This window comes from Zingiber officinale, chromosome 4A (genome assembly GCF_018446385.1).
Source record: "Zingiber officinale cultivar Zhangliang chromosome 4A, Zo_v1.1, whole genome shotgun sequence".
NCBI lineage: Eukaryota > Viridiplantae > Streptophyta > Magnoliopsida > Zingiberales > Zingiberaceae > Zingiber > Zingiber officinale.
In genome coordinates, this window is record NC_055992.1 from 93,293,479 (window position 1) to 93,365,567 (window position 72,089).

At 39.0% G+C, this 72,089-nt stretch overlaps 3 protein-coding genes, 1 long non-coding RNA gene and 1 pseudogene across 9 annotated transcripts; 1 reads left to right on the plus strand and 4 right to left on the minus strand.

The window, feature by feature from the left end:
- Nucleotides 1-31,167: 31,167 nt before the first annotated feature.
- LOC121973444 lies at nucleotides 31,168-33,016 on the minus strand. 3 transcript variants are annotated; one of them, XR_006109611.1, is made up of 5 exons: nucleotides 32,974-33,016; nucleotides 32,644-32,890; nucleotides 31,646-31,778; nucleotides 31,456-31,580; nucleotides 31,168-31,358 (listed from the first exon to the last, which is right to left on the minus strand). XR_006109611.1 is itself a non-coding variant. In XM_042524873.1 (3 exons), exons 1-3 carry the CDS (start codon nucleotides 32,814-32,816, stop codon nucleotides 31,524-31,526), a joined length of 363 nt encoding a protein of 120 aa, XP_042380807.1. In that variant the 5' UTR covers nucleotides 32,817-32,944; the 3' UTR covers nucleotides 31,168-31,523. The 3 variants fall into 3 exon arrangements, 1 of the variants encoding a protein (XP_042380807.1); XR_006109610.1 differs by lacking the exon at nucleotides 32,974-33,016 and having other exon boundaries at nucleotides 32,644-32,944; XM_042524873.1 differs by lacking the exon at nucleotides 32,974-33,016 and having other exon boundaries at nucleotides 31,168-31,580; nucleotides 32,644-32,944.
- Nucleotides 33,017-33,549: 533 nt separating this feature from the next.
- Nucleotides 33,550-43,915, minus strand: LOC121970175 (subtilisin-like protease SBT6.1). Of its 3 annotated transcripts, none has more exons than XM_042520697.1 (10): nucleotides 43,197-43,915; nucleotides 41,453-41,584; nucleotides 40,211-40,363; nucleotides 39,525-39,641; nucleotides 37,080-37,264; nucleotides 36,415-36,678; nucleotides 35,267-36,335; nucleotides 34,512-35,039; nucleotides 34,111-34,171; nucleotides 33,550-34,021 (listed from the first exon to the last, which is right to left on the minus strand). In XM_042520697.1, the coding sequence occupies exons 1-10, from the start codon at nucleotides 43,743-43,745 to the stop codon at nucleotides 33,930-33,932; spliced, it is 3,150 nt and encodes a 1,049-aa protein (XP_042376631.1). In that variant the 5' UTR covers nucleotides 43,746-43,915; the 3' UTR covers nucleotides 33,550-33,929. The 3 variants fall into 3 exon arrangements, with proteins under 3 accessions (XP_042376631.1, XP_042376633.1, XP_042376634.1); XM_042520699.1 differs by having other exon boundaries at nucleotides 41,453-41,581; nucleotides 43,197-43,914; XM_042520700.1 differs by having other exon boundaries at nucleotides 39,525-39,652; nucleotides 43,197-43,914.
- Nucleotides 43,916-52,288: 8,373 nt separating this feature from the next.
- LOC121970176 lies at nucleotides 52,289-54,900 on the minus strand. Its single transcript, XR_006108864.1, has 2 exons — nucleotides 54,224-54,900; nucleotides 52,289-52,538 (listed from the first exon to the last, which is right to left on the minus strand). It is a non-coding gene; the product is annotated as an uncharacterized LOC121970176 (long non-coding RNA).
- A 6,838-nt stretch (nucleotides 54,901-61,738) lies between these two features.
- LOC121974050 lies at nucleotides 61,739-61,896 on the minus strand (annotated as a pseudogene).
- A 5,325-nt stretch (nucleotides 61,897-67,221) lies between these two features.
- LOC121970177 lies at nucleotides 67,222-69,322 on the plus strand. 2 transcript variants are annotated; one of them, XR_006108865.1, is made up of 3 exons: nucleotides 67,222-67,507; nucleotides 67,612-68,498; nucleotides 68,927-69,322. XR_006108865.1 is itself a non-coding variant. In XM_042520701.1 (3 exons), the coding sequence occupies exons 1-3, from the start codon at nucleotides 67,379-67,381 to the stop codon at nucleotides 68,967-68,969; spliced, it is 312 nt and encodes a 103-aa protein (XP_042376635.1). In that variant the 5' UTR covers nucleotides 67,222-67,378; the 3' UTR covers nucleotides 68,970-69,322. The 2 variants fall into 2 exon arrangements, 1 of the variants encoding a protein (XP_042376635.1); XM_042520701.1 differs by having other exon boundaries at nucleotides 68,359-68,498.
- The last annotated feature ends 2,767 nt before the right edge of the window (nucleotides 69,323-72,089 follow it).

Genomic DNA, 72,089 nt, shown 5'->3' on the forward strand with positions numbered 1-72,089 from the left:
GCATGTGGTGCCTATGCCTAGCTCTATAAAACGGGGCTTCTTCCCCTTTCTAAGGGAGGAAGACTCTCCCTTTGGGGAGATCCATCTTGGTACTATTCTCCATCATCTCCGCTATTGGTTCGATGATTCGAAGCCATTCCCATCTCCATATCGACTCCGGAAGCTAAGGATTGATTCCAAAGATCACTCATCGCAACTAGATAAGCATTTCTCTTCTCTTTCTCCAAGTTAGGATTGGAATGCTTGTAATCCTTATATCTTCAGATCTTTATCTTTATGCTATGGAGTAGATCTATTGTTCTAGGATTAAAAGAGAAATTATGGTGTGATTTAATGTAAGAACTCATGAATATGCTAATTTCTTATCTAGATGATGTTAGCATATTTTGTATCTATTTGATCTTGTGAGGATTCATGTGTGTGGACTTAATTTCCATGTTTGATTGAATATTTGTGATACTTGTGGATCTCGTAGAGGGATACCCTAGATTGTATGATCGAGGGACGCTAGTGACAGGCAGTCCCGCTAACGGGCGTCTAGGGTGTCACCTTGAAAGGTGAAGTAAGTTTTTACAAGGAAGTGGGATGGTTGAATGCAATTATTACCTACATCATTATGTGTATTGAGTAGAGATATGTTTCTATGTTGTATAACCGAGGGGCGCTAGTGACAGGTAGTCCCGCTAACGGACTTCATGGGAATCATATCTATTTGATTACTAGTGGTGTAGATCTAGATCCCTTGCTGGTTATCTTCTGCAGGAGAAAACCGACAACTTCCTACAAATGCATATTAATTGAGGATATTAATTGCTGAACCATTTTACATTGATGAATATCACAATGAAACTAAACTCCTAGAACATTCACAAAAACCAAGTACCTTATTTACTTTCTTATTTCTATTTGTAGTTTCTTTACCCAAATCAATTCTTATTTAGTCGACTGTTTAGCTAATTCTTCGTGAGACATCTCTAGTACTTATAATCCGTCCCTGTGGGATCAATATCTTTTTATTACTGATGATGAAACCGTGCGGTGACATAACAAGTTTTTGGCGTCGTTGTAAGGGAACTGCGTCTATAACATTAGAGATAATCATTTGAGTTAGACTAAACTTTTCTTTCTTTTCTATTACATACTTGTAACTAGTCTTAGAAATTCTATTCTTGCTTTGCTATTCCTTATTTTTCTTTCTAAAACATAAATATGGTACTTAGACCATTGAAAGATTATGGAGCTCCGAAGTCTGTCTAGGAGTTAGAGCCCATTATTCAGCGAGAAATTTAAGCAAATAATTTTATGCTTAGACCATCCTTCATCTCCAAAATTTAGCAGGATCAGTTTGCGAGATTAGATTCGGAGAATCCCTATTCACATCTCATGGAATTCCACAGATATTGCGATACGTTGAAATATGAGGGGGTTCTATCTAATTCTATTTAACTATTGATTTTTTCCTTTCAGTCTTAAGGATGCTGCAAAGGTGTGGTTTAATACCTTGCAACCCAAAAGTATCAGAACTTGGGATGATTTAGAGCAAAAATTTTTGAATAAATATTTTCCACCACAGAAAACCATACATTTGAGAAATCAGATTCTGCATTTTAAGCAACTTGTCGAAGAGGAATTACATCAAGCTTGGGAAACATATTCATCTCTTCTGTAATTATGTCTGCATCATGGTATTGAGAAATGGTTGAGTGTACACTTATTTTATATTAGGCTTTCTTTCTGAAATAAGAGTCAATTAGATTTGGAATTTGGAGGATCTTTTATGAAGAAAAGTTTGGACGAAGCATATGAAATAATCTATCGAATAGTATCAAATCTTAATGATTAGCCAGGGAAAAATCTAATGACTTTCTCATTAAAAGCATTCAAAGGCAAAGAAAAAGAAAACGATGGGGGTCTAAAAGGAGAAAATAATCAAGAGCTTGTAGATGGTGAAATTCAGAATGGCTTCGAAGAAGACATCACTCTGAATCAAAAGAATCTCCAAGCTTTATTCCCTTGGTGCTGTAAGCCTTTATCAAAAATGTTTGGAGAAAGGATTTCTTTGACTGATCTTATTGTAAGGGAGGAATGTGGAAATGTTTCTTGTGTAGAAAATAACTTTGATTATGAAGAAGATGAAGAAATGGTATTGGAAACTGAGGAGAAGTTAGTGAAAGAGTTAGCAATAGAAGAAATAAAGTTACTGGAGCAAGATCCAACTTTGCCGAAAATTATGCCGCCTCAATTGGAGTTAAAGCCCTTGTCGCCCAACCTCAAATATGCATTCTTTGGTCCGAATTCTACTTTTCTAGTGATAATCCATGCAAATTTAACTAAGCTGGAAATACAAAGATTGATTGACGAGTTAAGGTTGCATAGAAAAGTAATTGGGTACACCATTGATGATATTAAAGGAATTTGTCCCTCTCTTTGTATGCATAGTATTCTACTTGAAGAAGGATATAAAGATTCAATCGAACATCAAAGGAGATTGAACCCAAATCTGAAAGAGGTGGTAAAGAATGAAGTGCTTAAGCTTCTTGATGCCAATATCATTTATCCTATTTCTGATAGTGAATGGGTGAGTCCAGTGCACGTGGTTCTAAAAAGAGGAGGAATGACTATAATTATAAATGAGAACAATAAATTGGTTCTAATGTGAACAGTCACAGGGTGGTGGATGTGTATTGATTACAGGAAGTTAAATAAAGAAACTAGGAAGGATCATTTTCCTTTACCATTTATTGACGAGATGCTTGAAAGGTTGGAAAAGCACTCATATTTTTGCTATTTGGATGGTTATTCGGGATTCTTTCAGATCCCAATTCACCCCCAAGATCAAGAGAAGACTACCTTTACATGTCCCTATGGAACCTTCGCTTATCGACGCATGTCGTTTGGACTTTGTAATACTCTGACTACGTTCTAAAGGTGCATGATGGTAATTTTTCAGATCTAACAAAGAAAATCATGAAGGTATTTATGGATGATTTCTCAGTGTACGGAAATGACTTCGATACTTGTTCACTAAATCTTTCTACGGTTCTTCAATGGTGCGAGGATGTAAACTTGGTGTTAAATTGGGAAAAATGTCACTTCATGGTTAAAGAAGGTATTATCTTAGGACACAAGATATCAGAACATGGGATTGAGGTGGATCAGGCCAAGGTAGAAGTAATAGAGAAGTTACCCCCGCTAATTAATGTAAAAGGAATAAGGAGTTTCTTGGGGCATACTAGATTCTATAGGCGCTTTATCAAGGATTTTTCAAAAATCTCCAAGCCACTAACTAACTTACTGATTAAAGATGTTGAATTCTATTTTGATGATGATTGCATGGAGGCTTTCAAAAAGATTAAAAATACTCTTATCTCAGCTCCAGTAATCCAAGCCCCAAATTGGGAACTTCCATTTGAAATTATGTGTGACGCTAGTGACTTTACAGTAGGAGTAGTTTTTGGGCAAAGAAAGAACAAGATTTTACATGCAATCCACTATGCAAGTAAGACACTAGACGCAGCCCAAGTAAACTATTCCACTACAGAAAAAGATTTTCTAGCAGTAGTCTTTGCATTTGACAAGTTCAGATCTTATTTAGTGGGCTCAAAAGTGATAGTATATATTGATCATGCTACCATTCGATATTTATTTGGCAAGAAAGATGCCAAACCACAGCTTATCAGATGGATCTTACTTCTTCAGAAATTTAATTTAGAAATCAAAGACAAGAAAGGAGCAGAAAATGTAGTGGTGGATCATTTATCTTGAGCATGAAAAAATGAAAAAAAAAATGATGCAAAGTTTGATGCACCTATAAATAACATTTTTTCGGATGAACACCTTCTAACATTAGCATGTGTAAAGATATCTTAGTATGCAGATTTTGTTAATTATCTTGCGAGTGGAGTTCTATCCCCAAATTTCACTAGACAGCAAAGGAAAAAATTCTTTTAATATATCAAAAACTATATTTGGGATGAACCATTTCTTTACAAGAAATACAGTGATGTAATTTATCAAAAATGTGTACCCGAGGAAGAAGTGAAGGACATTTTGTTCTATTGCTATTCCTCATCTTACGATGGGCATCTGGGATTTTTGAAAACAGCTGTAAAAATCTTGCAAGCATGAATTTATTGGCCAAATTTATTTAAAGATACACGAGAGTTTGTATAATCCTGTGATGAATGCCAAAGGACCGGAAGCATCACCAAGAGAAATGAAATGCCACTAAACTACATTCTTGCAGTTGAGTTATTTGATGTATGGGGGATAGATTTCATGGGAGCATTTCCTTTCTCATGTGGAAATAAGTTTATTTTAGTGGCAGTGGACTATATGTCAAAATGGATAGAAGTCATAGCTTCTCCTACAAGTGACACAAAGATAATCATTAAATTATTTAAAAAGATAATTTTTTTCACGATTTGACATACCTAAAGCAGTTATTAGTGATGGAGGGTCGCATTTCATAGAAAAATAGTTCAAAAACTTACTCAAGATATATGGGGTAAATCACAAAGTAGCAACACCATACCATCCACAAACTAATGGGAAAGTTGAGATCTCTAATCGAGAAATTAAGGCCATATTAGAGAAAACAGTCTCTACCTCACGTAAAGATTGGTCATTGAAGTTAGATAATGCTTTATGGGTGTACCATATGACTTACAAAACTCCAATTGGTATGACTCCATTCCAACTAATCTATATGGAAAGTCATGTCATCTTCTGGCAGAATTGGAACATAAAGCTTACTAGGCAATTAAAAATCTTAATATGGATCTCAAGGCAGTAGGAGGAAAAAGAAAGCTTCAGTTAAATGAACTTGATGAATTAAGAATGAATGCTTACTAGCATGCCAAATCTTATAAAGAAAGAACAAAGAAATGGCATGATCAACATATATTATGCAAGGATTTCAAAGAAGGAGACTTAGTCCTATTATTTAATTCAAAGTTAAAACTTTTTCTAGGGAAGCTAAAATCACGATAGATAGGCCCATTTAAAGTTAAAAAGATTTATCCTTTCGGAGCATGGATATTTGGAATGAAAAGCTCGGAGTCATTAAGGTGAATGGTCAACGTTTAAAAGGATATGTCCATGGTATGCAGATAGAAGGGAATCAAAAGTTATACTTTTCTGAATCACACCCCCCAGAATGAACTCATATTGGTCGAGCTAATGGCCTTAAACAAGTGCTTCTTGGGAGGCAACCCAAGGGTTCTTTTTAGTTAGACTCAATTTTAGTTCTCTTTTTCATTGGTTAGTGTTTTTAAACTTTGGTTATTTTTGTTTTTAGGTTGTATATTGCCTCCATAAGCCGACCATGATAATTTCATGGGCATGGAGGTGTTGGAGAAGTCGGAAAGGAGAAAATCCAACAATTTTGGACATAACAGGGCCCGGCCGTGTACCCTACACGGCAGTGTGAAACAGATAGAAATGGAGGAGGATCTGGCCGTGTATCTCACACAGGTCGTGTGAGCACACCCAAGAAGAAGATGGACAAGGTCGTGTGATTTGACACGACCTTGTGAAAGTTCCAGAGGAGAAGATGAAGATGGTCGTGTGACACACACGGCCATGTGAGGCTAACAGTAAAGGAAAAGAACTCGGTCGTGTGATACACACAAGCCGTGTGAGCTCAACTGAGAGGGAGACGACACTGCCCATGCCAATTGGCATGGTCGTGTGGATCTGGTCGAGAAGAGGAAGATTTAGGTCGTATAGATCTACACGGCCATGTGGAATATAAAGACCTGGTTGTATCTATTAAACACAGCTGTGTCAAAGCCGTGTCAGCCACACCCCTAAGCAAAATTCTTTTTGTCTAACCTCTCTCATCTTCAACATATCTTCTTTTACTTTTCAGATCTAGATCTCCTACTCATTTTTCTCTATAAACTAGATTTAAATCTAAACATCAACTCTTCTCCTCCTCCTTCCTCAAGATCTAATTCTCCTTCCTTAAGATCTTCTTTCTCAAGATCTATTTTCTTTTTCTCAAGATCTCATTTCTCCAATCAAGCACCTTACCCTCTCTTAACTATACATCATGTCTAATCTTCTTAAAAGGCTTCAAAAGGGAAGTGACGGATCCTACGGAGAAAAGGAACCATCAAGAGAAAAGGGTAAGGAGAAAGTCACAAAGGGCAAAGGCAAGAGAATGGCACGCAACGAAGGTAACGACAATGAATTTAATATTGTCTTTAGAAATGGTGATCATAAAGCCAGATTTAATATTCTTGTCGCAAGAAAGATTGTGTGCACATGATATATGGATCCAACTGTAAAATACCAAAAAAGGGGGAATAATAATAAGGGAATTTTCCAGAATTTTTAGAAATTTTTTAGAAATTTTTCGGAGACCGTATGACTCGGGTAACGGGGATCAATATTGGGGCCGGGAAAGTCTGTTTAGGCTACTCCGTTTAAACGAGGAAATGTCTATTTTCTTTAATTCATTTCCTTTTCTTTTTTTCTTTTATTTTCTTTTTTTTTACTCTTTCCCCCGCATGCCCGAGCCCTCAACCTTTGGTCGTTTCTTCTTCCTTTCCCCAACCAACGCGCTCGTGTCCGTTCCTCTTCTCCCCGAGCGTTCATAACCCCTCCGCCCAAGGAAAATTGGGCGCATCTTCTTTCTTCTTCTCCTCCACTTCGCCTACTCGCTCCACCACCGAGCGCCTATGCCGCTGAACCCTAGCTCCTTCTCAGCCCCGTCACCTTCTCCTCCTCTTGGTCGCATCGCCCTTGAGTCACCACAGTCGACAGCGGTGAAGCCAGCCGAGGATCAACTACACGAGCAGCTTCTGCCCTAGGTGTCGACGTCGTCGACGCCCTCTCCGATCTCCTCTGTGCCAACCACCGAGACTACCCAGCCGATCTCTCACCGTGCCTAGCCTTCCGCGGCATCGCTTCACTCGATCCTCATCTTCCTCGCGCTGTCTGTGCCCTAGTTCCGATCCACCACCAACATTTGATTTCTTGTTGTGCTGCCATCATGGAAGAAGAGGAGATTAGGTAAGGATTTTTATTACCTTCAATAGCAATCTTGATGTAGGGAAAATTATGGTTAGGATTCCTAACTGGTTGGTATTATGGATTTATTGTTGGAAGGCAGTGACCTATTTTGGTTCCGGCTATCACAGTGTCAGTAGCTTGCTGTTTTCTCTGCTTGATCCTTGGCACTTGCTAGCTGCTGAAGAGGGGGTGAGGGAACTAGCAATAAAAGATTAATAACTTATTTGAATGCTCAGTTGTTGAATGAATTTATGGAATCGAATTTGTATTAGATTAGGTGTGTTTACTGGAAATGTTGAGTTTCATCTATGAGTATGATGGATCCAATTTGGGTTTCACTAAGTTGGGTTGGATTTTTTAGGACAATCCAAATTAAGGTTCCTAATGCAAATAGGATTTAGTTTAGCTAGTTACATTTGGAATTAGCTAAAATAATATGTTTGATATTACAGGATTTTGATTCGAGACAGACGTCTCGACGTCGGATTTGGACTGGATTGGACATTTCTATTGGAGGCGGGTACCTTGACCTATCTATTTTGATACGTCCTGTTGATATGTCTAGTAGATTTTAACAAGTAGTAATAATTATGATTATATCTGCATCGGCATATCACTATTTATTTTCGATCATATATTGTTTGTTACCTGTTTATTATTTATGAGGTAGTGACATGTCATGCTCTACGATATACTGCAGTGGTTAGATACCCTACTTGACATGTGTACCTAGATCATATTATTTGATCCACATATCTTGGTACACATTATATGGAGAGGGATAGGATTAGGATGTTTCCCGGCTTAGTGACATGCACCATCTTGCATGATTGCATGCTGAGCGGTTGGCAGCTCCATTATTGTGAGCGCGTTACCAATTACATGGATCTGCACACACAACCACTCATAGGTTAGTGGTTTTTATTCAGGCAGGGTATGTGCAGTAAGTTGCTCTATTTGGCTTCGTTAATCCGCTCATGGGTAGTGTGATGAAGCATGGTAGCCGGCAGGGATCCCTCCCCGTCATCACGTACCGGGAGATGAGAGCATTGTGCTCCCTCACTATGTTTGAGGTAGGAGGATAGGTGTACTCCGACAGCATCCCGTCCACTCGGTCACTCATCAGGAGCAGTGACGACAGAGTATACGGTTGTCACAGCCCTACCAACTCGGTCTCACCATCGTGTGTGAGATGACTGACTGACAGTAGGGGTGACCAGGACATGTTATTGGCATCATATGCATTATTTGCATTTATTGCTTGTGTTTGTTATACTTTCTATGTTGCATATTAGTTGGAAGCATTGTTTGACATGCATACAAGAGTTATGATACTTTGGGTCTGACGGCCTTGATACCCAGGTTCTGATTAGTACAGTTACTCCTTATCTTTTGGTTCTGCACTTTCTATATGTTATATCAGGAGACTGTACGCATAGTTATTGTTATTTGTTATAGTTTACTATGCATGTCAACTAGGTATTCACTGAGTGTTAGACTCACACCCCGTTATTACTCTTTTCAGGTTGAGGCTGTCCGGAGGAGTTCCAATCGCTAGTCCCCCTTCAGGTTGCGAGGATTTCCACTTTGGATCCTTGTTTTGGTTTTTCTTATTATGTTAGACTATGTTTCATACTTGTATCTGCTGGAATTTGGATTTTGTACAATCCCTTGTTATCGATGGGTTTTTGTTTGGATGATATCGATTTTGTGCTTTATGAGTGTAGTTGAGTAGGATATCGGTTTTGTGCTTTATGAGTGTAGTTGAGTAAGATTTTTGCGATGTTTTCCTTATCTTTGCTTATGTTTAGTTGTCATTATAAAACTACATGGATGTTTACTTATTGTACTGCTATATTTGTACTGTTATTGTTTCGGCTGTGTTGGCCGATGTATATGTGGCCCTGGGGGCATTGTATAAAATTTCATATTGTCACCCGTATAGGGGAGATGTTGTTGAAATTTTCTCTGGTAGGGACTACCTGGGGCGTGACAATATTTTGCACCTTTTTATTGTAACGACCCGACCCTTTGGCCTCTTGGGCGGCCTTTGTGGCGGCCCAACTGGTGGGTCTTATGTCGTCGGCCCATTTGGCGACCTCTCATGTCGTCGACCGACGACCCTTGGTCGTGTCGTTACTCACTAGGACTTCCTACCCCTGGCAGTGGATTTTTTTGCCTTTCCCAGGATTCGAACTCTAGACCTCCAGGCTAAGTAGTAGAGTTTATGAATCCTGGTAGCCAAGTGAGCGGCTCACTTGGCTACCAGGATTCATAAACTCTACTACTTAGCCTGGAAGTCTAGAGTTCGAATCCTGGGGAAGGCAAAAAAAATCCACTGCCAGGGGTGGGAAGTCCTAGTGAGTAACGACACGACCAAGGGTCGTCGGTCGACGACATGAGAGGTCGCCAAATGGGCCGACGACATAAGGCCCGCCAGTTGGGCCGCCACAAGGGCCGCCCAAGAGGCCACAAGGGCCGCCCAAGAGGCCAAAGGTCGGGTCGTTACACCAACTATTTTGGATATTTTAGGAATTAGAGATGATATGGATTGGTTGATTAATTCTCTTGATTGGAATGATATTATTTACACACGTCTACCCACATATCCTCAAATTGTCTTCGAATTTTTGAGCTCACTAGATGTCCACTTCTCTAATGAAGATGATTATATTGGCAAAATTAATTTTAGATTAATGAATCAAGAATTTCAGTGGTCATTTAGTGACTTTAATAGTTGTTTTGGTTTATCAACTGGCGGCTCTCATAGGTTTGACCCTAGATTTAATTGGAATAATTTTTGGAACTCAATTACCAAATTGGATCAACCTTATGAGCCCTCTAGAGTTAAAGCATCTCATATGCAAAATCCCATCTTTAGGTTCTTGCACCGAGTCATGAGTAAAATTGTCTTTAGTAGAGAGGAAATTGATGGAGTTGTAAGGAAAGTAGAACTTTATGCTCTTTGGGTTATGTTGCATAAGATTAACTTTGATTCCGATTTCCATTTTCTGCAAAACTTTGTGAGAGCCGGGAAAGCAACCTTGAAGTTGATTGTCTATAGTGGTTTGATTACCCAAATAGTTATAAATCTGGGTTGTAATCTAGACGAGGTAGAAATCATCCATGGAAACAACATGATCGATATCGATGCATGTCTTCCTATGAAGATGATTTGCCGGAATGAGAATGGGTCTACCTTTCTTAAGAGAGACGGTTTCCCATTGCCTCTTCCTTGTCCTGAGCGGATCTCAGCTTGCAACCCTACTAATTGGGTGATCACTGATTCGGTTCTCGAGAATGTTCCCTCCTTGTTCGGAGACACCGAGCTCCACCTTGAGCCCTCATTATCTAGACACCCCCAGTCGTCCAGACATCCAAAACCTGCTAGGAACTCTTTCACCTATGGCACAGGCCACTCCAGATTTGATTTTTCTGACTTTCGTGCCTCTTTAGATTCACTTCATGAAAAGCAAGAGGCCCAACAAATAATGTTGGAGGGTCGCTTTACTTTGTCGGATGATCAGCATAGAGAGGTGCAAGATCACTTTCGGTTCACGAGGAATTTCCCAGGTCAGGTGGCCGAATTTGTCCGGGATTATGACATTGATCAGGCTAGAATGAGAAAATTCATAGAGGCCATAAGCATTACTAATCAACAAGCTGATGCCTTCTACGAATATCATAGGATCCTGAGTCAGTCTCCAGGCTTTCCTAGTTTTCCTTCTTGCTGACCAAGCAGGCCTCCATTTCCTCGCCCATCATATTGATTTCATTAGGATGATGAAAAGTTTGAGTCGCAGGGGGGGGGGGGGGGGGGGTTTTACATTTTCTTTTACATTTTCAGCATTGTCATTTGTTCTGCACTTTGTTTTTCTGTGCTTGCTTTCAATTTTTGTTTATCTTAGTTTTGACTCACTTGACTGCCTTTTAAAATATTTTATGGCATATTGAGAATATCATTCCTCACTGCTACTAACTTGTCTAAAAGCAAAATTGGTTGCATGTTCATATCTTGATTCATGATGTTGTGGATATAATGCTAGTATGTTTAGTGTACCTCTTTTCTCTATCTCAAGTAGCATGATATGAGCTAAGTATTATACGGAAACAAATTTGAGTTTTGACTTAACCTTAAGAATCTTATTCTCAATTTACTTGAGCTTGAATGGTTGATATCATTGGTTATTGGATGATGCTCGAATCATGTAAGCTCATTTGGAAAATCAAATATCCCAACATTTGCATTTATATGCATTTGTGTTCAAGTGTTGCATCTTGCTATCACTTATATAAAAAAAATGAATGAATAAGGGATATAAAAAATAGTTGTCATGAGTAAAAACTAGCAAATTACCCCTTTGAGACCGAGTTAGGTTACTAGGGAAATGATTGCTATGTTTCTCTTGATATCGACCATACCTTTGAAACCTTTGATAGATTGAGGAATATGAACCAAGTATGTGGCAGGTAAGTGCCTATCACCAAGAATATTAGGAACTTGATTGGATGATGACTTGACTAGAATAGGGATTGCGACTTGAAGAGTTTAGGTCACTTATTGCAATGTGCACAAGAAACTTATGCTTAGGTCATAATTAAGTTACTTTCATGATCATGCTCATCAATGAAGCTTGTAGATAGAGTTAGCAAAGTGCACTAGGGATTATGACGCATTATAGAGCACATGAGTATAGATTACGGCATTTTTCTTGAGGACAAGCAAAGGTTTAAGTCTGGAGGTATGATGTGCGTAGATTATATACACTTATTAAGCATGTTTTGACGCACATTCATATACTTTACGCATGCTTTGTCTATGTACTTTCATACTCTTTGTCTTACTTTCAGCATAATTACTTTTCTTTGTTCGAAGATCTGCTCTTTGTGTATTTTCTGTTGACAGGAGTTGAATTTGGAGAGGAAACAGTGTTCGTGGTCAATCCAGACAACAACTGAAGAACAATATTGCTGGCCAAGTCACCTACACGGCCATGTCAAAGAAGCAAGGAGGAAAGTGACCTTGGCCATGTGGGGCACACAACCCATGTGTCTTCATCAGAGGGGGAGCACGACACGGTCGTGTGGATCCACACGGCTGTGTCACCTTAGCAGCATATTTAAAGCATGGTCGTGTGGATCTACACGGCCATGCAATACTTCCAGAGAGCAAGCAAGGTTTGGTCGTGTGGTCCACACGGTCGTGCAGGATTTCTTGAGGCTAAGAATGGCCAAGCCTTGTAAGCCAAACACCCGTGTAAGCCATCCAGAGCTAAAGCAGAACATGGTCGTGTGGAATCCACACGACCGTGTCACCTTGGCCGAGAGGAAGATGTGTGAAGCCGTGTGAAGGCCACACGGCCGTGTCACAGGCTATATGGTGCCTGTGCCTAGCTCTATAAAAGGGGGTTTCTTCCCCCTTTCTAAGGGATGAAGACTCTCCCTTTGGGGAGATCTATCTTGGTGTTATTCTCCTGTTAGCTAGAGCCCTAGAGCCAATCATTTGATGATTGTATTTTGGACTTGTTGTATCATATTCTATATAAATAAAGGCATTTGGTTTTTGGTTATTATACTTACTTGTATTGGTGCCAAATAAACTAAGTATAATAACGTCCTTGAGTAGACGGTTCTCACCTATATCAATCGGTTAGTTGAACCGATAGTGAGATGATATAGGGAACACTACTCTTAATCATTCCTAGTCGAGTATTAACATTCAGGGACAATGTTAATGCAATAAGACTAGCATGTAGGTCAACTAGATGACTTGATCTCACAAGTCATGGATATAGAGATATCAAGTTGACACATGGGTATACATTAGAGAATGTATACTGAATGACCCGCCATGAGAAAGTATCATGGATCGTTATATGAGTGTCATATACTTTCTCATGTGGCTATTAGTATGACTACTAGTCCTTAGACCTGAAGTCACCATGGTTCCCTACATAAGGAGTTATGTACTTTGGTTTCGTCAAACGTCACCCGTAACTGAGTGGACTATAAAGGCGATTACTGGGTATATAACGAATTATGCAGAGGGATGTGAGTGATGTAGATAGGATCTATCCCTCCCATATGACGAGAGCGACATCGGTATTATTGATAGAGTGAGACCACGAAGTGCATGACCATGCCCAAATGAGTCAATATAGGATATTGAGCTCATTTGATTTAGTGAGTCTACTTGGAGTTCAAGATTTAGATTGGTCAGAGGATGACACGGTCTATGCCTCACATTGATCAATTTAGATGTCTAGGATAGAAGGACACTTGTCATATTTTGTGAGGAGTCACAATTAGTAGTCACGAGGTGATGTCGGATCTCGACATTCTTGTAACTTGGGTAGTAATGATGTGTTGCTAGATACCGCTCATTACTTATGCTCCTAAATGGGTTTAGGGCATTGCCAACGTTACAAAAACCTATATGGTCACACACTAAGGACAATTAGATGGAGATTAAGTTCATATGATGAACCAAGAGGATTAGATTCATTTGATGAATCAAATTGGATTAAGAGTAATCCTAATTGGGCTAACTTGAGTTGGACTCAAGTTGATTCATGTGTTCAATGAGTCTAATTTAGATTATGACTCATTGAATCAATTTAATTTAATGAATTAGATTCATTATATATTAAATTGGCTTGAATCAAATGGTTAGATTAGATTAACCATGGAAGAGGTTTGGTCAAGTTTGACTTGACTTGAGAGGAAGATTAAAAGTCAAGACTTGACTTTATGCCACCTCATTGGTGAGTTGGCATTGATGTGGACTAATGATGTTACTCCACATCATCATCATGGTTGCCACCTCATGGGAGTTACTAGTGAGTGCCACCTCATGGAGGTTACATTCTCTCCTTGATGACAACTTAATACATTAATGAGGGGAGTTACACATGAGAAAAGTTGTCGGCCACATTTTGAATGGTGTGTGAATTGATTTTCATTATTCATTCAAGTGTGGAATTTTACATCTTCTTCCTCTCAAGCTCTCCCTCTCCTCCTTCCTTGGCCGAACCACATAGGTGCTAGCACACCTTGGTTTTTGGTCACCTCCACCTAGTGTGTTCGTGTGGATACGTGTAGAGAGTTGTCTACATTGACAACTTCGAGATCCGGCGTACCGAGGACGAGCGAGATACGTAAAAGGGCACGCAACAAGGGTAAAGATCTTCATCATGTAGATCTAGAAGTTTTGTAACTCGTACTTGTATGTTTTCGAATTTTTCTTCGCACGAGATCCATTGGCTAGGGTGATTCGGGGTTTCCGCGACGCGAAAAAGTGGTTTTCGCGGCCCGAAAAACCCAACAGTGGTATCAGAGCCACGTGCGAAGCTTGTACGAGTTTCGTTTCATATTTTTATGAAAAATATAAATCTATAAACTTTCTGTAAATTGATGTTTTTATAGTTTTAATGGGTTATTTTCTCGTAGTAACGAAGCACAAGTGTTTACACACTTGTAGGCTTCGACTACCGAGAAGTTTTTCACGAAAAGGTGAAGTTTCGACCCCAAAACGTTTTGGGACAGCGGGCTTAGGCGCTATTGGATTGCTTAGGAGCAACTCGCGATTGTTAGATCGCGGGTAGGGGTACTTCCCCTAACCCCGCAAGGGGATTTGCTCCGCGATTGTGCCCGAAATCGCTAATCGGGACCGCCGGGAAAAATTTACCCATAAAATTGTAAAATTATGAAAAATATATAATTTAGAATTATATATTGATTTTGTGATAGTCATGGCCCAATAGACCCAATTGGATTGGAAATTTGTGTTGTAATTTATAATACGGCCTGCTCGTCGTCATTTGTGTTTGCGTGTGCTGTATATCATTCGCGACCTGCGCGTCGTGCCTCTCTTTTATATATTCTTGTTGTAAATTAGATTTAGACTCGAATGTAACTCGAGTTTCAAAATTGTAATGTACAAAATTGGAGCGGTGGAAGGTCCACTCGAGACGGAGTTACGAGGAGGGCGCGAGCAACACAAGGTGGTCAAAAGGAAAGCGCTTAAGAAGCTGTTGACCCTAGGTTGACCATCCGATCTTCTCATTGGCTTGAGAAGATCGTAGTAGGGCCATGACTAAATCACAAAAATTATTTAATTAATTGATTTTGTGTATGTGATGCATAATTTAGTAATTAATTAGTGTCTTACGATTAGATTAGATCTAAATCGTGCACAAGATGCACCCTTACGATTAGATTAGATCTACATCGTGTACAAGATGCACTCTATCGAATAGATTAGATCTATCGTGTATTTGATACACATCGACGTTTAGATTAGATCTAAATTACGTCAACTCGTAATGCCTACCATGCCGTGATACCTACCACTACCTCGATCGCATGCTGTTGTTGAATCTGCCAAAGCAGAGCAACACATACTATCTTGGTAGGGTACGGAGGGACAATCTTGGTCCCGCCTATCAACGCATAGGTGAATACAAACTCAATTAGATTGAGTATTCCTAGTTTACTCGGTTGGATCGAGTACAACTATAGGCATTCTTCCAATGGTTGGAAAGGTAGGACAAAATCACGTTTATATTAATTCTCGGGCGTTTTAGCCAAAGCTAACTCGAGTTTTAATATAAATGCGGATTTTATCCTATAAACAAGAGTTGCATAGAGATGTAATTGGTAATCGTTACCTACCGATCATACTAAGTCTTGGGCGTATTAGCCAAAGCTAACTCAAGGGTTAGTGTGATGTGGATCTTGTCCCACGTGAATTATAGAATTCAGTGGGAGCATCATTTAGTTAAAAGGCGTAATTAAATGATTAAGAATATGATACTTATTTCTGCATTTATTTCTGTTGTAGAATTTCCATGACGTCGAATACGAACACCTTCTCTCTGCGCTCTGTCCTTAAGAAGGACAAGCTCAACGGAGCAAATTTCCTAGACTGGTACAGGAACCTGAGAATAGTTCTCACCCAAGAACGTAAACTGTACGTTCTGGAGCAGCCCATTCCGGAGGCTCCTCCTGCCACTGCCACGCGAGCAGACCGAGATGCTTACAAGAAGCATCAAGATGACGTATTAGATGTGTCCTGTCTTATGCTCGCGACCATGAACTCTGAGCTTCAGAAGCAACATGAGTTGATGAGTGCTTACGATATGGTTGAACATCTTTGTCACCTATATCAAGGACAAGCAAGGCACTGGAAAAGGAACTCCAAAGAATACCTGGAAGATCTTAAGAAGAAGAGAAATAAGATTTCTACTTCAGGTATACATGTTATAGAAGTCAACCTCTCTATTTCTTCATCATGGGTATTAGATACCGGATGTGCTTCGCACATTTGTACCAATGTACAAGCGCTGAGAAATAGCAGGGGTATTGACGAAGGGTGAGGTAGACCTACGAGTAGGCAATGGAACACGGGTTGCTGCTATTGCTGTAGGAACTTACTATCTATCTCTGCCCTCTGGGCTAGTACTAGAATTAGATGATTGTTGTTATGTGTCTGCCTTGACTAAGAACATAATTTCAATTTCTTGTTTGGACAAGAAAGGATTTTCGTTTACAATAAAGAACAAATGTTGTTCTATCTATTTAAACGATATGTTCTATTGTAGTGCACCTCTGATGAACGAACTCTATATTCTAGACCTTGAGAGCCCTATCTATAACATAAATACCAAGAGGTTCAAGTCAAATGACCTGAACCAAACCTATCTCTGGCACTGTCGCTTAGGTCATATAAATGACAAGCGCTTATCTCAGCTCCATAAGGATGGTTTGCTGGACTCATTTGATTTTGAATCATATGAGATATGCGAGTCATGCCTACGAGGCAAGATGACCAAGACTCCCTTTAGTGGGCACAGCGAAAGAGCGACTGATTTGTTAGGACTCATACATAGTGATGTATGTGGCCCTTTCAATGTCGCTGCTAGAGGCGGTTATAGGTACTTCATCACATTTACTGATGACTTCAGTAGATACGGTTATGTGTACTTGATGACACATAAGTCCGAATCCTTTGAAAAGTTCAAAGAATTCAAGAATGAAGTACAGAACCAGCTTGGCAAGAGTATTAAGATATTTCGATCCGATCGAGGTGGAGAATACCTTAGCCATGAGTTCCGTGGCTATCTAGCTGAGTGTGGGATTCTATCCCAACTCACTCCTCCTGGAACACCACAGTGGAATGGTGTATCCGAACGGAGGAATCGTACCTTATTAGATATGGTACGATCTATAATGAGTCACACAGATCTTCCGACATATCTATGGGGATATGCTCTAGACACGGCAGTTTTCATTCTCAACCGAGTTCCATCCAAGGTCGTGATAAAGACACCATATAGGATATGGACTGGGAGAGACGCCCAGGTGTCTTTCATGAGGATATGGGGTTGTGAGGCTTACGTTCGACGTCAAGTCTCAGACAAGTTAGGACCCAAATCTGACAAGTGTTATTTTATTGGATATCCCAAGGAAACTAAGGAATATTACTTCTACATTCCCAGTCAGCACAAAGTAGTTGTGACAAAGACTGGGATCTTTCTAGAAAGGGACTTTGTTTCTAGAAAGACTAGTGGGAGCGCGTTCGATCTTGAAGAAGTTCAAGATGCGAACAATAGCACTGATGCCTCGATGGAAATTGAACTGAAACCACAAAGTGTTGTGGATGATGTTGTTCCACAAGGAGTTGAGGAACAACAACCAGTTCAAGTAGACATACATCTTCGCAGGTCTGATAGGGTACGTCGTCAGCCTGAGAGATACTCATTTCTCTTGTCTGACCATGATGACATTGTGCTCATAGAGGATGAGCCTACCACCTATCAGGAAGCTGTGATGAGACCAGATTCCGAGAAATGGCTAGAGGCCATGAGATCCGAAATGGAATCCATGTACACCAACCAAGTATGGACTTTGGTTGATCCACCTGAAGGGGTAAAACTCATTGGGTGCAAGTGAGTCTTTAAGAGAAAGACTGACATGGATGAACTTATCTATAAGGGTCGCTTGGTAGCTAAAGGTTTCAAGCAGATTCATGGTATTGACTATGATGAAACCTTTTCTCCAGTAGCGATGTTTAAATCCATTCGGATTATGCTTGCTATTGCAGCCTACCATGACTATGAGATATGACAGATGGATGTCAAAACCGCGTTTCTGAATGGAAACCTACTCGAGGATGTGTACATGACACAACCTGAGGGTTTTGTAGATCCACAGCATACTAGCAGAGTATGCAAGCTGCATTGGTCCATTTATGGACTAAAGCAAGCTTCTCGGAGCTGGAATCTTCGATTCGATGATACAATCAAACAGTTTGGTTTCATCAAGAACGAAGATGAACCTTGTGTCTACAAGAAGATTGTAGGGGACATAGTTGTCTTCCTCATATTGTATGTGGATGACATACTGCTCATTGGGAAGGACATCCCTATGCTTCAGTCTGTCAAGACATGGCTAGGGAGTTGCTTCTCAATGAAGGATTTAGGTGAGGCATCCCGTATTCTAGGGATACAGATCTATAGAGATAGATCTAAGAGATTGCTTGGCCTAAGTTAGAGTACATACATTGACAAGGTACTCCTTCGGTTTGCCATGCAGAACTCCAAGAAGGGATTTCTGCCGATGTCACATGGCGTGAGTCTTTCGAAGACTCAAGGTCCCTCTTCTAGAGAGGAGAGAGACCGCATGGATCAGATCCCTTATGCTTCAGCCATAGGATCGATCATGTATGCCATGCTATGTACTGATGTGTCTCATGTACGCTTTGAGCATAAAACATATATGCAAGTCATCGATAGCGGTCAAGAATATTCTTAAGTACTTAAGCAGGACTAAAGAATATTTCTTGATATATGGAGGCAATGATGAGCTAGCTGTAAAGGGTTACAGTGATGCTAGCTTCCAGACCGACTAGGATGATTATAGATCGCAGTCGGGGTTCGTATTTTACATTAATGGTGGTGCTGTGAGCTGGAAGAGTTCGAAACAGGACATAGTAGCTGATTCTACGACAGAGGCCGAGTATATTGCTGCATCAGAGGCAGCAAAGGAGGCAGTTTGGATTCGCAAGTTTATCACTGAACTTGGGGTGGTTCCTAGCATTGCTGACCCTATTGAGCTCTATTGTGACAACAATGGAGCTATAGCACAGGCGAAGGAACCTCGCTCACACCAGCGGACCAAACACATACTACGGCGCTTCCATCTCATTCGAGAGATCATCGAGAGAGGAGATGTGAAGATTTGCAGAGTACCTACAGAGGCTAACATCGCAGATCCCTTGACCAAGGCTTTGGCACAGAGGAAGCATGATGGTCACACTAGGTCATTTGGGCTTAGAGCCTACATTGACTGGCACTAGTGCTAGTGGGAGATTGTTAGCTAGAGCCCTAGAGCCAATCATTTGATGATTGTATTTTGGACTTGTTGTATCATATTCTATATAAATAAAGGCATTTGGTTTTTGGTTATTATACTTACTTGTATTGGTGCCAAATAAACTAAGTATAATAACGTCCTTGAGTAGACGGTTCTCACCTATATCAATCGGTTAGTTGAACCGATAGTGAGATAATATAGGGAACACTACTCTTAATCATTCCTAGTCGAGTATTAACATTCAGGGACAATGTTAATGCAATAAGACTAGCATGTAGGTCAACTCGATGACTTGATCTCATAAGTCATGGATATAGAGATATCAAGTTGATACATGGGTATACATTAGAGAATGTATACTGAATGACCCGCCATGAGAAAGTATCATGGATCGTTATATGAGTGTCATATACTTTCTCATGTGGCTATTAGTATGACTACTAGTCCTTAGACCTGAAGTCACCATGGTTCCCTACATAAGGAGTTATGTACTTTGGTTTCGTCAAACGTCACCTGTAACTGAGTGGACTATAAAGGCGATTACTGGGTATATAACGAATTATGCAGAGGGATGTGAGTGATGTAGATGGGATCTATCCCTCCCATATGACGGGAGCAACATCGGTATTATTGATAGAGTGAGACCACGAAGTGCATGACCATGCCCAAATGAGTCAATATAGGATATTGAGCTCATTTGATTTAGTGAGTCTACTTGGAGTTCAAGATTTAGATTGGTCAGAGGATGACACGGTCTATGCCTCACATTGATCAATTTAGATGTCTAGGATAGAAGGACACTTGTCATATTTTGTGAGGAGTCACAATTAGTAGTCACGAGGTGATGTCGGATCTCGACATTCTTGTAACTTGGGTAGTAATGATGTGTTGCTAGATACCGCTCATTACTTATGCTCCTAAATGGGTTTAGGGCATTGCCAACGTTACAAAAACCTATATGGTCATACACTAAGGACAATTAGATGGAGATTAGGTTCATATGATGAACCAAGAGGATTAGATTCATTTGATGAATCAAATTGGATTAAGAGTAATCTTAATTGGGCTAACTTGAGTTGGACTCAAGTTGATTCATGTGTTCAATGAGTCTAATTTAGATTATGACTCATTGAATCAATTTAATTTAATATATTAGATTCATTATATATTAAATTGGCTTGAATCAAATGGTTAGATTAGATCAACCATGGAAGAGGTTTGGTCAAGTTTAACTTGACTTGAGAGGAAGATTAAAAGTCAAGTTTGACTTGACTTTATGCCACCTCATTGGTGAGTTGGCATTGATGTGGACTAATGATGTTACTCCACATCATCATCATGGTTGCCACCTCATGGGAGTTACTAGTGAGTGCCACCTCATGGAGGTTATATTCTCTCCTTGATGACAACTTAATGCATTAATGAGGGGAGTTACACATGAGAAAAGTTGTCGGCCACATTTTGAATGGTGTGTGAATTGATTTTCATTATTCATTCAAGTGTGGAATTTTACATCTTCTTCCTCTCAAGCTCTCCCTCTCCTCCTTCCTTGGCCGAACCACATAGGTGCTAGCACACCTTGGTTTTTGGTCACCTCCACCTAGTGTGTTCGTGTGGATACGTGTAGAGAGTTGTCTACATTGACAACTTCGAGATCCGGCGTACCGAGGACGAGCGGGATACGCAAAAGGGCACGCAACAAGGGTAAAGATCTTCATCATGTAGATCTAGAAGTTTTGTAACTCGTACTTGTATGTTTTCGAATTTTTCTTCGCACGAGATCCGTTGGCTAGGGTGATTCAGGGTTTCCGCGACGTGAAAAAGCGGTTTTCGCGGCCCGAAAAACCCAACATCTCCATCATCTCCGCTCTTGGTTCAACGATCCGAAGTCATCTCTATATCGACTCCGGAAGCTAAGGATCGAAGATCACTCATCGCAACTAGATAAACATTTCTCTTCTCTTTCTCTAAGTTAGGATTGAATTGCTTGTAATCCTTATATATTCTGATCTTTATCTTTGTGCTATGGAGTAGATCTATTGTTCTAGGATTAAGAGAGTAATTGTGGTGTGATTTGATGTAAAAACTCATGGAGATGCCAATTTCTTATCTAGATGATGTTAGCATGTTTTGTATCTATTTGATCTTGTGTGGATTCATGTGTGTGGACTTAATTTTCATATTTGATTGAATGTTTGTGATACTTGTGGATCCTGTAGAGGGATACCCTATATTGTATGACCAAGGGATACTAGTGACAGGCAGTCCCGCTAACGGACATCTAGGGTGTCACCTTGAAAGGTAAAGTAAGTTTATACAAGGAAGTGGGATGGTTGAATGCAATTATTACCTATATCATTATGTGTATTGAGTAGAGATGTGATTCTGTGTTGTATGACTAAGGGATGCTAGTGACAGGTAGTCTCGCTAACGGACTTCATGGGAATCATATCTATTTGATTACTAGTGGTATAGATCTAGATCCCTTGTCGATTATCTTCTGCAGGAGAAAACCGACAACTTCCTACAAATGCATGTTAATTGAGGATATTAATTGGTGAACCATTTTACATTGATGAATATCACAAAGAAATTGAACTCCTAGAACATTCACAAAAACCAAGTACCTTATTTACTTTCTTAATTCTATTTGTTGTTTCTTTACCCAAATCAATTTTTATTTAATCGACTGTTTAGCTAATTTTTCGTGAGATATCTCTAGTGCTTATAATTAGTCCCTGTGGGATCGATATCTTTTTATTACTGATGATGAAATCGTGCACTTGCGGTGACATAACAGCCCTTAAGGTCATACAACGCTCTGACTCTAGACAGCAAAGTCCTGCTTTTATTGTTAACAAGGGTGCAGAAAAAAAAATGGGGTCAATCTCAGATGGTCTTCAATTATAAACACCTTAATGACAATTGTCATGAAGACAAATATAAAATTCCAGATAAGGATCAACTACTTAACAAAATTCAGAAATCAAAATGGTACTCGAAATTTGATATGAAATCTTGGTTTTGTCAAGTAAGAATGCACCCCGAATCATTCCCCTAGATAACTTTTTCTTGCCCCAAAGGAAATTTTGAATGATTAGTTATACCTTTTGGCCTGAAAACAGCACCTCAGGTCTTTCAAAGAAAAATGGATGATATCTTTAGACCTGTAACTACTTTTACTTATGTGTATATTGATGGCATTCTAGTTTTCTCCCGTACCAAAGAAGAATATTATGCTCATCTATACATGATCTTTAACTTATTTGAAAAACATGGATTAATTATCTCAAGGAAAAAGATGCAATTAGCTGTAACACATATAGACTTCCTGGGTAGTCTTATTGGCCAGGGAAAAATTGCACTCCAACCCCATATCTCCAACAAGATCTTGACTTTCCCAGATAAAATAAAAGATATAAAAACACTCAGATCCTTTTTAGACTTACTTAATTATGCTAGATCATACTTAAAAGATATTGGTAAACTAAGCGGTCTGTTATACAATAAAACCTCGTAAACTAGACAAAGGTATTTTAATCAATAAGACATTGAGCTAGTTAAACAAATCAAAATCATGGTACAACACTTGCCTCAGCTAACTTTACCATTAGACTCAGACTACTTAGTCATTGAAACAGGTAGATGTGAAACAGGTTGGGGTGGTGCTTTATTTAGTAAAAAGTTATAACATGACCCTAAAACTTCAGAATCTCTTTGTCGTTATGCCTCTGGTAAATATAAAGAAAAAGGTCATTTAACTTCTTTAGATTATGAACTTCTAGCAGTAATCTACTGTTTAGATGCTTTTATGTTATTTATCTACAGTAAGCCTGAAATTCACTTAGAACAGATTGTGAAGCTATAGTAAAATATAGCCAATAGTTAAAAGATGTAAGAAAAGGTCTTAGCTCAAAAAGATGGATTAAATTCACAAACACAATTCTTAACAAAGGTCTAAAAATCCATTGGGAACATATTAAAGGTAGCAATAATTCTTTTGCTGATATGCTTTCCCGCCTCTTAACTTAAAGCTACTTGTGCAAGATGGACAAACAGAAAAGAGTTAGAACTTATAGATACCAGCACACTATGAAATTTGGAGTGCAAGAACTCCCACAATACTTCAGACAAGAAGATACTTTTAAATATCCTTTACGATGACAACTTGATAATGTTTAGTAGTATCTGATTGACAATATTTGGAACATTCCAACTTCTCTGGGGACCTCAAGTTAAAAGATTGTCATCATTAATGCACTTACAAACTACTTTCTTACCATTGTGTAGAAACCACTTGGTAAAAAGTTCTCTTGTTACGCTATTTTATCAGGTGAATATGCTGGTCTATATGCTACTTGGGAAGAAGTAAAAAGCCTTCTCCCCGAAGACAATCCACTACCTTATAAAGGTTTTTACTCCATCCATGAAGTTTATGACTTACTCCGGACCAAATTAGGTTATAACTTTACTATAAGTCTCGTACTTCAGATGCATAATCTAGTACAAGAAGACAAGACGTACCTAATGGCAGCCTCAACAACTTCAGCTAGTCCTAGCAGACTAGATACAGACGTACTTGTTGTTCCACTTAAAGCACTAAATTATCAATCATTAGAAATATTACAGTCAACAAAACCAAAAGACAGTTTGTTGCCTATGAAAACTTTACCAGAGGATATACACACTTATATTCGAAGCTTAGGAGAGATATCCTCCTATAAACACTTTCTCAAACTTGAAGAAGCTTTGAATTGGTTCCATCAAAATCTCACAAAAGGGATAACCATTACTTACGTAGAAGAGTATACTTATAAAATCAAGTGTTCAAAAGCATTTCCTCAATGTTCTACTCCTGGTACTTCTGATCTAGGATGTCGATGTCAACTTCTCTATTCCTTCAGAAAAGCAAACATCCAAGCTGAACAATTTCAGCATAAAAATTATAGAGGAAGCCTAATTACTCCTCTCAAGCTGATGACTTATGGGTTGTTACAGCAATTATGGATCCAAGATATTGACTCTATCCAAACTTTACCCTTTGTACTGGGCAAAATAATACTTCATATCTTAGAAGAAAGAGAAACCTTAGTCTTGGCAACATTTGAAAGCTCCTCTCCTGAATGGCTCACTGCACAAACAGAACTAGCTAGACATCTAATTAAACTAGATGTTCAAGGCTTGAACATACAATTACTATCTTTCGAAGACTACCATTCATGTACAGAAAAGGACTAGGTGTCACCAAAGCCTCTAGAAGAACAATATAAGCATTCGAGATCCTCTCTCCAAGGTAGTTCCTGGCTTTGGGCTCTATATCAGGATTCTCAAGATTATATACTTTGGCTGGAGAAACCTTTACGAAAAAATATATTGGCCTAAATCTTTGGGTACAATATTTTTTCCTTTCCTATATACTACTAAACATCAAAATCTCTGCCAATTTTATCAAAAGAAAAATACTGCCTAGTTTGAAAAAGAAAGAGCTACACCATCAACAGCATCAACTTCCACTTTACCTCCCTCTATGGGGTCAGTAGAAGAAGTCAACCTGATCAATATGATGGAACTCTAACATAAGCTCTGAGCTTAGATAGCACTTACTATAAATTGACGGAAGCACTGATGTCAGTAAGCACTAGACACATCAGCTATGACGCACAACAACACTTATGAGGATGCTTATCCTCCACGTCCTCTCTTCCAATAGCTTTGCTCCCCCTCTATATATTCAACCCTTCTCAGCCCAAGGAAGGCATCAACAGAAGAGCACGAGAACTTGTGAACCCAAGTCTTCTAAACCTCTCTTTCCTCTCTTCTTAGCTTGTAAGCTTGTAAGCTTGTACTCCCTACATAACCCTGTAAGTAAGTTTGTATTGTAAAGTTATTGTACTCTTGTTTGGCTTGTTAGTTTTTATGGTTGAGTAAATCTTTGCTTCTAAGCCTTAGGGCTTTGTTTAGTTCTTCTTAGATTAATAGTCCTCAGTCCTTATCGGAATCTATCTAATAGAACCGTAACTAGCTACGAGAGAAGATGGAACTATAGACCTCTGGTTCTGTAAAACATATGCTGGTTGAAGTCAGGCAAAACGGATTGACTGCTATAGTAAGACCTGAAGAAGCCAGGGTAAGAAACCAAGGCCTAGAAAAAGGTTCTAGAGACTCTCTACTAGGTGAGGCTCACTGGTGCGACCTAGGAAGACTAAACAAAAACCTAAAGGCTTAGAACGTTCTCACCTGACTATAGTTAATTGAAGCTTGAACATAAAATAAAAAATAAAAAAATAACTACTTGAAGGAAAATCTGGTATCAGAGCTACTCGACTTGGATAACCTATATATGTGTATAACTTCTACAACTTCTAAATAACTTGATTATTTAGATCTTACCTTACAACCTTGAAATATAATTGATGGATCGAAAAGAATTTAGATATCTCCACAATTGCATGATATTGTCCACTTTGGGCCTAAGCCCTCATGGTTTTGCTCTTGGGCTCTCCCCAAAAGGTCTCATGTCAATGGAGATATCTTTCTCTTATAAACTCATGATCTTTCCCATGTGTTTTCAATGTGGGACTATGTTTGCAACCTTGCAACCCCAACAATCCCCCTCTCAAACAAAGGACCACAGGCTTCCCATGTCCGATCTTCGACCCACCAGGTCTTCTTGCCCCTCGGTCCACCCGACCTACTAGGACTTCCTTGCCTAGCCGCAACTAGGACTTCTTGCCTGGTGTCTGGTTCTCTTGATCTGAACATAGGAGTCCCCACTTTCTTTGTTCGAGCTTTAATATTGTACCCACATGGCTCAATCAGACCATAGCTCTTGTGCACAGTCGGTGGTTAAACCTTCTGGCAGTCCGGGCTCTGATACCAATTGATGAATCGAAGAGAATTTAGATATCTCCACAATTGCATGATATTGTCCACTTTGGGCCTAAACCCTCATGGTTTTGCTCTTGGGCTCTCCCCAAAATGCCTCATGCCAATGGAGATATCTTTCTCTTACAAACCCATGATCTTTCCCATGTGTTTTCAATGTGGGACTATATTTGCAACCTTGCAAACCCAACAATAATAACATTAGATCATACCAACCACACTTGTTACATAAGAAATAAACAACTTGGTCATCTCTTACATTCTGAGCAATCACACTTAAATACTCTAACCGATTTGCTGGTCAGTCTTGGTCTCTCTCTAGAAACTCATTGTCAATCATTAGCATATAAGATAGAAAACCTACTCACTATATCTCTACAACAACAAAAACTATTATCAGAAGTCCTACGAAATCTTGATTACTTAAAAAATGCAAGAAACTTAAAAACTGTTGTAGAAACAGATACTCAACAACTTTTACTTTAATCAAAAGAATTGATTGTCAGTAATAAAACACAATTGAATGAAAAGTTAGATAAGATAAACCACTTATTAGAAGAACTAAAATATAAATGAACAAATTAAAATATGAAAATACACATTATGAAGATGCTATAGAATACACAAAATAATTTTCTATGACAAAAGAAGACAGTTAGTGTCATATTGACCTTCCTAGAAAAGGAGATCAAATCCAGATACAACAAAATAATACAATTATAGCACTCCTCTCCATTATAGATTAACTTTGGTTGAATCAAAACTTCTCCAATTAGAAACACATTTGTCTGGAAACGTAGGTTTCAGTGAATTAAAAGAAGCTTTTGCTGAACATAACAAAGATCTTAGTTACTTGTCGTTAGGAAAAGCCTTTCCTAAGATACCACCAATTACTTCTAAATTTTTAATTTATACACCCAACGAGTCTAACAAATTCTGAAACATTTACTGGTCCTTCCAGGACAATAAGATGTATGAAAGCGAATACATCTTCTTCTTGGTTAGATATAATAACCAGAAGAAATAGTACTTCAACTTTAGGACCTCATAGATTAGAAGAAGTCATTGATATGGATAAAGACCTTACCACATTCTCTAATGAACAATTAAATGCTTTAAATCCTAAGAAACTTTATAGTCAGGGGATTTTAAACTTCTCCACCTCTGTATACAGACATCATAGACAAGAAGCCCTTTATCTCCCAGATGGAGGTGAAATCAAACTTAGCCTCATGACAGAAGAGGCTGTTAAAAGTCTATATCTTAGAAAACACAACTATATTCATCTTGGATTTATTGTATTTAGACTAAGAGGATTAACTCAAGCCAAACTAGGAGGAAAAGTCTTATTAGTCTTACATGATACCCAATTCTCATATACTGAGAAAGTCTTCATCGGACTTATTGAGGTTGATATGAATGCTAATTTAGACATCACTTACTTATGCCCCAATTTTAATATGATTATACGTGATTTTATAAAACATATTCAAATTCACATCCAAGCAAAAGGGTACGGACAATTTTAGGGGGATAACTTGCAATTAGATATTATTTTCTTAGGAAAAATAATGAATCATATGCAGAATCACTTTAAAATCTTGGTTACAGATATGATTGAAGCCTTAACAACAAAAGGCATACATTTTTTAAAACCAAGAGAATATAACTCTGAAACTTTAGCAGGATTAGAATGGAATATTAATTTACAAAATCATAACTCCACTTTAAAACTCACTACCTCACTTATGTATAAAGATAGAAATAATCAACTCTCTATCAGGTTTTCAGGATATCAACCAACTTCAATGGTATCTGAAATAGAAACAGAAGAAGAATCAAGACCTCATTTAAATGTAATGGATCAAACAGTTTCTCTCAAGACACAATTAGAAACTCAAACACACTTATTTGTTTCTTTAGGTAGAAAACATTTACAATTAATAAAAACATATCTCGAACTCAAACCTATACTTGTTTCAAATAGAATGAATCCTACAGAATCCTCAGCTACGTCCAAACCCTATGAAATTAGGCTACCAAAAAGTACAATGAAAATGATAGATTATGATCAAGGACATCCACCTAGAACTAGAATAGTACCATATACTAATAATAACCCCTTAGTTAGGACTAAAGGAAAAAGAAGACCACCTGAAATAACATTTTTTGGCAAAGATGCAGTATTACTTAATATAACTAAATGTGATCCTCAGTTATATGATATTTACTTAGAACAGTGGATAGTCTTTATTAAAAGAGATTATCAAGCAAAGCATCAAATGGATATAGAGACAAGAGAACCTATGATCGGAGTAGGAGAAAACTACTTAGGAGATGTAGTAAGAGCAGCTTGGGAAGATTTTAAAAATCATTTCCTAGAAGAGGTAACTTGTATTGCCTCACAAGACAATAATATACTTAATTTTTGTTATGCCATACATAGACTTTTAACTGCCCGGGATGCTAATATCGGACTAGATATTAGGCAAAAAGAAGCTATGAGAGACCTAGAACAACTCCAGTTATTTAATTAGAACTACATTAAACCCTTTTGTAATGACTTTTTAGCTCTTACAGCAGTCTCTGGAAATTATTGTAACCTGGCTTTAAGGGAAAGACTGTTTAGTAAACTCCCAGGAGAATTAGGTAAGGAAATTTATAAATCCTGGACTGACTTACAAGTTCCAGCTATATATGACAACATAGGTGTTCGTATACATGTGTGTGTTCGTATACAACACATATTATCTAAGACAAAGTGCATGTATATTTAAATTCAAAAACTACTTTAAGAACCAATAATATGGCTTCTGTAGTCAAATATATACACCTCAGCAATATGGTGGTCAACAAACACAAACAAGATACAAAAATCGCCAAAAACAAAGGAATCAATTACCAGCTCCCAAACCAAAATTTACTCCTAAAAAGACTTATTATATTAGAAAAAAAAAGAAAGAAAACCATTCTTAAACAAAGAAAAATATGTACGAAGGTTCAAACCAAAGAAAACATACACCAATACGATTACTTGTTTTGCCTAGCATAAACCTTGTCACTTATCATCCGCCTATCCGAATAGAAAAAACTTATACAGTCGCAAGCAGAAGTTATAAGCAATACCAATTTTGACTTAATCGAAGTTCAATCCAATGTTTCCAGTACATCTGCCATATACTCTATACACTCTATCCTAGATCTCAAAAATATGCCACCTGTTTTCCAAAAAGATTATTCATTAATCAATTCGTTTTTAGATCCTACTTATGTTTCTAGTTCTGAATCAAAAGAAGATCCCTTCTCAGATCCACTATTTGAGGAAACTTTAAATGACTTTCAACATTTTGCTCTTATGTATCATTCTATTCCTCAAAATTTAACTGATCTAAGGTCTGATCAAAGAATCTATCCACATGACTGAATACTTAAATAAGGCTCTGATAATATTCCTTGTTTTACTTGTGGATACTACCCTTCAGTCCCCCCAAAGAGCAACTTGTAAACTTTGCAAGAAATAATGTTGCAATTTATGCCTCAATGCTCTTTTTCAAATTAATATCCCCCAAACTCCTACAGTAAGACGGAGTACTAGAAATACTTTATTAGAATCAAGGGTTTCTATTCTAGAAACTAGATTAAACTTATTAGAAACCGAACTTACTCTTCTTAAAGAAGGAGCATATCCTCCCTCTATTGAACCAAGCCCTTCGTCTTATACGCAAGACCCTTATCAGGACAAGGGGAAAAATCCTCTTATTTTAGAGGAACCAACCGATTCTGAGTTTGTCTTTATTCGAACACCGAGCATCTATAATACAGGTCTTCCTATTAATATTCGAGTACAATGTACCCTCAATATCCAAGGCCATGAACTTACTCTACATGCATGTTTAGACCGTGGCGCTACTACCTCCACTATTGATGAAGGTTTACTAACTTCCTTTATTCCTCCTACACTTATTAAAACTACCAATACTCCTCTTTTGAGTATTCAATTTGAGGTCAGCAATTAAGTTGTCATAAATTTGTCAAAAATGTCCATGTACGATTTTTTACTAATTGTGGTGTTTTTAGTTTACCCTTACTTCTTCCTTAATTATGGACTCACCCGATGCCACATAAAATTATTCCCTTGATTTTGGGTCTTAATTTTCTTCTTGCCCCTGATCAGACCTTACTTCTTACTAAGAATTATATTGTTTTTCTTTCCACGTCTGTTATTTCTCCCATTTTTTCTGCTTATCCATCTGAAGTCAGCCCTCCGAAGCATGGTGAACCCCCAGTTGAATCTTGTAACCCTACTTCTGTTCTCGAATCCTCTTCTTAGCTTGTAAGCTTGTACTGTCTACATAACCCTATAAGTAAGTTTGTATTGTAAGTTTGTATTGTAAAATTATTATACTCTTATTTGGTTTGTTAATTTTTATGGCTGAATAAATCTTTGCTTCTAAGCCTTAGGGCTTTGTTTAGTTCTTCTTAGATCAATAGTCCTCAATCCTTATCGGAATCTATCTAATAGAACCGTAACTAGCTAAGAGAGAAGATGGAACTATAGACCTCTGGTTCTGTAAAATCTGTGCTGGCTGAAGTAAGGTAAAACGGCTTGACTGCTATAGTAAAACTTGAAGAAGTCGGGATAAGAAATCAAGGTCTTAAAAAAAAATTCTAAAGGCTCTCTACTAGATGAGGCTCATTGGTGCGATTTAGGAAGACTAAATAAAAACCTAAATGCTTAGAACGTGCTCATCCTACTACACTTAATTGAAGCCTGAACATAAAATTTTAAAAAAAAACTACTTGAAGGAAAATCTGGTATATATATATATATATATATATATATATATATATATATATATATATATATAAAAGAACGTGCAAAAGCTATTCGCAAGCGAAAGATTTGTTCGATAAGCATATTGTAATCCGATATAATATCATGAGTTCCCCAAGATTCTGAATGTCATCCTAGAACTTGAACAAGCTGTTTCGGGGTTAACTACGACAAAGAATGCGCCTTGAGCAAGCTGATGGACCTGCTTGTTGCGAGGAGGAGGATGGGGCAGCATGCTCCTTTTCTACAAGGCAGAAAAGGCGCATTCAAGAAACATTTAAATACATTATTTATCAAGAATTTTGTTTATTTTGCTAAACGATAAATTCGATGTTCCATACCCACACATACAAGCAGAGGAACAAAAAAAAAAGTCTCATGCTCGAGTATCGAAGATCACTTTATATCTTCAAGCAGGTTCATAGAGACTCAACGCATGCCCATCAAGGCCTCGCAAGGCAGCTACCTGAATAGGTAAAAACATCAAATATCGAATGTGAATCTACGACACTCGGTTCATGGATCACATACCTTCCCGTGGATTTCATGCTTTATAGGACCATCAAGCTCCGCGCCCAGTGCCATTAGTTTGGTGACCGTGTTGTTTAGGTCTGCTACTGTGAAGGATAGCATGGAAGAGTATCCCTTACTCATGTCTGCATTGCTGCTAACAAAAACTGGATTAAAGATATGAATATCTCATGAAAAAAGAAATCGCAAGTAAGATGAACTATATTTGAGATTGGCATACAATACTGATATTCGATGAAAATCTATTAGTAAATTTCCCCTTTTATCCAATACTTTGACATGGTTCTTAGGAGATGAGATGCAACAATTTCCAATCATAAGCTAATTTACGAGTAAATCACTCTCCTGCACACTACAAGAAGCTAAAAAAATATAGATAACACATAAACTCAAATAAGATCACACGAGAAGAATTTTTTTTTTTAACAGATTGTGAACTTATTAGAGTTGTAAGAACAATAGCAGACTGTTCGCACCTCTTTTACAATGGGTCATGCTCCAAAAGTGAAACCGAGTTAGAGTAGAAAAACACTTGAACGTATATATATGTTTATCGTTATCTTAATTGCATATCACATTGCTTAATGACTTGGACCTCTATGAGGCAAATGATCTCTAGAGAATCTGGATCACATAGAATCTGTTCTAAGATATCTTTTAGTGTTTCTTGATGCATGTTCTAGTTGACGTTTTCTAGATTGTCACTGAAAATTAGAAAGACGCTACTACTTCAATGAGATGAATAATCCAAAATGGAATAATTACTGTAAAATTTAGCTTATTTCTCCTGCCATATATAATATCTTGAGATCCTATCACTTTTTGAGAACTTCACTTCAAAAAATGTCAAAATCGCTTTATAGTTGGTGGGGGACAATCAACAAACACATTGTGGGCGGTTAAAGTGGACATCAAAGATCATCCGCCTGGATTAATTGAGAGAGACATAAAAATGAAGAGGCATGAAAAGAGGAAGGGAAGGGAAGGGAAGGGCGAACCTAGGTGAGTGCATGAGCGCTAGCCTGAAGGGGCCCGAGTGGAGCTCGGCCCATCGGAGGGTGCAGACATCGACGCTGAAATCGAGGCCCTCCGAGTAGAACCTCGCCGCCCTGGGCACGTCCCGGTGGAGCTGCAGAATCCATCTAACCACCGCGCCTCCCGCGTTGGCCATCGGAGGCAGCAGAAGCAAAAAAAAGGCCCGTCAGGTGTTTCTATCAAATGCCAAGCAAGTCAGACCTTGCGCGCCTGCAAAATGAAAAATAAACTTGAATAGAAGGGTGCGAGTCAGACTCTTTTATGCTGTCTGAGTAAATATAGATTTCGTGAACCTTTATTAAATTTTTAGTTTCAGAAATAGGTTTATTTTAGAAATTTAAGAGCTTTGATTCAGTGGTCGCTGTTGAATAGAGGCGAGCAGTTGAATTAACAATTTAAAAGAAAAGTTGGGTTGGATTCGGTTAATTTAATTTCAGAATTCAATTTTTTATTAAAAAAATATTAATAATTTCAAGTAATTCGGTTTGTAGTTTAAAATTTTAAATTTAATTAAATTGAATAAATAAATATTATTGTTGGAGTTTAAAATCAAAATTCCCAATTCGTGAACAGTGTGTCACTCAGCGAAAATCATCATAGTTCAATTTAAAAAAAAAAAAAACCAGTTCATCTAACTCAAAAATATTTCTATTTGTTGGATTTCAATTGAAATGGTTCGGTTGATTAGGATTTAACCGATTGCTCAGACCACTTAACAATATATAACAACTTAATAAATTCATTTCAGTAATTTGACAAGTAAAATATTGAGGCTTGTCAATGGATCGTGCTTAAACCAAGCACAATAAATTATTGCGTCAAATAACAATTGAACTGAAATGGTATTTTGGAAAAATAGATTAAGAAGATATTTGAATCGAATAAGTTTTCTATAGAAAAGTTTGAACTGGAAATTCTTAATGAAGAAAGAAACTACAGGTAGAATGTTTACGGAATGCAACATATTATATATAATGGAAAATTTGGATGATACAATGTACCCAGCAGCAACTTCTCTATTAGATTGATCTATGGATAGTCGTCGGCATTCTTTCTCTTCAGGGTCATAAAACACCGTAGTGCTTGGCTTGGAGGGATGTACAACTTACCCAAAAAAAATCCAGTAAATTGGCCAAGAACGGGAAATTGGGCTGTCAGCTAGCTGAAATTTTCTATTCGATTAATTTGTAAATAGCGCATCTGATGGATGCTCATCTAGTAAAAGTTTATCCTATTCATGGATTGGCTGCTACACCATGTTCATCAGCCGTCCTGATACAGAGCCTTTCCTTCTTCTTCGTCGTCTCTGCCGCATTCGCCAACTCAGATATAATAGAAAACCTGGTAGTTCATCAATGGCTTTCAATCAGGAAACACAAGACATCAAAACCACCTCACACTATAGATAATAACATCATACGCTTGCTTACAAGTTAATGCAACTAAAAGAGGAATCATCCATTGACCGGCCATCAACATCGGAACATCAACCTGAAATAAGACGTCAGCTTTCACTTAGCAGCAAAATATAATTCACCACAAATATGTGTTCAATACATCGCATAATGAAGTTTCTCAGGAATTCTAATAGGGTTTTTAGTTGGATGTTTTAGTAATTGGGCTTGTTCCGCATGCCTCACCAGTTAAAATAGATATACTGCTAATGGTGTTCCGGCTACTAGTAAGGAATAAATTTGAACAGGATGAATCTACAACGAGAACAAAATAAACTATGCTAACATAACAATTGTTTGGAAATTTTATTCCAAGCATAAAATTCATGAATCATATCTTGATGTTTATATAACTCAAGAACAAATGATGGTCATACCTCATCACGGTTGAGCAGACCTAAGAAATCAATGCTAGTTCTGGATTTGTTCCTGTCAATTACTTCAGAATGATTTCTCGAACTGTCTTGTATTGTAAACTCATCCGACTTCAGATTTAAACCCATTGTAGTATTTGCATCACTAGCCATATCAATGGGTTGGTACACAGGCAATTTCCTATTTCTACCAATGTGTTGATGAATACCATATCCTCTTGTCCCCCAAAACTCAAACCTAGTATCCCGATGGCAGATCAAATCTTTACCCACTACCGAAGAATAAGAAGAAAAGTTAACATCTGTTCTGCGTACTGGCAACTGGCTCTTGTCTACATGAAGTGGCTTGTTAGTTTTCGACGAGTCTGAGAAGAGCACTGGATCCTTAATGTTCCTGCTAGTGAAATCCAAAAATTTTCTTAATAGCCAATAGCAGTTCGTTACCATGTGACTTCCATCGAGGCAATTTGAATCTCCATAAACAGCAATTCTCCCTTTCCCAACTTCTACGAGGCCAAGAATTGGGAACACCTGCATTATAAAAATAATAATGGCACATAAATCATAGAACAAGATAAAGATCAGAAATTGAAAAACATTTTGCTAGCTTTCATTAGCTAGCTTAATTTAACAACAAATTACTTAGAGAAAAATTTATACAAGAGGTACTGGTATGTGCAATACATCAAAGAAAGTTTCAACCCTATGCATAGGTTGTCATTAACAATTAAAAAAACAGGAGGGGCTAAGTTTCTAACCTTAGTCATCCCAGAGGAGAGTATGTTCTGTGTTGCACTAGCCTCCGAATTGTCTTGAAATTCAAAACTATGCAAATAACCACCTTTCGGGAACATCACAATATCAGTGCCTGAGGCATAATGGCTCTGTTCTCCATTAATTGAAAAGTCACCATTCAAGATTTTGTCCCCAAAAGCAATATCAAATGGAGCTAAAAGTTCATTGAGTGCCGGAATATTTGCACCACCAGTAACAGGTGTCCACCAACTCCTTGTATTGTCATCAAAAAATCTCATTTTAACCATTGAGTCTACATTATACCATTCAGCAAAGACAGCAATACCTAGCCCTTCATTTAAAACATCATCCCTTAGTTTCTCTATTTCATCCTTGTAATATTCATCTTCCAGGTCCACCATAAGAAGTGTTCCATAATGACTAGCATCAAAACATGTAAAAGGTGATCCAAGGGTTTCCACATAGTATCCTGCATCCCTTAGCATGTTATACATAATATGAAAATTTGTGTGCAAGTGATCACCATGCCAATCAAGTATATCATTCCGGACATCCAAAGAGTCTCTCGGTATGTATCCAGGTGGATACTTTATATTGTGATATTGGTCCCACAAAATTCTTCGTGATCTAGGAGGTGTTTCAACCACTTTCAGTTTCAGATGAAGTACACATGTACTACTTTGGTGCACTTCCTCTCCATTAGATGATGGACTGTACACTGTAAGCGTCACATTGCCTTCGATAAGTCCAGAGTACTGATAACCTTCATCCTTAATCTGCATGTGCAGTGCAAGATATCCTGTCCAAGGCCAGATAATGTCTGAATATGTGAAATGGATGCTTAGCAGGTTTCCCACGTCATCAGAAGGGTTCCATATGGGCGGTGACTCAATGTAACCAATGACGCCCATACCATTGAGTATGGTTGCATTAAAGATGACAGGCATAGCACCAGCATAAAGAGGTTGCCGACAAAAAGGCCATGAGTAAGGACAATCAGTATAGTCAAGGACACTGGGGAAAATGCTGGCTCTTGGTTGGTAGTTTTCCAAGATTTGATATGATTCCCATCTGATAAAAGCAAATGACCAGCATTAGCCTGCAACAAATTTAAATAGAATGATAAATGCTACTGAAAAATAAAACTCACAGGTTGATTCTGCCAGCACCTTGTTCATACATGTTGGGACCAGAGAGTTTGGTTGCACCCTCAACTAGAGCTTGCTTCATGGTTGCAGGATTTAAAATTGTCTTCCGCATGCTCTCTGGTATGATGCTCACAAGCAAGCAGACAATACCAGCAACAACTGGACTTGCTACACTAGTACCTGAGAGGCTCTTGCAACCTGTGCTGATCTTAGATCCCATTATATCACGACCATAGGCAACCACGTCAGGTTTCACACGACCATAACTGCCAGGCATTCGACAGCTTGGTAAAAGACTAAAATCAAGTGGCCAGTTGAAATAAGTAAATTAAAGTAACATAGTTTTGGGAAGAAAAAGGCATTCAATGTGCTTTAAGAGTAGTAAGCTTACTCAATGACAATTAAGAAAAGACAACAATTTGAGAGAGATGAGAAGGCAGAAACATGACTGCTCTCAATTTGACTTATGTTTTATTTCCTTTTTCAGTGGTTGATACAAATAAAGGAACTATATTTAAAATTTGCTGAAAAATAATGAAGACACATACAAGGATAAAGGATAACAAAAATCGATTTGTTTACCATACAAGTCAGTGAAAAATGCAGAAGAATGTCATGAAACACATTTCTAAGATAAAAAAATCCAAAGAAAAGAATCAAACCCTACCCATGAGGAATCTCCCACGTACTCATTCCACGTGAAGAGAAAGATGCAATATGATCATTATAATCAATGCCACCTACTCCAATCACATCACTTTGATCTGCAGGATTATTAAGTGTTCCATACAGAGGTCCATCATTCCCAATAGCTGACACCATAATTATATTATTTGCCGTGAGCTCCCATACCTGGATAACAATTTCAATTAAACAAAAATCAGTTAGACTTGCAAAAAATGAAAACTGATAAAAAAAAGACTAACATTTTATGATAGACACTATACTATAGAATGATATTTAGGAGGTGCTTGGTTGGGGGAAATGAGAGTGGGGAATGGGAAAGGGATTGAAAGTGGGTGCTTGGTGGTGGGTCCCACGGATTCAATCCCTCAAATATGGGAATGAGCCATTACTTAGTAAAATGGGGGGAATGGAACCCCCCCCCCCCCCTTCTCTCTCTCTCTCTCTCTCTCTCTCTCTCCATTCCCATTCCCCACTTCTATCATTCCCATTCCAATTTCCTTCCGCGAACCAAGCACCCCCAGTATTCAAAACCTACTAGAAATAGTTTACACTTCGCAAAGTGTCCGCAAAGCATGATCTTTCGATGCTACAAGTATCGGACAATGGCATACATATATTGCAAGAAATTCATGCTATCCATGTTATAACAGCAACATCATCAAACTGTTTTAGTTCCAAACTTCCAATTACTTATTATCAACTTTTTAATATATATTCCTCCATTGAATTATAAGCAATGTTATATCTCTAGTAATATCTAGATTCTCAATCACTTGTAATTGAAATAGGACATTATTTTGATCTAGCCTAACCTCACACTGATCAATTCAATTTATTTAAATATAGAATCTACAGGTCACCTTTAGACATGTCCATACAATGATAAATTTTTCCTCTCCTTTATTATCTATTAGAGCTACACTTAACTCCTAGATGAACATTTTTTGTTCCTTTTATGTTAACCTCACACATCTTAGCATTTCAACATTATTAATTTTTGTGCATATTGTTTTTTTTCAACAACCTATGAAGTATACTAATCGTATACAGTCTTATTAGTCTTTTCTTTCTAAGGGAGACATGCAATCACACAGAAGTTCAAAAGCTTTCCATTTCAAATACCCATTTTTCCCATAATGTCTCTAATATCTCATTGAATATGATATCCTAGATATTTGTTAAGCAAGTTAGAGTTAGTTTTAATGTAGTTGGTTAAGTCCCACGTTAAGTGTTTAGGTTTAGGGTGGGTTTATATTTGGTCATATGTATACATATTAAATGTCTTTGAATGATAAGCAATTGAATGTTTTCCTTCCCTAAAAATTTTTCAGTCATAGGTATGTGGTAAACAATTCATCTAACTGAAAAAAAAAATGATTTATCCACATTATAGGCATAAGAACTCATAATATTTAGTCTTCTTTCCTTAACCTCAAGACTATAATTTCATCTCCATTTCTTTTAACTTCAAATTAGAAAAAAATGTTCAAGCAATTTTTTTTCTTAAAAAGGAGTGGCACCGCCTTTATTCAAGCTTTCTCCATCAGTGGTTGATCAAAATTGTTAAGTCCATCGACTTCGCACTTGATGCTTAATCAACTACTGCACCTTGATGCATTTCAAGAGGAACACCATGTAATGGGACCTTTTTTTCCCCATTCCCTTGAGTTGTTGCAATAAAAAATTGTAAAGAACAATTTCGGTCTAACTACTTATCATCAGCTGCTACATCTCCAGACTCCAGAAAATTATTTCATTTGGTATCCATGTTCCAAAACTTAAGAAAGTAATTCCTGTGAATCATAAATCTAGGATCCTTCAAGAATCATATTTTGCAATTCCCAAAAAGTAGAAACTATATAAATTGATTGCATTGGCTTGAAACATAATTATTTATAGCACCTTTAGTTTCTAAAATTTCAGAATTTAATTGTTTAATCATGGAAAGTTTCTTGATCTCATCTCCTGTAATGGAATTGATAGTCACCTATGGTATAGATTATAAATGCTGCCAAGATCCATCAAATTCAATGCACTATCATGACCTAACATGATTTCTCTATATTTCAAATTAAGTCAACATGGTATGGGGAAATATTCCCCGCCAAACCAGGACTAAGAAAAAATTATAACAAGTCACTAAAAAAACTCATAAGTCTGGGAGACAGCAATGTCAAATGATATGTTTTCTCAAGTCCGCAATAATATTTATTTGTTATCATTCAAAATATGATGCATAAACTCTAGAATCTGAGTTATCAAAAAATTAATAAATCAATTGCATGAATATTAAATCTCTGGGGACAATGACGAAGAAACTATGAAACTCACAATTATATGGAAAGGAAGAAATTATCAATTGCTTTACAAATGTAGAATGAAATACTAAAAGATAAATAGTCATCAAACAACAGATAGAATGTACCTTTTCCACGAATGGGAGATCCAGAAAGTCAGGGCCACCAATACTCAGATTTAGCACATCCATGTTAGTTGCTATAGCATAGTTAAATGCATCAAGAAACCAAGATGTATAAGAAACCTGCATTGAGGCTGAACAAACAATTATCATGATCTCGCTCAAAAAACAGACTAAATCAACAAAAAAAAATGCTAGAATACATTTTCTTATGAGTGAGTAAAGAAAATTGGTAAAATAACTGAGACTAATAGAAGCAATATATTCACCATTCTATCCATGCCATAAGAAAGCCTAAGGTTTTTATCAGCGTCATCATTAATATAGTCACCAAAAAACATTAGCATACATATGCATCAAACAAAATAGAATCACAAAATCATAAATAATCCAAATTATCATCGAGCATGAATATTATGTTAGATTTCAACCATGAATATCATTCAAATTCTTTGTATTTCAGAGGTGAATTGCTGGACACACAACACCCTGAAGGAAAATCAAAAACACTGATGCATAATGAAATGTTTAACATACACTAACATAGGCCGATAAACCTTGTGTAACTGCATATTGTATAAAGCAAAAAAATTGAAACCTAAAGATCTGAATATACTTTGCACAGGAAAACGGGAACAAAGGCCCACTGCACAAAATCTAGACACGTAATTCATCCAGATAGTATGCATCACCTGTGCATCTGTAAATACACGAAAAGCATAAATTTCTGTGTCTGGTGCAAAGCCCAAGCACTCTGCATCTTCACTAGCAATAACTCCAGCTACAAAGGTTCCATGTCCAAGATTGTCATTTAGGGTATCCTCATTTGTCCAATTTGTTCGCTCCTAGAAAATTACAAAGAACTTATCAAACACTAGAAATTTTAGAAGAAAAATGAAAAGGTCTTGAAAAGAGAATATCTCATTTAGCAAAAGACACTCCATATCAGTCACAATGCTACTCAGAAATAACTTCATTGCTTTCCTCAACTTTTATGACTTACAAGGCAAGTTGCTTGAAAACTTAGGTACAAACTTAAAAAGAAATGTGAAAGATAAATAAATTAATAGCTAGTCAAGCGATCTTGTGAAGCCATGGTTTACAACTTTTTTTGTCATAATTATGTATGGTTATCAATACAGATCCAACGGAGTTTTCCCTGACACATTAGTATCTTTACAGTATATAGATGCCTGCAATTGAGTTTTCCCTGACACATTAGTACCTTTACAATATATAGATTGCCTAGTAAGCCTAGAATTAATAAACACATAAACATATATGGTATATCAAACTGTTCATATAGTTAAGAACTGGTCAGACATCAATTTATAGATATTTCAAACTGTGGCAAATAATTTACTATTCAAGAAAAGCAATCATTTAAACCATGGAAAAAAGAGATCACTTATATCTTAAGTTCCAGAGACCTAGGTAAATATATCAACCCAAATGGAACAGCAAAAACTGAGACATCCAGAGAATATAATTCCACAGTAAGTTCATGTCCTTTCAAATTAACTAGGGGAAGTTCAGAAGATAAACGGAACTGAAGCAATGGATGATAGCAAAGAAGGAATAGTTATAGCCTATAGGGGTATAAATTTGGAATTTATTAGATGTAGAAGTGGACACAAGGGGATACGAGGAAATTAGATCAAATGTTACACAAATATTTGTAGAATCTTAACAGAAATGCTAGAAACAAATCAAAATTTAATTAAAATTAGACACATGGAACACAACATTGAACCAGTTCAGAAAATAAATTTTCATATGAAAAGAATTAAGTGCTCCTAGTGGTATTATTAGGATGAAAGTCTTCTGTTCACATTGGTTTTTGTCCATTCATTACTTAATGAAACAAAATATTATGGAGTAAGTCATGTTTAATGAAACTACTTGACATTACTACAGGAAAAAAAAAAGTATACCTTAATGTTCCGGAAATGTGGGTGATCTGCTCGAATACCAGTATCAAAAATCGCCATTTTTACCTTCTTCCCAGTGAAACCTTTACTCCAAAGTCTATCAGCTCCAAAGAGAGAAGTAACTTGAGATCTCTGCTACAATATGACTAGTACGCATAAGTCTAGCATAACTTATAAGATTAGGAGCAATACAGTTTATTAAGCACTATCAGAAATATATCAAGCCATGTTTTGAAGTGCAAAGTTGAAAAATGTAAATTAGGAAAATCACAGGACTTTGAGAGGTTGAAATGTGTCAATCATACAATTAGAACTACATGAATCAGAAGTCCTGCCTATTATGTGGCAGCAGAGTAACTAAGGTTCCATTTTGGAAAGCTTTAGTACTTCAATCTATCCTAAAAAGAGTATGTCATGTTAGTGTTTCTTCTATCAAACCAATAAAAAAGAGAAATTGAAAACCTTAACCAATTAATCAAATCATGAATTTAAATGGTGATATATGGCAGTCCATAGTGATTAACGACAAAATGAACAATTGATCATGTGTTTTTTTCACTTTTCAAGAAAAAAATGGTCAAAATAATTTAGTTTCTTCACACTAATTTAAGATAAAAATGAAATAATGGCAATTTTTACCAGTACCATTCAATACTAGTTCTCAGTGTAATAAGGATAAAGCTCATATATATGCATTTAGTTGAAAGTACACATGTGCACTGCCTAACAAGAAAAGAAAGATTACCATGTGATACGACCTGACATTCAGGTGTACATGGAAGTGTCATCAAGACCATTCATTGAAATTAAAAAAAAAACGATTTGGTAATCAATTTAAGTTACTACATGGTAAAATTTAGTTTGTACACAATTATACAAGTTGAAGGGGAGCCTTGCCGCAACGGTAAAGTTGTTGTCATGTAACCAAAAGGTCACGTGTTCGAATCCTGGAAGCAGCCTCTTGCAAAAAGCATGGTAAGGCTGCGTACAATGGATCCTTCCCCGGGACCCCGCATGGCGGGAGCTTCGTGCACCGGACTGCCCTTTTTCCACAATTATACAAGTTGGCCTAAACTCCACAAAAGCTGTGAGACTAATTTGTTATAACACCTCCATGCAAAAAATATAAATAGAATAATAGAATTTGAAATAATTAGAGCATAAAGCAAGTCTAAGTATATTAGATTTACAATGATAGATCTTTAGCATGTAGACAGATTTTTCAACCTCAAACATTTATATGCACCCAATATAATGAATTTAATTGTACCATTAAGTACGCCTATGTGACAACACAAATTGCTCTTTCTGACTACATGCCTATCCAATTTTGATGACAATTTGCATGGAGCTCACTTGCGGGGAGGAGAGAGGGTAGACATGCTACACACTTGTAACTTTATTTACATCTATGCCAACCACATTAGTGGCTTTCAGTGAGTACTGTTAAAATAACTAACGTGATTCCTCCGACAGATGCATAATGTTGTTGTCCAGAAAAAACTTAGCCTATCTTGAAAGGCTAAAGTTCATAGCTATCCAACAAACCCCATGTATTTGACTAGCATAAGACCCCCTCAAAAAAAATCTGGGCAATCAACACAAACGCTTCACAAGGATTGAATTTCACAATGCAGAATTTCATATGATATCCTGAGATTACTGCGGGTCAGTAATCATGTGACATCTGGTCCAATGATTTTCAATGCCTACAAGACAATAATAGGATGATGAATAAGGTGGTTACCTGCATCATCATCAGCGTTCTTCTCCAGCTAATGGAAGCATTGCTAAACGGACTATAAACCTCCGTTTCTTCTTCGAAAGACATCGATGTAAAAATCTTCCCAGGTCTCTTCTTCGACTCATCAAGGCCCCTGCCTCCTTTGCGACTCTCTTGCACAAACAAGCTCCTCGAATAACTAGTATCAACATACACATCCTTAACTCGCCCCAGCATCCTAAGCTCCAGGACCATAGAAGCCCGACCCGATTCCTCGATCTCCATAACTCCAAAGTCTGTCGGAAACAAGGCCGCCGGGTTCCTTCGCTCAACCCACCTCCAGCCGCTACGGGATCCAAGTTTCTCCTCGAGGTAGGCCCGGTGGTCCTCCGCCATCCGGTACTCCAGAAATCTGACAACGTGGTTCCGGGTAGGTGCGGCGGTGGTTTCGCTCGAGCCATGGAGGCTAGTTGAGAGATCGGAGACCGGGTGCCAGAGGGACAGATGGATCAACGCGAGAAAGAGCGGCGGGAGGAAGGCCGAGGCGAGCCGGCGGCCGCTTCGATCGGCCATCCCGAGTGGCCGGATCGGATCAAACGGAAATTTCCCGCAGGAAACGAGAGGTTTTCGCCACAGGCCACCGCATTTCGCCGCCGTCTGTGTGTGAAAGCGAGAGCGATCCAATCATCAGACGGCGTAAAAGAGAAGAGGGAAAAACGGAAACCAGGGCAGGTGGATTACCCCATTCCATGCAGTGCGACGGGCAAAAGGAGGAAGAACGAACGATGCCTCGATGAGCATCTGACGGCTGTGATTCCATCTTCGCCTGAGAATAGAGTAATTTACGTTTTACCCGCTAGATTTTTCTAATATTTGAAATTTCCACTTAGTATTTTTCTATTATACTGTATAACATTTTGCGAGTTGTAATGTAGAAATGCTCCCACCCCTAGTTACTCAGGCAGTCGGTTATAAGTTAGGGCCGGTCTAAAATTTAACATACATATATAATGATATGTCATTAGATTGTTTTAAAACTAAAAAAATATATTTTATTAGATTATTTTAATAAAGACTTAATAAATAAATATATATATATAGATTATTTTACTAAAGGCCCAAAAAATATATATATATACTTACCATTAAAATTTAAAAAAAAAAGGAAGGAAGATAACTGTCCTTTTTCCTTACCAAGACTTTATTTCTTGTATTATTTTTTTTCTTTAATTTATTTATAGAAGTAAGAGAATTTACTTAAGAAGTAAGAAACTCATCAATTTCCTCATTTCTTCTTCTTTGAATCTCTTCTAATTAAATCATCATTCATCTGATTTAACAATTTTATTCATTGAAAATGAGGTATTAGAAAATTTTAATTTTGAAGATCTTATTGATAATTTATTACTCAAAATGCTAGAAGATCTAGATTTTTCAATGACTATTTAATTTTTTTTATTTGTAGGTATTACATTTTTCGGAGAAGCTCGGGAAATATATTTTGTATAGTGTTACATTTTTTTTGGAGAATTTTGAAAACTATATTTTATATGGAGTTTTTCATATTTTAAATGAAATATATTGATTTTTAAACTTTTTTAATTAAATTTTATTCTGAGTAAAAAAAATCAAATCCATTTTTCTCTTTTCGCCAAGGGCACCTAAAAGTAAAGGCCGACCTTGATCTTTAGGCAAAAAACATCAAAGAGTTTCCTTTTTTTTTTTAATTGTCAAGTGCATTTCATTTTGATTTTCTTTTTATCAAAATGGCACCCTACTCTACCTAAAATGACACAATTATTCTTCAATATTAGTTTCATTAGTATATCATTTATATCTCCCACCTAAATCTTGAATCACTAGGGTACGTTGTAGCGGCTACGAGTTTCATAACTACTAAAACATATGTAGCAGTTGTGGTTTTATAATTGTTATAACATATATAGCAGGTGATGTGGTGATGAAGAGAGGCCCACCTGAGGGAAGTCAGAGTCAAGAAAGGCAACCACGACGTGGCGGTCAAAGTCAACAGTCAAAGGACAAGCTTCTGGTGGCCAAGTGACCAGCTTGTCCGCCCAGTCGAACGACTTCTCCGATCAGGTGGAAGATAGTGTTCTACACTCCCGTCATTATAGGAAGGGCAGTAGATTCTCATATTCGCAGCGACCGTAGAAGGGATCGTCCACTCGAATTGATTATCCGGCTGGACTGGGAAGAGCTACTCAGCCACACTGTTGAAATAACGGATTACCCAAGTGGTCGGGCGGTGGCCCCAAGCTGAGTGGCTTCCCCGCTCGGCCAAACAATGGACCACTTGCCCCTCTCAGTATACCTTCTTGGGAGTTCGTGCCACTGACATGGGGCATGATCAGGCAGCAAATCGTACAACAAAAGGTTCTACCGTCACGCAAGGATATGCATGTTCAGGTAAGGTAAGGTGTCAGAGACGCTTTACTTACACGTCCTTTCATAGGACGAGTATGGAAACGTGCAAGAACCTTGGGATGTGTACTCGCACATTTCTATGGCTCTATATGCCTTGGGGTGCGTGCTCGCACGTCACCACAACTCTATATAAAGGGGGGTCCAACTACCTGAAGAGGTACGCGCGCGCATTCTCACTGTTGAGAGCTTTTGTCCACTATTTTACTATTCCTCTTTGTTGTCGGTGACTGACTTGAGTGTCAGAGGGTCAACGCCTGAGACTCCTTCCCTGGCCAGGCACTGAAGTTTTTGTTCTTGCAGATCGGGAGTAGTCTTCACACAGTCAACTAAGGAGTCATATCCCCAGCCAGCCATCTTCATCGAGTTTGGATAAGATTATATTTGACGTCGTCTATGGGAATCTTAGTCTGCACCCAAACCGTGGTGCAGGAGGTTGGATGACTCGCCACCATCACTTTGGCGCAAGAAGATTTGGATTTGTTAGTCAACGCCCGAGCAGCCAAGTTGTTGCAGCAGTAGCAAGAAGCAGCAACTGATGGCCAAACAACGAATGAGCCAGATGCATCGTTGAGAGGGTCACGAGCCGACCAACGGAGCCGAGCTAAAAAGCATGCCAGTTGGCAATTGCATTACCAACCAATCAACATTTCCCATGAAGCACCAAACGCACCAATTCCCTTTCATAGAGCACTGTTCCGCACGCCCTCAGAAGAGCAAGGACGAGCGGAGAAGGCGAAGGGATCCTCCTTAGAAAATGCGCCCGCTCAGGATAGGCGAAAGGGAAAGGAGCCCCAACTGGACTATTCCCTAGAGCGGATCAATCAGCAGTTCTCCCAGGAGATTCTGGAGGACTAACTGCCGACCAACAACTGACCATTGGCAATCAGGAAGTACAACGAAATAACTGACCCCGAAGATCACTTAGTCAAATTCGATAACCAAGCTACTGTTCATCAGTACACGGACGGAGTGAAGTGTCATGTCTTCCTCACCACTCTAGCCGGATCGGCACAATGATGGTTGTGGAGTTTGTCGGTCTGCACTATACACAACTTTAAAGATTTTCGAGCGGTATTCTTATAACACTTCGCTAGCAGCCGTCGCTACCAGAAGACAAATGTTAATCTATTCATCATAAAGCAAGGGCCCAAAGAAGCATTGCAGACCTACATCAAGAGGTTCAACCAGATGGCCATGGGCATCCCTTTGGTCACCCCAGAGATACTGGTCAGTGCCTTCTCATAGGGGCTAGCAAAGGGTGAGTTTTTCCGCTTACTCATCGATCACCTACTCGGACGAGCCACTAAATACATCAACGTCGAGGAGGCCCAAGAGACGCAAAGGAAAGAGTCGATCGCTGAGCCGACCACCACTTTCGAGTGGTGTCCCTCAAGCCATAACCACCCGCCAAAGAGACCCCAATCGAGAACGTCTCAGCAGCACTAGGAGAATCGAGCACACATTGTGCAACACGTTGAAGCAGAACAACCCAGAAGCTCAAAAGGGTGAAAATGGGCACCCCTATTTTACTTCTACCACTGGTCGGCAACGCATAACACATGAGACTGCTACGATCTAAAAACAGGAGTAGGTCAGCCAGTCCCGTATAAGCTTTGTCGCAAAACTCCCTCACCTGAGCGTTAACAGCACTGTCGGTCGGGCGAAAAAAGGGAGGAAGCAAATCCTAGGGACGAATAGTGTCAGGATCGGGCCCATCAAAGAAGAGAGACTAGTTCCTCCCGAACCTCGGCCGAACGGACCCATCTCTCGACGCGGGAGGAGGAAAATAGAAGCAATGCCGCTCGGGGAGAAATCGGGATGATTGTCGACGGCCCGACGAATGGGGACTCTAACCAGGCAAGGAAGTTGCATGCTCAGTGACTTGAAATTCATGTTGTTAGATACAGCAAGGAGAGGGCGGACGAACTGATGATCAGCTTTGGTCCCCGGGACTTGGAGGGAATAGAAGTCCCTCATGACAACGCCTGATCATCCAAGCGGTAATAGCTAATTACACTGTTCGCCAAACTTTTGTAGATACAGGCACCTCGATGAACATTATCTTCAAGAAGGTGTTCGACAAGATGCAAATCGACTGGAACGAGTTGCAGCCCATGACCATCCTCTATATGGGTTCACCGGCAATGAAGTGTTGTCGATCGGCCAGGCATGGCTGGCTATATCACTTGGAGAAGAGCCACTGAAGCGGACGAGGACCACGAACTTCATCGTGGTGGATGCACCGTCGGTGTACAATGTCATACTAGGGCGACCAACCCTAAATGAATTCTAGGAGGTCGTCTCCACCTTTTGTCAAAAACTCAAATTCCCATTTAGCGATGTTGTCGGAGAAGTCAAAGAGGACAAGTTGGCTGCTCAGCGATATTATGTCAAGATGGTCAAATCAGATACCAAAGCCGCACGAAAAGCACAGCAGCTGGAGGTGAATGCAATCCTCGAAGAACCCTCAGCGTTGGTCTACAACAAGAAGGAGGAGGTCCATATCCACTCTAGTCGACCGAAGGCAACAACCTTTGTGGTCGCCAATCTGCCTTGGGAGAAGAAGGTCGACTTGGTTGAGTGCCTTAGGCGAAACTACAACGTCTTCGCCTGGTCACCCCACGAGCTTTCAGGAATATCCTCGAGTGTGTCTTAGCACAGGTTGCATGTTCAACCAGATGCCCGCTCGGTCAAGCAAAGGAAGTGCGACTTCAGCTTGGAGTAGAACTAGATAATCTAGGTGGAGGTCGAGAAATTATTTGAAGCCGGCCACATTCGTGAAGTATAGTTCTCGAGCTAGCTTGCCAATGTGGTGTTGGTTTCCAAGCCGGGCAACAAATGGAAGGTGTGCATTGATTTCCATAACCTGAATAAGGCTTTCCCAAAGGACTTCTATCCTCTATCGCAAATCGACCAGATGGTGGACTCGACAACTGGCCGGGAACTCATCTCCATGCTTAATGCGTACTAGAGCTACCACCAAGTCCCACTCGCCAAGGAAGACCAGGAGAAGGTTAGCTTCATCACTGTTGATGGGACGTATTGCTACAACATCATGTCATTCAGGCTGAAGAATGCTAGCCCGACTTATCAGAGGCTAATGAACAAAGTATTAGAGGTATATGTAGATGGCATATTGATAAAGTTTGTCCGAGTTGCTGACCTTTGTGCAGTCATGGAGGAAACATGCTGAACCTTAAGGAGGTATGGGATAAAGCTGAACCCGGGCAAGTGTCTGTTCGGGGCAAGGAGTTGATGCTTCCTAGGCTACATTGTCACTGAGTGGGGGATAGAAGCAAATCCGAGCAAGGTAAAGGCCCTTCAAGACATGCCCCCACCTCACAACCTTAAGGAAGTTCAGTGGTTGACCAAACGAATCACGGCGCTATCGAGGTTTATTTCAAAGTCGTTCAATCGAAGTCATCACTTCTTCAAGATACTACGTCGAGCTACCAAGTTTCAATGGGGCGCCGAATGTGACAAGGTGTTGGAAGAGCTGAAGGAGTACCTTTTTTCTCTCCCTATATTGGCAAAATCCATCGTTGGTGAGCCGCTCTAGATTTTCTTGTCATCTATAGAGTGAGTCGTCGACTCGTTGTTGGTGCAACAGAACGGCTCTGAACAGCAATCAGTATACTTCTTAAGCCATATATTAAAAGATACTGAGTGTCGGTACACCTGTCTCGAAAAGTTAGCATATGGGCTCGTCCTGGCCTCCCGAAGATTGTGGCCCTACTTCGTCGCGCATCCGATTGTGGTATTGACTAACAGCACGCTCGGAAAAGTCCTGCTCAACCCTAAAGCATCTGGTTGGTTGATCAAGTGAATCACCGAGCTAAGTGAATTCGATATATGATACCAGCCCCAAATGGTGATAAAAGCTCAAGCCTTAGCCAATTTCATCACGAAAGTCTAGAATATCGAGTCGGAGGTGACATGGAGAATATATGTGGACAGTTCGTTCACTCGACAAGGCAGTGGGATCGGAATCTTATTGATATCTCTGCGGGAGGACAGAATGTAGCTCTCCGTGCAGCTAGACTATTGAGCCACTAACAACGAGACTGAATATGAGGCCCTAATAGCCGACTTACAAGTAGCTCGGCACGTGGGAGCCATGAGGGTCCTTATCCATTTAGATTCCCAATTGGTAGCCCAGCAACTGGCGGGAACCTTTGAGATAAATAGCACTCGGCTCAAGTTATATGCTGAGACATTTGAAAAGTTAAAGGTGGGCTTCCAGGAGGTCATCATTTAGAAAGTTCCACGATCAAACAACTAATATGATGATGAGTTGGTTAAGTTAGCAAGCTCCTTAAGCCTGATCGTCGTTGACAAGCAGGTCGAACAAGTTCTATTGGTAGCGCAATCGACAAGATGGCCATAGGAGGTTTGCCAAGCGACTAGAGGACGCCTTTCATTGAATTTCTCAAATCAGGTACTAAGCCCACCGATCAGATGGAAGCACATGTACTGAAGAAGAGAGCAGGGAGGTTCACACTGATCGACGATCAGTTATACAAGAAAGCTTTCTCCCGACCGCTGCTCATGTGTATCAGATCGGAAGATATCGACTATATTCTACAAGAAGTTCACCAAAGATCGTGCGGAAGTCATTCGAACGACCGATCATTGGCCCACAAGATCCTTCTTGCTGGATATTTCTGGCCTACGTTTCAAGCAGATGTCGCTCGGACAGCGACTAATTTCTTGTCTTTCCATAAGTATCAGAATATCCCACACCAATCTATAGAGGAGCTGAAAGCGTTGATGGTGTCTTAGTCGTTCGACTAGTGGCCATGGACATAGTTGGACCGTTCCCCCTGGCGACCGGGCAAAAGAGATTCTTGTTGGTGGCTGTCGACTACTTCTCGATATGGGTAGAGGTTGTTAGAGTGTATACTAAAAGCCTAGCTTTTGTAAACATTTATTTGTTGAAATAAAAGAATCACATTGGTCAATATCTGCATTTATTTGTTAAATGTAATTGTTCAATTAATTTATATAGTAGACAATATGGAGTGTGGTGTCACACTCAGAAGATCATGTTGTCGCCCACACGACGTCCAAGGCGAGGCGAGGAATACGACAGAAGATCTTGAGGTCATTAGCTTACAAAGAGAAGGTATAACTAGTATTTTTCTTCCGCGTCATACTAGTTATTTTTCTTTGTATGAATTCTAAGTACAAGAGGCAATTAGATCTAGTTTTTCGAAATAATTTTTCGAGTTTGTGTTTTCTTCTTTTCGAACTTGTGATTTGATTGTTCCTTTTGGTTAACCTAGAGTTATTTAAGGAAATAAATATTAGCTTTCCTTAAAAGTCTTTGCCTAGGCGGTGGTGGTTGCTCCCATATCCAAGAAGGCCATGTGCCTCGTCATGCAGTCCTGGAAACCAATTTTAGAAATTAATATTTATGGAATTAATAACCTAGGTAGATTTGAATCAATAGTATTAAGTTCCGCTTGCGATTCAAATCTAAACCATTAAGAACAGATAAGTTAAATTTGGAATCAATGATATTAAGTTCCGTCTGCGATTCCTGATTTAATTTCTAAAGAACACAATAGGTTATTTAAGGAAAGGTTCGACACTTGTATAAAAATTTTTGTACAATGGAACCGATACGTTTTCCTAGGTTTAACCAACAGAGGCAGGGTCGGTCACCAAGATAATCAAACATACACTCATCAAATTCATATGGCAGAATATTTTATGTCAATTTGGCATCCCACGCAGGCTCGTCTCCGACAATGGAAGGCAGTTCTCCGGGCGAAGGCTTAGAGAATGGTGCGAGGGCTACAACATTGAGCAATCATTCGCGTCAGTGGCCTATCCACAAAGCAACGACCAGCCAGAAGTCACCAACCATGAAATCCTCAGAGGGTTTCGCACTCGGCTCGACCACACTTGGGGAAGTTGGGTTGACAAACTCCAAAGTGTGTTGTGGACATACCGCACTACTCCTAGAGTGGCGATCTGCATAACCCCGTTCTAACTGGTTTATAGGGTAGAGGCATTCATGCCAGTCGAAGTGGGAGTAGAGTCTGACCGAGTGATACTCTACAAGGAGGATAACGCCGATCGATGGTTGATGGAGTTAGACTTGATAAATAAAGCTTGGGATAAAGTAGTCGTACGACTAATGACGTACCGACAGTGTATGAAGTAAAATTACAATTACCGAGTAATTCTGAGGTCATTCCAGGTCGACGATCTGATTTGGAAAAGAGTAAAGTTGATCGGGGATGTTACCAAGCTCAAGGCACCATGGGGGGATCTTATAAGGTGATTCAGAAGCTTAGCTCGGGAGCATATTATCTGGAAGACGAATAAGGACGAGCTCTTGAATGACCCTAAAGTGCAAATCATTTTCAACTGTACCGAACGGGCTAGAGGTTCGTGAATGTGTTAAGTCACCTCATAGTTGTCACGCCCCAAAGGAGTCCCTGCCAGACAAAAATCCGGCAACATCTCCCCTGTACCGGTGGCAATATGAAGCAATAAATGCATACACAAACATATACATATTCATCAGCCCACACGGATGGAACATATATAAAATAGAAACAACATAACCACGCAATTTAATATACTCAGCCTACTCGGTTGGACAACAATAAAATAAACACACAACCACGCAGTATAATAACAGCTTACACGGCTGTAAGTAAACGCATCGGAAAACATAAAATAATATGAACGTAAGACCAACAACGGCAATAAAGAAAATACCTGCAATCACCAGACTTAACTCCAAAATTCACGTCGACTTATTGAAAAGCAAAATACACAATCAACATACCACCCAAACGATAACAAACCCAAAAAGAAAACTATCCTCGAGTGTGACGTGGAACTGGCAGCCGGGCCTCTCCAAGCAACTTCTCAATCATCTACCTGTCACCTGGCAAAAGAAAACTAATTTCCGAGGTGGTGAGTATTGGAACTCAGCGGGTAAAGGAAAGATAGTGCATGAACATAACATACAAATAGAGAGTGCCAACAGTATACAGTCTCATAAAGGGAATAACATATACTAAAATAAAACCATAATAAATGTTCATACCTGAAATCATATCCTAGGCTAGTAATAGAAGGTTAGAAGTAGTACTAATCTACTACAGTACTGCTCATAACTACAGAGGAAATATGTAAGGTATATACAAACTTCCAATAAGTAAACCAAGGACTAAACACCTACAGCGAGGGTATATCTCAACATAAGCAAGCATAACAGCATAAGTGAGCAACAGCAGTAAGTGAGTAATAACAGCATATGTAAACAGCAGCAGCCAAAACAAGTATAACAACAGCGTATGCACGGATGGTCACTCCCGCCCACCTCTCTGCACCATGACCCCTGTATGGTCGAGAGGTCGGGTCAGTGACAGACTGTACACCACTCCAGCTACCACTCTCACAAGTGGTCGAGGGGACAGTTGCATAGTAGCTAACTAGCTACATCTGCGGCGGGGGTCCCTGCTGCTCGTAACTCCAGCTACCACTACCCATGAGTGGTCAAGTGCAACACGACAGGATAAGCGGCATTAACTCCAGCTACCACTCTCTTGAGTGGCCGAGGATGCGGCCCTGGTCAACGACTCTCTCGACCGCAAGGGAGAATTGGTCGTTGACATGTATACCATGATATGATGCACCAAATGCAACAGTCATCATACAAATATAAGCAGAAATTAGGTATACTACATGAAGCCAGCATGCTCAATATAGTACATAAATAAACAACAGCCAAGGCATACAACATGGTATCTAGTATCTGCTATCTATCATGAACAACAATGAGAGACTGTATAGATATGGAAATGAGTTTCTCAAAGATCACGTGGAAGTATCAAGCGCAGAAAAATAAGAGTGGAGTCAAGGTAAAACATTCCTTATCCAAATATAGCTCATGCACCAAGTCAAAGAACTAAAAGAAACAAAGCAAGAAGTTAATATGTAATCTGAACCAAATCACGCCCCGTCACGTCAATCATCTAAATCAACGTCCTGCACCAGCGCACACAAATTAGCTATCTTCATATGAATCAAATAGCTAATACCAACTCTTAAATCATATCTAACCTAATCCTAGAACAATTGGCAGGCTACCCTAATCTGTCCTAGAAATTTAGCTATCATGAGGTAGTGTTCACATCACCCAATTTCTGTCCCAACAGTTCACTATCAAAAGGGTGAACACATAAAACTGGCACAAGAAAACTCAAAGCAACAACACTGAATCTGCAAGAAAACCAGCACATCACCAGGACAACTCAATTCCATACTAATCATCCCAAGATAACAAGTCCAAAACCATCACCGAGAGCCAAAACAAAACATATTGGATTCACCCTGCACACATTAGATCAGTCCACCAACTCAGAGCCAACTCAAAACCCATGAACCCTCTCAAATCGACTTCCATTCATACACAAACTTATCCTGGAAATTGAGGACACTATGAAGGACCATGAAATTAAAATCCATAGCTACTCCAGAAACATAACGATCTCGAAGGAAAATCCATAACATCCCAAATCCGTCCAATGTTTTAAAAGCAAACAGGAAGTAGCAAGACGATTAGAAATCAAAGCATATACCTCAACAACCTATCCAAGCTTTTCAGGAACCAAGGAAAGGAACAAAACACCAACCAGCCCAGTCGAATGCTTCATGATCTTGATCCAAAATCTCAACGTATCTAGACCTCTCCAGCAACCCCAAACAGCATCGGAAGAACCCTGCTGGATCAGTTAGCGCACGGCTCGGGAGGAGAGGGGTCGGCGTCGGTGTGGGCTACTCACGGCAAAGGGCAGCGTCAACCGTAGAGGGGAGTTCGAGTGAGAAGAGGTGTGGCGATGAGAGACAGATCTAGGGCAGGCAAGCTGGGGCTTGCCGCTTGTCGGCGTCAGAGCGGGGAAGAGGATCGGCTAGGGCACGAGATGGCAGTTATGATTCGCAAAGAAGAAGACCCGCTGGTGGTTGCTATGGTGCCGAGTTGAGGCAGGGGAGGGGAGATCACCGACTGTTGGGGTGCTCGCGTGAGGAGAGGTCGCGGCTATGACTCGAGAGAGGAGAGGCCGATGACTCATCGCGACCGACGATGGTGCAACATCTCCGATGCTGGCGTGAGGAGAGGCCGGCGACATCCGAGGTGTTCATGCGAGGGAGAGGGAAGGGGAGGGAGAGGCTCGGCACTGAAGAGGGGAAAGGGCTACGTGAGAGGTTTAGGGCACGGAGAAGAAGGGGTTTCGGCGGTGAAGAGGGGGGAGGTTAAGGTTTTATTTATAACTTAGGTTTTGATTAATTCAACTATACGTTAATCAAATTGATCAACTCTCACCTTTGAGTATTCCTAACAGATTTTTCTCGGGCCCATGAACATATCCCCTCTAAGTACGCCATACAGGTTCCGATTAAATCCCAAAAAATTTCTAAAAATTTTTAAAAATTCCAATAAGATTATTTTCTCAAATAACCTTATTATTTAATTATTAATTGTTCAGTATTTTACAATAGCATTTGTATTAGCTATGCAGGGAATGATGAATGAAAAAACTAAGTGTCCGTGACTATTTGGCCAATCGACCATGTGTTAAGTCGAGAGATGACTATAAACCCTAGACCGAAAGTTAAAGACAAGTCGAGTAGCGACTATAAACTCAAGAGAATCAGAGACAACCAAGCGGTGACTATAAACTCTTGCCTAAATTGAGTGACAACTATAAACTCTTGCCTAAATCGAGCGGTGACTATGAACTCTTGCCTTAGTCGAGCAGCAACTATAAATTCTTGCTTAAGTCGAGCGGTGACTATAAACTCTTGCTTAAGTCTAGCGGTGACTATAAACTCTTACCTTAGTCGAGCAACGACTATAAAACCTTGCGATTTAAGTCAAGCGACGACTATAAGCCCTAGACCGAAAGTTAAAGAAAAGTCGAGTAGCGACTATAAACTCAGGAGAATCAAAGTCAGTCGAGTGGCGACTATAAACCCTAGACCGAAAATTAAAGAAAAGCTGAACAGTGGCTATAAACTCAGAAGAATCAGAGACAGTCGAGCGGCGACTATAAACTCTTGCCTACGTTAAGCGATGACTATAAACTCTTGCCTAAGTCGAGCGGTGACTATAAACTCTTGCCTAAGTTAAGTGGCGACTATAGACTCTTACCTAAGTTGAGCGGCGACTATAGACTCTTGCCTTAGTTGAGTGCCGACTATAAACTCTTACCTAAGTAGAGTGACGGGTATAAACTCTTGCCTAAGTCGAGCGGCAACTTTAAAACCTTGCGATTTAAGCCAAGCGGGGGCTATAAATCCATATACGGCTAATGACACCCAGACAACATTAAGCCAGTAATACTAATGATCTCTAGTCGAGCGGTGGTTACAAATGCCAGAACGCCAAAATCTACTATGATAAGAGATAAGTATTAAAGAAAACACACCCGAGTGGGGCGTGCCCCCGACCTGGTAAAATCCGTATGGTTAAGGCCCAAGGCATCTGAGGAAGGCGTCGCTCAAGCGTTGTTCCGAGATAGCAAAGCAGTCGGAGGTGCATATCCCCAGAGAGGGAATAAAAAGAAAAGGCTATAAAATAGAAAAGTGCATATCAAAAGCATGTGCCTTGATACTTCATAAAATATAAGGCACTAGCAAACCGGCAGAGACCATACGAGAATTGTCGAGTGGGCAGGGGACCCCTTAGAGGCTCCACTCGTCCAGTCAGTCGGACTTGCAGCCTCCTTCAACTAGACTTGAGGAAGAGATTTGTGATGCGATGATGAAGGGGGCCCACCTGAGGGAAGTCAAAGTCAAGAAGGGCAACTACGATGTGTTGGTCAAAGTCAACAGTCAAAGGACAAGCTTTTGGTGGCCGAGCGGTTGGCTTATCCGCCAGGTCGGATGACTTCTCTAGCCAGGTGGAAGATAGTTTTCTACACTCCCGTCAATATAGGAACGACAGTAGGTTCTCAAGTTTGCATCGACCGCAGAAGGGATCGTCCACGTGGATTGACTGTCCATCCAGACTGGGAAGAGATACTCAACCACGCGGTTGTAATAATGGATTGCCCAAGTGGCCGAGCGGTGGTTCCAAGCCGAGCGGCTCCCCTGCTCCACCAAGCAGTGGGATCTCTTGTCCCACTTAACATACCTTCTTGGGAGTCCATGCCACTGACATATAAGGGTCATGGTCAGGTGGCGAATCGTACGACAAAAGGTTCTACCATCACGTCAAGGATATGTACGACCCATTAAAGTAAGGTGTCAGAGACGCTTTACTGACACGTTCTTTCATAGAATGAGTATGGAAATGTAAAAAGGCCTTGGGATGTGTGCCCGCACGTTTCTACGGCTCCATATGCCTTGGGACACGTGCTCGCATGTCACCACAACTCTTATAAAGGGGTGGTCCAACTATCGAAATAGGTACGCTTACGCATTCTCACTATTGAGAGTCTTCGCCCACTGTTTTACTGTTCCTCTTTGCTATCGGTGACTTATTTGAACGTCGAAGGGCCAACGCCGAGGACCCATTCACCGAGGAGTTTACTGTTCTACCACTGTCTTACTGTTCTTACAGATCGAGCGTAGTCTTCGCACAGTTAACCGAGGAGTCATATCCCTAGTCAACCGTCTTCATCGAGTTTATACAGGATTAGCAGGTATGGTTTCGTAACTGCTATAACTACAATAGTTGTAATTTAGTTATAAAAGTTATGAAATTGTAGTCATTATAACTGTTATAATAACTACAAAATCATAATTGCTACAATATGAAAAATAACCTAAATAAAGAGAACTCAAATTCTTTAGAACCTCAAAAAAGATTTTAAATAATATTTTTTGGACTTAAGATTGAACTATTATGGTTTACACCCAATCATAAATATAGATCTTCGAACGAGCTTCAATTTGATATATTATACGTCATGTGATTCAATCCGAGTTAAAAGTTATGGTCTTTCAAAACTTATCTAACATTTATAATTCATAGCTGCTATAATGCACCTCTAATTTAATATTTATGTAAGAAATATAGGCGAGGTATAGTAATAAAAATAGTAAATAAAGAATAGTTGAGTAATTATATATTAAAAAAATAAAGTGAGATATCAATTTCAAAAACTAATGAGCCTCATTTTAAAAAAAAAATTACCCTTATCTTTTTGACTCTATGAGATTCGAAAGCCTAAAATTCTTATATGTTTTTTCATCGAATTCAAAGCCAAGGGTTGAGAAAACGTAAGTGATGAGTGTTGGGATACTTCAGAACTAAGAGAGATGAATAGCTCGTTTGTTTCGATGATGATGATTTACAACAGAATATTTGAAGTAAACTCTTCTAATGCTAACAAGATGGATTTATTTGATATCCACCTCAAATGAGGTGACTAATCCATGGATCAAACCCTCTCTCACATATCCACTATCAAAACACTCTGGAGGCGGAGAAGCCTCGTACAAGCTCACACACAAAAATACAAGAAGAATAATAAGAAGAAGCTAATACAGTATGAAATCTTATAAGATTTATAACAAATGAAACCCTAACTTCTTACTTTTTGCTTGTAAACACCTCTTGATCAACTTGGAAATGCAACAATACTTCTCTTTAAGTCTCTAAGAACTGGTGTTGAGCGGTAAAAAATTTGTCGTGAGAGCTCTAATGAAATAGTGCACGAAAAACCCTTTTCTAGGGTAACCGTTGGCGCCTTAATCAATTAATAATATCTTTAATCAATTACCACATCAACAACCTGCATAACAGCTACTTTTATGAAGCTTAATCAACTACTCCAATTGATTAAGCCTTCCTAATCGATTAGGAAGCTTTCTGTTCACACGAGAATTAGTCGTAAGCGATTAAGCCTTCCTACTTAATCGCTTACTATAGCTTCTGTTTATCATAGAAATAGCCTTAATCAATTAACCTAATCGATTAAGGATTATTGAATCGATTACCCTAATCAATTCAGCTTCATTCTATTTTTCACAGAAACAGCCTTAATCGATTAGCCTAATCGATTAAGGATTGCTGAATCGATTATCCTAATCGATTCAGCTTCATTCTGTTTCTCACGACTTTAAGCATAAGTGATTACCCTTTTATCTTAATCATTTAACACAAGTTGTAATCTATTAACCTAATCGATACCAAATCCTAACTTCTAAACCTAAGTCTAGGGTTCCCTTCACCCAACATCTGGTCAACCATGATATGTTGGGACTTCTCATTGTCTAGCATCTGGTCAACCTTAACCTGTTGGGACTTCTCCACCAAATGTCTGGTCAATTCTTTTATTGGTGCAATTTCCTTAGGTCAAGGTTGATTAGTTTGACTAAGCTTGAGTTGTTTCAAGCTTGAGTCATGATGTTTTATTTTCAATGTTTGACAATATATGAAGATTGCAGGTGCAATTATCTATATGGAGAGATTGTTGGTGTAATTCCCCATTGGTCAAGCTTTGACCAGTTTGTGTGAAGAAAAGTCAAGTAGGTCATTGTTGACCGAATACTTGACTGGAAAGTCCTAACTGGAGGTTAGGCAAGGGCAAGTCCAACAAGAAAGTTGGCAGAAGAAGAACATCCAAGTGGGTCAAGGATTGACCAGACACTTGGTGTGAGAGTCCTAGTGAGTGAAGCTAGGCAGAAGAAAAGTTTTTGTGAGTGAAGCCAGGCAGGTGAAAGTCCTGGTGAGTGAAGCCGCAATAGAAATCTTGGTGAGTGAAACTAAGTGAAAACCCTAGTGAGTGAAGGTAGACAAATGAGAAGTCCTGGTGAGTGAAATCAGACATGTGGAAATTCAGGTGGGTCAAGGTTGACCGGACACTTGGTGTTTGAAAGTCTAAGTAGGTCAAAGGATTGATCAAATACTTTGCATAAGGAGAAAAAGTCTAAGTGAGTCAAGGAATTGATCGGATACTTGGTGAGGAAGTCTCAACAGATCAAGGTTGACCAGATGCTAGGCAAAAATAAGTTCCAACAGGTCAAAAGTTGACCGGATGTTGGGTAAAGAAACCCTAGACTTCGGTTGAGAAGTTAATGTTTGGTAATCGAGTAAGGTAGTCGATTAACATAGCTTAAGCGACTAAGTTAATCGCTTAAGCTTGGAATTGCGAACAAGGTTCTTTAATCGATTGGTGTAATCGATTAAGACACCGTAAGCTATTAGGGTAATCGTTTACAGTGACTTTTGCTTTGAACAGAATGGTTCTATTCGAAGCTTAAGCAATCAAGCTAATTGCTTAAGTTATTTCTCGTGATCGAACGGAATATTGTTGAATCGATCTGGCTAATAAATTCAGCAAGATCTAATCGACTGTGGTAGTCGATTAAGATTGAAAATATAGCCGTTTATGCAGGTTGCTGACGTGGAAATCGATTAAGGGGATTCTTAATCGATTAAGGCGCCAACGATAACCCTAAAAATGGTTTTCGAGCACTATTTCATCATGTTCTTCACTTCATCTTCTTCGCCAGTTGTTGGAAGCTTAGGGTTGAGATGTTGCTGCACTTCCAAGCTTCAAGAGAAGTCAAAGCAAGAAAAGCTCAAGGGATTCAAGGTTTAAAGTGTTAGTAAATTTGTATTTACATTTAATTCTTTGCTTCGAGTTGTATTTTCTTGTTCTTGAGTTGTAAGAGGTTTCTCCACCTCCGGCTTGTTTCTGAGAATGAGTTGTTTTTATACTGGAGAGTATGTCGTGTGCGGATCCTTTGATTAATCACCTCTTTTTGAGGTGGATACCAAGTAAATCCATATTGGTAGAATTAGGGAGCTTTGCATCAAGTTTATCTGTTGCAACATCATCATCGAAGTGAAGCGAGAAGCTATTCACCCCTCCTCTATCTCCGAAGTGTCCTAATACCTTTGACCCACTTGAACTTTTTTCCTCATGCCAAGTGTTTTGTCAACCTTGACCCACTTGGATTTATCATCTCATGTCAAGTATCTAGTCAGCCTTGACCCACTTGAACTTCCAATCATCAGGTGTCCGGTCAACCTTTCACCCACCTAGATTTTCAACTACCTGACTTCACTCACCAAGACTTCCTCACCGTGTAGCTTCACTCATTAGGGCTTTTCACTTAGCTTCACTCACTAGGACTTTTCATCACCTAGCTTCACTCACTATGATTTCCATCTGTCTAGCTTCACTCACTAGGGCTTTTCACCTGGTTCACCCATCAGGAATTTCATCTGCCTAGCTTTACTTACTTGGGGATTTTCACCTGGCTTCGCTCACCAGAATTTTCCAACTGTCTAGCTTCACTCACTAGGATTTTTCACTTGGTTTCACTCACCATGATTTTCCATCTACCTAGCTTTACTCACTAGGGCTTTTCAATTGTCTGGCTTCATTCACCAGGACTTTCACACCAAGTGTCCGATCAACATTGACTCACTTAGATTTTTTTTCTTTTGCCAATCTTCCCATTGGTTTTGTCCTTGCCTAACCTATAGTTAGACTTCCCAGTCAAGTATCTGGTCAACCATGACCTACTTGACTCTTCTTCATATCAAACTGGTCAAACCTTGATCAGAGGGGAATTACACCAATAATCTCCCCAAACGAACAATTGCACTTGCAATCTCTATATATTATCAAACATCAAGACTCAAACTTAAGCTAATTTAAATTTAGTTAAACTGGTCAACCTTGATATATGAAAATTGCACCAATAATGAGAAGGTGAAAAAATAGTTAAAAGTTTTAATAAAATATTTGATAGAAAATTAAAATAGTCTTTTCTTGTGCAACAAAGTGATTATACTCATCCTAAATACCCTATTCAAATTATACAAAGGGAGGATCGATGGCTAGATGATAGAAGGGGATGTCATATATAAGAAGAGAGGTAAATCATGAAGTCAACATATAGTTGACCAAGTGGCTAGATGCTGATAAAAAATTAATCCCTTATCCCATTATAATAAAATTGTCACCCTCTAATCAATTAGACACCACATAAGGAGGTCTTTTCTTTTATCCATATTAGTCATCATACACACACGTTGTATGTATAATATAATGCATAAATACGCTTAACTTAGTGTCTCATATCCATAAATTGAACTTGGTAAGGGAGTCTGACCCATAAATTGAACTTGATAAAGGTGCGTCAAACTCATGCAGTAGTGCAACGCAAGGGGATACTCGAAAATCTCAGACTCTTTCTCATAAAAAATTAATTTAATTTTTTTATCAGATATTAAACTGATAAAAATAAATATTACATTTGATCTTAGCTAAAAGGTCGAAAAAGATATATTTTCTAATGTCATTGATCCAAGATATTTATAAAAGTTTCTTCCTTCATGATATTATCAATAAATCTAGAGATGTAGGACTAAAGAGAATCATCACTAAAAAAAAAAAAAAAACATTAACAAAGTTTTATTTTAAACTTCATTAAAATTAATTAATAATGATCCAGATTCTTATTAATAATAATAATAATAATAATAATAATAATAATAATAATAATAATAATCTTCTTATGATAAACGAGTGTCATCTTTTAAAAATTATTAAAATATTATTTTACACTATCTTTAAAGTGGCTCTGTACAATCTATAAATTTTATTTTATATTTTATTTTGTATTTCTTTTTCTTTCCTTTTCTTACTTTTTCTCATCTAATTAGCTACAAAATATAAAAAAAATCGATTTTTTAGTTTTATTTTTTTATTTTTTATTTTTATTTCCTTTTCATTTTTTAAAAAAATAATGAACATAAAAAAATAAGAAAAATCACCTTAAAATGCTTTACTTAAATCAACAACAAGATTAGAATTGTTTTGATCAAAATAGCTCCAAGTTACTTTGATTTAAAGCAACTTAAATTGGTGTTGTTTTATATAAAACAATTTCAAAAATATAGCGTTAAAGATATTTTAGTTAGAAATATTATTTTACTTTTCTGCTTATATATTTGTATGATTATAAAAAAAAACTCACTCCTTATTTTATCTTTTTATCCTCATAGTCGCATCATATCTTTAGTATAATGATAAGAAATCGATTCTTAAGAACTGTTTATCCAATTATACATATACTTTATGGTTGTTTAGAAGGGTATCTTATTTTTTGAAAAAAAAATATATTAAAAAGACATCCCATATTTTAACAATATCATTGTTTTAGCCACTATAGTATTTTGAATAATTTTACTCAATTATTCTAGTAGTTTTGATTAAAAATATTCTAATCCTATTTGACTGGTTTTGATTAAAATAAAATAATTTTTATTAAAATTTAAACTCTGTTGATTAATATTAAAATGGATTTAATTATAATTACATAAATAATTTTAAATATATTAGAGTAATTTTAGCTTAAAACACTCTAGAATATGAATATTTTTAAAATATAAGAAATCTTTTAATATATATTTTTTTCAAACGGGTCATCTTTGTTTTTTATAATAAAAATAAATACGTTTTTTTTATCCTTTTATAAAGATTATAAATAAATACTAAAATAATGTTAAGGAAAGTGATACCGTCAGAAAATGGGAAAGTGGAAAACTGAAAATGTGATTACTGTATTGACTGGATGTAGATCACATTTTACTATGGAAAATAAGCAATGTCACTGCTGAGTCAGGGAAGGAGTCCCCGTCGTTGACCTTCCGACGCTCAAGTCAATCACCGAAACTGTAGAGGAAAGCAGAGTAATAGTAACACAAGCGCAAACAATGAATAACGCATACCTCCGTCGGTGCTTGGACCTCCCTTTATATAGAGTCCTAGTGGGCGAAATGCACGCTCCTTGAGGCATGAACACGCTCTCCAATGCGTTCTATGAAAGGACCTGTCAGGAAAGTACCTCTAATATCATACCTTAACAGGACATGCATATCCCTGACAAGATAGTAGAAGCTTACGTCATACGATCCGCCTGTTGACCATGCCTCGTGTCAGCGACACTATCTCCCAAAAGAATATCGAGAGATATAATAATGGTCCCGCTGCTTGGCCGAGCGAAGTAGCCGCTCAGTCGGGACTCCTCCGCTCTGTCGACCTCAGCTGCTATTCCTTTCGGTGACTGGGCGTAGTAGCGTGTGTCACGCCCCGAGGAAGTCCCTGTCCGAAGAAATTTCGGCAGCACCTCCCCTGTACGGGTGACAATCTGAAGCAATTCTACATACAAAATATACATCAGCCACAAGCGGCTGGAATATACACACAACCACGCAGTTTATATCATCAGCCCACTCGGCTGGAACAAAATAAACAACCACGCAGTTATATATATATTTAACAGCCTACACGGCTGTACTAAAACCAAAAACACAGCGGAAAAAGACAACACATACAACCCAAAACGAAAACTGCTAGCTGGCTAGGCTTACACAATAAACAAAGCAACATTTCCAGAAATAAAACCGGAACACAGAACCAAAAACTCACATATCATATACCATGATAAAACAACAAAAAGACAGCGACATGTCTTCTGATGTGACGCGGGGACCAGCAAACAGGATGCTGCAAGCGACACCATAAATAACCTAGTACCTGAAAAAGATAGTGTCCACGGGGGTGAGTTCAACAACTCAGCGAATACCAATAGACATGCCTAGTAAGATATATCTAACAGCAATAAACATGGAATACAGCTTCCGAATAATATATAGGAAATATACAAAACTGAAAAGTAACCGAGGAAGCTGTACTCACCAGGAACTCCTATCCTGAACTAAAGGGTCATCAAACCGATACGCAGTATGTCTCCTGTATGCATGTCAAACAAATGCATCCACCAAAATGCAGCATATAAGTGCAGCAAACACAAACAAATAAATGCAATCAATGCATGTGATGACCGTGCACTCTAACATCACTACTCCTGAACAGTGACCGAGTGGACGAAATGCTGTCGGAGTACTCTTGTCCTCTGACCCCAAATCATAAATGGGGGAGCTCAATGCTCTCATCTCCCGGTACACGATGACGGGGAGGTATCTCTGTCGGTTACCACGTTGAGTCACCTGACCAACGGAGCCAAACAGAGTCCACCGTCTGCCGGCTACTACGCTGCTACACTAAATGCCAGCGGAGCCAAACAGAGCGAAACTGACTGCCGGCTACCACGCTGAGTCATATGACCAACGGAGCCAAACAGCAGAACCGCCACACACCTGCCTGATATACCACTAAACCATGAGTGGGGGTGTGTGCAGTACATGTAACTGGTGGAGCCGACAATCGCACAGCATGTAATCATGATGCATGTCACTATGCATAGCAAAAACTGATCCACATAACCATATCCATATATACAAAATGGGTACTGTAAAAGCGATGGTCACATACCAAAATCTAGAGTACACAGGTCAGATAGAATATCAAAACATATGTCCCGAACATAACAAGTATGGTATATCCTGATCAGCATAGAAAAATCCATATATATAATATGGGTACCACAGTATCAGTAGGTCAAATCCACGGATCCAGGATATACAGGTCATCTCTGGTATAACAACCTAGATCCTAAACATATCCCCCTTCCATAACCTATGTACCAAGAATATGCATAGATCAAAGAACAAGGTCTAGGTACACGAACCATATATGACAAACAAACAGAGGTACACAAGCCAGTCATGGCATAAAAACCTAAGTATCAGATAATCTAGATACACATGACTAAAACAAAAAATCCAGAACCTAGTCCTAACCTCAGTAAAACATGGTATGTCACTCAAGAAACTAAGATACTCATGGCAATAAGATACTCATGGCAACAAATCACGAGATATAAGCACGGATACATCACAGGCGACAAACCTAACATGCTATGGATATCAAACAGTGACATACCAAAGGTAAACATGTTCATTGCTTGTAGTTATAAAATACTATGCATATCCAAATGACAATATCATAAAAGATAAGTCAAGAGGTACCCGCCTCCATATGTATTCTGTATCGCATTAAATCTCGTATCTAGACGTTTGTCTCCAAATAAAGTCCTGCAACACACGATACACCGATTTAGCTAACTACATAAATTTATTAGCTAAATCAAATCTCAAACTAAATATCGATCAGTTATGGTTAGCTCCATTAACTCTAATCGTTCCACCATTCAGATCAATCCCTACTATCTTTGATTCAATTTGCACCAGTATGATAAAACAATGAATTGACCTCCAACAACTCATTAATTTCTAGAAGATTACCTGCTTGATCAATGTCGGAGCGCGTTCACTGCGGTAATTGTGACCAAACTAGTGCTATTTGGGAATTTGGCCAAAGCTTCATGTCGAACCAAATGAGAAGTCCATTACTGACCCTAGAGCTAGGGAACCAGCCGAAGCAAAGGGTCTAGTGGCAGCAGCTATCCATGAATAGCCAATCCCTAGCCAGAGCTACAACAGAATAGTTGCACTTCTATGCTTAACATCCCAAAACAGAAAAATACAACCCGATTCTGCAAATCTAGAACCAAACACATCTTACCCGAATTCCAACTCGAGCTTCCTCTCTGATGCAAATCCGGATGTTGCTGTGATGCGCGAGGAAGAAAATCTCATCACCAGGGACTAAGGGATGGGAAGTATATGGAAGAGAATCAATTGGCAGCCGGTGGTGACTGCGGCAGATCCACTGCAGCAGCGTCGCTTGGTCCAATCAGGCGAGCAAAGAGGGAAAAAGCACTGTGAGTGGCGCGAGGAGAGGAAAGGGAAGGTCGATTTGGTTGAGAGATGACCCGAATCCAGCCTCCTCTGTGCCGTAGCCGTCGCACCGTCAACGATCGTCGCTGAAACTCCTGAAACAAAAATCCCTCGTCCGGATACAACTAGGTCTTCCTCAACACACTACAAGAATTCTGACTTTTAGCGACGCATAGTACGGTCAACGTCGCAAAATATGACCTTTTGGCGATGCATGGAATGTTTCGCGTCGCTAAAAGATAGACCATTAGGAGGAAATTTTCCTACATTTATTTTGTATCATTTAGCGACGCATTAAACAATACGCGTCGTCAAATGAAGACCTTTGGCGACACGCACATCACTCCACGTCGCTAAAAGATAGCGCAAATTTTCCCTAGATCATTTGGTGACACGACATAGAAAATACGTCGCCAAATGTAACACTATAGCGACGCATTCTGCACTCAACGTCACTAATAGTAGTGAAAATTTTTTCCACCTCAAATTGTGGTTATTTGGCGACGTAGATACATTAACTATCGCTAAAATAAAATTCAAAAAAAAATTCAAAAATTTTTATAAATTATAAATTAAAATAAATATAATTTGAAAAGGTATTAGAAAGAAATTTATTAAATAATTATTATTTTAATTTATTTTAATACATTAACTGTTCATATTCTCTTTTAACAAAATTATAAATCAAAATAAATATCATTTAAAAGTAAATCCAACAAATTATTAAATAATTAATATTTTAATTTATTTTAATAAATTAACGGTTGGTATTCTCTTTTAACAATATTATAAATCAAAATAAATATTATTTAAAAACAAATCAAATAAATTATTAAATAATTCTTATTTTATTTTATTTTATTTTAATGCATTAAAACCCCATGCTTTTGAGATAGCATTGCGGATCCCATTCCCCACCCCTATTACTTCAAACCAAACGCCCACAAGTTGCTCTCACAGGTAATCTGTCGCGGTGTTTCTATCGTAGCATAGGGTTTGCGGCAGATGCGCGGCCCTCCGACGATCGCGTAATGGCGTAGGGGCGACGAAACCGTGGGACTGGATGCAGCCTCCGCCGACCTCCATGTCACCGAGCGCATCGGCAGGGATGTCGCCGACCGCCTCGACCTCGAGGAGGCTATCGAAGCCTCGCTCTATGCTAGCCTCCCCCTACTCCACCCTCCCCAAAGAGGTACCTTGCTCTCTGTTGGGAATCTAATTGTTGCAGAGTGGTTGTTAATTCTGAATGAAGTTGATCACGATAAATATGATAATGTGCACCGAATTTTGAATTAGGAACTCCTGTTCTTATAGGAGAAAAGGAAATTTTGGAGGAGTATATTTAGGTTGCTTCTGTTAGAAAGGTATACACTAGGTTAGTGCTTTTTTACTTTCCAGATTTCCAATCATGGACTTCACTTCTGTCGAGTTGCAGTTTGTAGATTCACTGATATTACTACTATGACAATCCAGGTAAGATTAACACAAGAGGAATCACTTTGCTACTGTTAATAACAATTAGATTTTTTTACCATCCACACCTAGGCTTTTCTCATTGGTACATAACTGGAGCAGACCAGGATGGCATTGAAACTGATGTTTTTGATGATTGGCCTTTTTTTTTAATCTGTCATTTGGCAAAGAAGGAAAGGAGTACTATATTGAAAATGTTGGTTTTCCTATAAAATAAGTGCTCTTGCATTAATGAAAAAGAAACTCTTGATCCAAAAGTATTTGTTGTATGCATAAAATCCTATTTACAAATTATTTAAACTGACTTTTGGTTAATTTAGTGATCTTGGGCCGATGTTGGTTGTTTAATTTTTCCAATTAGATAAACTAGGAGGAAGATACTTGAATGGAAAATGACAATGAGTTATTCTGATCTCAGGAATGAAATTATCTGTAAATAAGATTGATTCAAACAACAAACTAAATCTATGACTCAACATACTTAAAACCCTTCTTGCATAGTGCATCTAAGTAGTTAACATAATGTTGAAACTTCGCTGTCTGAGATCTGTTCTTGCTGTACTCTGTGAGTGGGTTGGGTCTGTATTTGCACATACATTAGGGACCACAGCTGTTGGCGCTTCTCCAATCCTTGGTGGATTACTCTTGTTACAACAGACAACAATCATCAACCATGGAGCTCGAGATAAGATAACCAGTTTAGCAAATGGGTAAGTTTTTTGTTTTTTTGGAAGCAGTAGAATTACATTTATTCCAATATTTTTATGTTAGTAGTTTATTTATTGTGACTTATAGTTGGTTAATAAAAAACTTTCGAAGTGTCTATTGAAAAAGGTTAATAAACAAACTCCAGTGCACTTGTTTTTTAATATTAATCTCTACGGGTTTACTTGTTGTCGCTTAGGGTCTTAATAGAATGGACTTATTCTAGGATAGTACTTCAGAGAGCTTGCCAGTATTGATGATATGTTTCTCTGAACTCCTTGTGCTCGACAGCCAAGGATAATAAAGGCTACACTCAGTTTTCACTAATTGCATATATGATATATCCCTTCTCCACTTGGCATTTGATGGAATCCATTTTACTTGTTTTTTCAAAGTTTTTTTATTTTTATTAATCTTCAACTTGCGATGACAGGCATACGGTCTCGTTACGTGAAGGGTTTAGGTCCATTACCTAAACTATCTGTAGTGGGTGATTCTAGAGCCACAAACATCAGTTCAAAACATCATTATGATTATGAAAAATTTGCAACTATGCAGAAAACAATCGATGAATAGAATCTGACTATACGTGAGCGGCATCAAAAATTTGAAACATTATTGCACCAACTTCAACAGGTCATTCCTGGCTTCTCACTCCAGCCTCCACCAACATGCTCTTCAATTCGACCTCCTTCACCACCTCCCTCGCCTCCATCATCGACTATGTAGTTTTTTATTTTGCAATATTATGTAATGCGCATTTTACTACTCATGTTCTTTTGGATAATATTTAACTAGTTGTGTTCATGTTTTAAAAATATTTGACTAATTAATAGTAAATTGCACTTTTATGATGTATTTTAGACACATTATAATGTTGTGACTGAATGAACAATATATTTTGTAATGCATAGATTGCGTCACAAATAATTAACGAAAAATATATAGCAAAAATACATTTCGCGACGCATTTCATGTGTCGTGACAGGTTAGAACCTTTTTGCGACGCATAAAAGAAGGTGTCGTCAATATTAGTGTTGTGAAATGACATCACCTTTGACGACGTCATTTGGCGACGTAATAAAAGAAGGTGTCGCCAATACTTGTGTCGCGAAATGTTGTAACCTTTGGCGACGCGTACCTTAATGCGTCGCCAAAGATCATATTGACATTTGCATACGAACCAATTGCGACGCATGCTGGCGACGCATGTTTGCGTCGCAAAATGTTCTACGACGCATTTTACGTACATATGGCGACGCTAAAATGCGTCGTTAAAAGTCCGAATTCTTGTAGTGACCGTCTAGCTCCGGTGACAAGTCTCCCTTAGCCTCGGCGTCGGGTTGTCCGCAAGAGAGGCAGAGTGTGTGCGCAAAGGGGGAATCGGGAAAGAGAGGAGGTAGGGGAAAAGGGAAGGACTTGAAGTTTCTCTCGGCCGCCGGTTCATGAACACAAGGGGAGGAGAGGAAGAAATGGCCGGCGGCGATTGCGGCGCTGATAGGGAAGAAATGGCTAGGGCACGCGCACGGGAAGGAAGAAGGAACGACGTGAGAAGAGGAAAAAGAAAAAAAATAGAAAAGGAAAAAGGAAATTAGGAAAATAAATATTTCCTCGCTAAAACGGGGTAGTTTAAACAGATTTTCCCGGGCCCCGTTTTTATCCTCGTAAACTCGTCCATACGAGCTCCGAAAAATTCTCAGAAAATTTCTAAAAATTTCGAAAAAATTTCCTTATCATTATTCGCCATTTTTTTTCCCGGTATTTTACATTCTCCCCCACTAATAAAAATTTGGTCCCCAAATTTCGTTATCTACCATCAGCAAGTATTAACAATAGACAGAAAGTATAAATGCTGAACGGTAAATTAAATCACACGCCTCAAGTAAAAAGATGAGAGTATCTAGCTCGGATAGTATCCTCGAGCTCCCAAGTAGCTTCCTAGTCGGAATGTTGTCGCCATCCGACTTTAACCAGCCGGATAGTCTTGTTCCACAACGGACGCTCTTTCCGGTCCAGAATCCGTACCGAAACCTCCTTATAGGTGACGTCGAGCTGAACAGAACCGAGATATCTGTCAACGCATGTGTCGGGTCGGGTAGGTATCTCCTCAACATAGACACGTAGAACACATCGTACATGCCTACCAAGGACGGTGGTAGTGCTAGCCAGTCAGTTACCGCTCCAATCCTCTCCAAGATCTGGAAAGGTCCAATGTATCGCGGAGCTGGCTTACCTCTGAGGCCAATCTCTTCACCCCTTTCGTGGGTGAAACTCGCCGAAATACAGGGTCACCTGCAGAGAACTCTAAGAGTCTCCGACTCCGGTCTGCATAACCCTTCTAGCAGTCATGTGCCTCTGACACTCTCCGTCTAATAGTACGGACCAACTCTGTCACAAGCTGAGCTCTATGAGGTCCCAATAACTGGGCCTCCCCAACCTCCTCCCAGAGGGTGGGTGTCCCACAAAGCCTACCATACAAAGCTTCAAACGGTGCCATCTGGATAGTCAAATGCAAACCATTGTTATAAGCAAACTCTCGACCAATGGCAAATGGTCCTCCCAACTGTCTCCAAAATCCAATACATAAGACTTTAGCAAGTCCTCTAGAGTCTGAATGGTCCGCTCTAACTGTCCATCTGTCTGCGGATGGAAAGTTGTATTGAAACATATCTGTGTGCCCAAAACCTGCTGCAGACTTTGTCAAAAACAAGACGTAAACCGGGGGTCTCTATCCGAAATGATAGTCAAAGGAACACCATGTAATCTGATGATCTCCCGACAATACAGATCTGTCAATCGATCCAGGGAATCAGTCCTCAAGATCGCTAAGAAGTGCGCTGATTTGGTAAATCGATCAACGATAACCTAAATCGCGTCATACTTCGTCGTGTCCTCGACAAACCCACCACAAAGTCCATAGTATTATGTTCCCATTTCCACTCAGGAAATAAAAATTCGCTGAAACAATCCGGCAGGTATCTGGTGCTCATCCTTCACCTTCTAACAGACAAGACATCTTGCTACAAAATCTGCGATGTCTTCCTTCACACTGTTCCGCCAATAGGAACGCCTCAAATCTCGGTACATGCGGTTCCACCTGAATGGATCGCAAATCGAGAGCGATGAGTCTCATGAAGTAGCTCCTGCAAGACCAGCATAATCTGCCTGGAAGTATATAATACCCTCCTCTCGTGTGAACTCTGTCTACTACCCGAAGCTATCTCGATCGCAAATAAACCGCAAATGATCAATAGCCTAGGGCTCTGATCCTCGTCCCGATCGACGACCGAGCAACCATGGTAAATACCTGCTCGTCATCCTCAAGGCACAATTGGAGAATCCTAAATCAAGTCATGACCACCACTGGCAAGCTAAAGTCCTCCGACTTCTTGCTAAGTGCATCAAGAACCACATTAGCTCTCCTCGTGATAGCTAATGGTACAATCATAATCCTTCAGAACTCCATCCATCTCCTTTATCGGAGATTAAGTATACAGATATTTGAGACTCTTATGGTCGGTGAGAATCTCAACTATAACGTCATATAAATAATGTCGCCAAATCTTCATGGCAAAAATAATGGCGACTTGCTCCGG

Bases quoted from the DNA above. Each gene is read 5' to 3' on its own strand.
- LOC121973444 (XM_042524873.1), bottom strand. From the start codon at position 32,816: ATGGCCAACGCGGGAGGCGCGGTGGTTAGATGGATTCTGCAGCTCCAC. The intron at 31,779-32,643 runs GTTCGCCCTTCC...TTTTGTTAGCAG, and splicing joins GCGCTCATGCACTCACCTAG to CAATGCAGACATGAGTAAGG. The intron at 31,581-31,645 runs GTATGTGATCCA...TTACCTATTCAG, and splicing joins AGCATGAAATCCACGGGAAG to GTAGCTGCCTTGCGAGGCCT.
- LOC121970175 (XM_042520697.1), bottom strand. From the start codon at position 43,745: ATGGCCGATCGAAGCGGCCGCCGGCTCGCCTCGGCCTTCCTCCCGCCG. The intron at 40,364-41,452 runs GTATACTTTTTT...GTAATTTTCTAG, and splicing joins CACATTTCCGGAACATTAAG to GAGCGAACAAATTGGACAAA. The intron at 34,172-34,511 runs GTATGACCATCA...GTCTTATTTCAG, and splicing joins GTCTGCTCAACCGTGATGAG to GTTGATGTTCCGATGTTGAT.
- LOC121970177 (XM_042520701.1), top strand. From the start codon at position 67,379: ATGCAGCCTCCGCCGACCTCCATGTCACCGAGCGCATCGGCAGGGATG. The intron at 67,508-68,358 runs GTACCTTGCTCT...GTACTCTGTGAG, and splicing joins ACTCCACCCTCCCCAAAGAG to TGGGTTGGGTCTGTATTTGC. The intron at 68,499-68,926 runs GTAAGTTTTTTG...TTGCGATGACAG, and splicing joins ATAACCAGTTTAGCAAATGG to GCATACGGTCTCGTTACGTG.